This window comes from Coregonus lavaretus (assembly GCF_964263955.1).
Source record: "Coregonus lavaretus genome assembly, chromosome: 33".
Taxonomy (NCBI): domain Eukaryota; kingdom Metazoa; phylum Chordata; class Actinopteri; order Salmoniformes; family Salmonidae; genus Coregonus; species Coregonus lavaretus.
The window spans coordinates 31894510-31966598 of record NC_140020.1 but is presented as its reverse complement, the minus strand read 5'-3'; the positions used below and the strand labels follow the sequence as shown (position 1 = coordinate 31966598).

The window sequence follows — 72089 nt, the reverse complement described above, 5'->3', positions numbered from 1 at the left end:
GGCCCCCGTAACCTGGCGGCCTCCTCTGCCAATCCGCTGGGCCGCTCTGCCGCGGTCTCCTGCTGGCCCGTCGTCCACGGCGTTAGCCCCCCCCTAAAAATGTTCTGGGCGTCTCTCCTACCCGTGGACCAGGTCTCCATGTCCCTCGCCAGCCTTTCGCCCTTCTGCCACAATGTCAAGCCCTTCTCTTCCTCACTCGGCTTGACCCAGTCGAGGAGGCGAAGGAGATCTGCTAGAGATCTCCCTGGCGATGGCTCCTGGACACGCTGCTTGGTCAAATCTTGGTGGTTTCTTCTGTCACGATCGTCATCTACAGAGGAGGACCAAGGCGCAGCGTTGAATGCGAACATTTTATTAAATTTGAATGAACACACGAACAAAACAACAAAACGAAAAGCGTGACGTCCCTGGTTACATACACGAACCAACACGGAACAAGAAACCACAAATAATGAATGCCTAACGGCTACCTAAGTATGACTCCCAATCAGAGACAACGAGCTACAGCCGTCTCTGATTGGGAGCCACCCTGGCCAACATAGATATACAACAACTAGAACATAAACAAATGAAAACTCACACCCTAGCTCAACATACTAGAGTCCCCAGAGCCAGGGCGTGACAATGATATTGCACGCCCAGTGGAGAATCAGAGATGAGGGGTGGCATCAGGAACCCATCGATATATAGCCTAATAAGCAACTAGTTCTAAAACACTGGTACATATTGACATTTCATAAATTACAAATTACATGACCCTCCCCTAGACTAGAATTAAAAAATACTAAACCTTCCCCTTGACTGAAATTGAAAAAGCATGACCCTTTCCCATTTCCCTCCAGGTACCGATTCTGTAAATTTCGATCCATCCCTTACCACTTTTTCCATGTGGTTTCTTCCTTCACAGACTCCATGAAATTATGACCTCTTCCTAAATATTTGTTCACATTATTAATTTTCTGTATGTCTTCCTGTATGTCTTCCTGGAAAGGGGAGGCTCAACTAACCCTTTGTCTCAATTTACCCCACTCCCCCCTACTGACTCACACTAGTTAGACAAATGTGTAGATGCCATAAATTATCTATCATCCCTTCTGGTAGCACCTGTCTTTTCTGCATCAAAACGATGTAAAGAACCTAGCTAATATCTCCCCTAGTAGACAAGGAAGATATGGATTACATACACAGTGTATTGTCACTGCAGCTGTTAGTGTACAATCAGTAATCCCTTCTATACATCCAATATAATCTCTCTTTGACTGTTATGTGGAACCCGTTTCTCACACACTCATTGAAGCAGACCATCAGACACATTAATGGCAGTGAAAAGCTAAAGTAATGCATTCATATAAACTGTGAGGTAAGTCAGGCATTAGGGAGTAAGGCAGTATAAGAATAACTGGTGGTTAAAAGAGGAACTTTACTTAACACGCTGTAGTGTGGGGAAAAAAACAAGTGCAGCTGTGCATGGTGATATGGTAATACAACTTTCGACTACAGACATCGGCTAGGAGAGAGAGAGTGGAGGGAGAGTGGAGAGAGAGAAAGAGGGAGTGAGAGAGAAAGATATGGGGGAGGGGGGAAGGGAGAGAGAGAGAGGGGGCGAGAGGGAGGGAATGTGTGGGGGGGAGAGAGAGAGGGAGTGAGAGAGAGAGTAAGAGAGAATGTGTAAAAAGGAAAGAGAGAGGAGAGAGGAGTTGAAAGGAATGTGGTAGATTCCCAAACAGATGCAGTGTGTGTGTGACTTATTTGGCAGCAATGAGAATTTGTGCGGCTCAAGGTGACCCCCGGGATCTCAGATCTGTGTGTGTGTGTATGTGTGTGTGTTCAGTAGTGTGTTTATACGTAAGTCTGAAATCTGGGTGGCTTTCTGCTTGGTTAAACCAATATGGAGAATGCCTATAGGGAATTTGTTTTCATCACCTTTCACATCAGTTCATATGAAGAGGAGAGAAGGAGAGGATGTGACTTTAGACTATTGAGATGCAGCTGAGGTATATTCCTCTCTCGAGGTGTAATCTACACTGCACACACACACACCCACACACACACGTTCTAATCACAATGGTGATTAATGGGGTTAGTTAGTGCTCTCGCAGGTAATGACATTATCAACACAGCGAGGTGCCACTCTGATCAATAACAGGCTGACACACTTATCAATCACACACTAAACACACTGGTGAGAAAATAGACACAGGCTGTTCCTTATTTCACGTTTAGTGAAGTACTTTTGAATAGAGCCTTATAAATAATAATAATAAATAATATGCCATTTAGCAGACGCTTTTATCCAAAGCGACTTACAGTCATGTGTGCATACATTTTTACATATGGGTGGTCCCGGGGATCGAACCCACTACCCTGGCGTTACAAGCACCATGCTCTACCAATTGAGCTACAGAGAACCACCCTTATACAGGGTCTGCAATGAGAACTCATCAGGACAAGGCCAGTGCAGGTTCTTAGTAAGCAAAAGCTCCATTTGCTAATAAAGTGAAACCTGCAGAATGAGGGGCATGTGGGATTTTAATATGCGCTGTTCCTCTTTTTATCAGGCTCCAGTAGAATCTCTAATAACCTCTAACATCTTTAATGTCTCTTCTTTCTGCTGCAGAACCTTGTACTCACCAAGTCTCCAGTTTTGAAGGGTAATCACTATGCTAGAAGAGTCTACAGTCCTTTTGCTCCTTTTCAGAGCCCACTCCATGTATAATGTTGCTAGGAGCAGAGCAAGTTGTTTATTTACTTCGCAGTGTGTTTTTCTGATGCCTTCTGATATACAGTGCCTTCGGAAAGTATTCAGACCCCTTGACTTTTTCCACATTTTGTTAGGTTACAGCCTTATTTTAAAATTGATTAAAATGTTTTTTCTTTTGTAATTTTTTTGCTAATTTATCAAAAATACATATACATACAAATACATTTACATAAGTATTCAGACCCTTTACTCAGTACTTTGTTGAAGCACCTTTGGCAGCAATTACAGCCTCAAGTCTTCTTGAATTATTATTAATGAACTGTAGAGTTTAATGGACTATGAGGTAGAACTGGGTTAATCGAGAGCATAAAGTTAGAATTCTTTGTTACTGGGCCAGGAATTGTATTGGGTCATTTAATTTCACTGTGTGGATGAGTAGAGAGGGAATCTGCCCTAGGGTCTTATCATATCAAAGACTGAAACTGGCTTGGGCCGTTTGTTTTTGTCTTCAAACACAGTGAAAAGAGCCAGGGTTGAACAGAGTTTAAACTAAACATGAGTGTTTTTGCAAGATAAGAATTGATTGATTGTAGTACTCTGAACTTAATGAAAGTTGAGTTTAGCCGCTCTCAGAGACAAAGGAAGTGGGCGGAGCAATAAAAGAGCGGGAAAACTGAAGAGGACTATATAAGATGGAGGGAGACCGTAAGGGGGTGTGCCACGCTGCAGACTGGTATCGGCTTTGTTGAAAACTTTAATAAAGTAATTTCTTGATGCAACAAAAACTCTGTAAGACCTTATTTGTAATAAAGTGTAGTGTTATGTTCCACAACTGACGCTACAAGCTTGGCACACCTGTATTTGGGGAGTTTCTCCCATTCTTCTCTGCAGATCCTCTCAAGCTCTGTCAGGTTGGATGGGGAGCATTGCTGCCCAGCTATTTTCAGGTCTCTCCAGAGATGTTCGATCAGGTTCAAGTCTGGGCTCTAGCTGGGCCACTCAATGACATTCAGAGACTTGTCCCGAAGCCACTCCTGCGTTGTCTTGGCTGTGTGCCCCAGTCTGAGGTCTGGAGCAGGTTTTCATTAAGGATCTCTCTGTACTTTGCTCTGTTAATCTTTGCCTCAATCCTGACTATTCTCCCAGTCCCTGCCGTTGAAAAACATCCCCACAGCATGATGCTGCCACCACCATGCTTCACCGTAGGGATTGTGCCAGGTTTCCTCCAGACGTGACGCTTGGCATTTAAGCCAAAGAGTTCAATCTTGGTTTCATCAGACCAGAGAATCTTGTTTCTCATGGTCTGAGAGTCTTTAGGTGCCTTTTGGCAAACTCCAAGCGGGCTGTCATGTGCCTTTTACTGAGGAGTGGCTTCTGTCTGGCCACTCCACCATAAAGGCCTGATTGCTGGAGTGCTGCGGAGATGGTTGTCCTTCTGGAAGGTTCTCACATCTCCACAGAGGAACTCTAGAGCTCTGTCAGCGTGACCATTGGGTTCATGGTCACCTCCCTGACCAAGGCCCTTCTCCCCTGATTGCTCAGTTTGGCCGGGTGGCCAGCTCTAGGAAGAGTCTTGGTGGTTCCAGACTTCTTGCATTTAATAATGATGGAGGCCACTGTGTTCTTGGGGACCTTCAATGCTGCAGATATTTTTTGGTACCCTTCCCCAGATCTGTGCCTCGACACAATCCTGTCTCGGAGCTCTACGGACAATTCCTTCGACCTCATGGCTTGGTTTTTGCTCTGACATGCACTGTCAACTGTGGGACCTAATATAGACAGGTGTGTTCCTTTACAAATCATGTCCAATCAATTGAATTTACCACAGGGGAACTCAAGTTGTAGAAACATCTAAAGGATAATCAATGGAAACAGGATGCACCTGTTCGAGTCTCATAGCAAAGGGTCTGAATACTTATGTAAATAAGGTATTTCTATTTTTTTATACATTTGCAGAAAATCCATTTTAGAATAAGGCTGTAACATAACAAAATGTGGAAAATACTTTCCGAAGGCACTGTACAGTACTTTAGGCTACACATACTCACACTCACAGAGCATGTCCAGAGAACACACAAATTCAGTTGAAGTCGGAAGTTTACATACACCTTAGCCAAATACATTTAAACTCAGTTTTTCACAATTCCTGACATTTAATCCTAGTAAACAGTCCCTGTCTTAGGTCAGTTAGGATCACCACTTTATTTTAAGAATGTGAAATGTCAGAATAATAGTAGAGAGACTGATTTATTTCAGCTTATATTTCTTTCATTACATTCCCAGTGGGTCAGAAGTTTACATATATTAAATTAGTATTTGGTAGCATTGCCTTTAAATTGTTTAACTTGGGTCAAACGTTTCGGGTAGCCTTCCACAAGCTTCCCACAATTAGTTGGGTGAATTTTGGCCCATTCCTCCTGACAGAGCTGGTGTAACTGAGTCAGGTTTGTAGGCCTCCTTGCTCGCACATGCTTTTTCAGTTCTGCCCCCAAATGTTCTATAGGATTGTGGTCAGGGCTTTGTGATGGCCACTCCAATACATTTACATTTTAGTCATTTAGCAGACACTCTTATCCAGAGCGACTTACAGTTAGTGAATGCATACATTATTTTTTTTATTTTTCATACCCCCCCGTGGGAATCGAACCCACAACCCTGGCATTGCAAACGCCATGCTCTACCAACTGAGCTACATCCCTGTCAATACTTTGTTGTCCTTATGCCATTTTGCCACAACTTTGGACGTATGCTTGGGGTCACTGTCCATTTGGAAGACCCATTTGCGACCAAGCTTTAACTTCCTGACTGATGTCTTGAGAAGTTGCTTCAATATATCCACATAATTTTCCTTCCTCATGATGCCATCTATTTTGTGAAGTGCACCAGTCCCTCCTGTAGCAAAGCACCCCCACAGCATGATGCTGCCACCCCTGTGCATCACGGTTGGGATGGTGTTCTTCGGCTTGCAAGTCACCCCCTTTTTCCTCCAAACATAACGATGGTCATTATGGCCAAACAGTTATATTTCTGTTTCATCACACCAGAGGACATTTCTCCAAAAAGTACGATCTTTGTCCCCATGTGCAGTTGCTTTTCTATGGCGTTTTTTTTTGCAGTGGCTTCTCCTTGCTGAGCAGCCTTTCAGGGTATGTCGATATAGGACTCGTTTTACTGTGGATATAGATACTTTTGTACCTGTTTCCTCCAGCATCTTCACAAGGTCCTTTGCTGTTGTTCTGGGATTGATTTGCACTTTTCGCACCAAAGTACGTTAATCTCTAGGAGACAAAATGCGTCTCCGTCCTGAGTGGTATGACGGCTGCATGGTCCCATGGTGTTTATACTTGCGTACTATTGTTTGTACAGATGAACGTGGTACCTTCATGCATTTGGAAATTGCTCCCAAGGATGAACCAGACTTGTAGAGTTTCTTGGCAGATTTATTTTGATTTTCCCATGATGTCAAGCAAAGAGGCACTGAGTTTGAAGGTAGGCCTTGAAATACATCCACAGGTACACCTCCAATTGACTCAAATTATGTCAATTAGCCTATCAGAAGCTTCTAAAGCCATGACATAATTTTCTGGAATTTTCCAAGCTGTTTAAAGGCACAGTCAACTTAGTGTATGTAAACTTCTGACCCACTGGAATTGTGATGCAGTGAATTATAAGTGAAATAATCTGTCTGTAAACAATTGTTGGAAAAATGACTTGTGTCATGCACAAAGTAGATGTCCTAACCGACTTGCCAAAACTATAGTTTGTTTACAAGAAATTTGTGGAGTGGTTGAAAAACTAGTTTTAATGACTCCAACCTAAGTGTATGTAAACTTCCGACTTCAACTGTACACACTCAACCCACAGCACAAACACACACACACACACACACACACACACACACACACACACACACACACACACACACACACCAGTGGAGGCTCCTTAGAGGAAGAAGGGGAGCACCATCCTCCTCAGTGAATTTCATACAAATACAAATAGTGAAACATTACAAAAGTTATTCTTTTTTGATAAAACTATACTAAATATATTAACATAACACCAAATAATTGATTAAAGCACACTGTTTTGCAACGAAGGTCTACAGGAGCCTCAACAGCACTCTGTAGGGTAGCACCATGTTGTAGCCGGAGGACAGCTAGTTTCCATCCTTCTCTGGGTACACTGACTTCAATACAAAACCTACAGTGGGGAAAAAAAGTATTTAGTCAGCCACCAATTGTACAAGTTCTCCCACTTAAAAAGATGAGAGACGCCTGTAATTTTCATCATAGGTACACGTCAACTATGACAGACAAAATGAGAAAGAAAAATCCAGAAAATCACATTGTAGGATTTTTAATGAATTTATTTGCAAATTATGGTGGAAAATAAGTATTTGGTCTATAACAAAAGTTTCTCAATACTTTGTTATATACCCTTTGTTGGCAATGACACAGGTCAAACGTTTTCTGTAAGTCTTCACAAGGTTTTCACACACTGTTGCTGGTATTTTGGCCCATTCCTCCATGTAGATCTCCTCTAGAGCAGTGATGTTTTGGGGCTGTCGCTGGGCAACACGGACTTTCAACTCCCTCCATAGATTTTCTATGGTGTTGAGATCTGGAGACTGGCTAGGCCACTCCAGGACCTTGAAATGCTTCTTACGAAGCCACTCCTTCCCTGTTTGGGATCATTGTCATGCTGAAAGACCCAGCCACGTTTCATCTTCAATGCCCTTGCTGATGGAAGGAGGTTTTCACTCAAAATCTCACGATACATGGCCCCATTCATTCTTTCCTTTACACGGATCAGTCGTCCTGGTCCCTTTGCAGAAAAACAGCCCCAAAGCATGATGTTTCCACCCCCATGCTTCACAGTAGGTATGGTGTTCTTTGGATGCAACTCAGCATTCTTTGTCCTCCAAACACGACGAGTTGAGTTTTTACCAAAAAGTTATATTTTGGTTTCATCTGACCATATGACATTCTCCCAATCCTCTTCTGGATCATCCAAATGCACTCTAGCAAACTTCAGACGGGCCTGGACATGTACTGGCTTAAGCAGGGGGACACGTCTTGTACTGCAGGATTTGAGTCCCTGGCGGCGTAGTGTGTTACTGATGGTAGGCTTTGTTACTTTGGTCCCAGCTCTCTGCAGGTCATTCACTAGGTCCCCCCGTGTGATTCTGGGATTTTTGCTCACCGTTCTTATGATCATTTTGACCCCACAGGGTGAGATCTTGCGTGGAGCTCCAGATCGAGGGAGATTATCAGTGGTCTTGTACGTCTTCCATTTCCTAATAATTGCTCCTACAGTTGATTTCTTCAAACCAAGCTGCTTACCTATTGCAGATTCAGTCTTCCCAGCCTGGTGCAGGTCTACAATTTTGTTTCTGGTGTCCTTTGACAGCTCTTTGGTCTTGGCCATAGTGGAGTTTGGAGTGTGACTGTTTGAGGTTGTGGACAGGTGTCTTTTATACTGATAACAAGTTCAAACAGGTGCCATTAATACAGGTAACGAGTGGAGGACAGAGGAGCCTCTTAAAGAAGAAGTTACAGGTCTGTGAGAGCCAGAAATCTTGCTTGTTTGTAGGTGACCAAATACTTATTTTCCACCATAATTTGCAAATAAATTCATTAAAAATCCTACAATGTGATTTTCTGGAATTCTTTTTCTCAATTTGTCTGTCATAGTTGACGTGTACCTATGATGAAAATTACAGGCCTCTCTCATCTTTTTAAGTGGGAGAACTTGCACAATTGGTGGCTGACTAAATACTTTTTTCCCCACTGTAGGAGGCATTTGGTTCTCACCCCTTTCCATAGATATACACAGTAATTATGACAACTTCTGGAGGACGTCCTCTAACCTATCAGAGCTCTTGTAGCATGAACTGACATTTTGTCCACCCAATCAAAGTATCAGAGAATTAATATAGTAGTGAAAGCATAAGCTACAGATAGCTAGCACAGCAGTGCATTAAATGTGATAAGTAGTTGAACAGTTTTGAACAAATTAATTTCTTCAAAAATGAAGGAGAAGCAAGAGAGAGAGGGAGAGAGACAGAGAGCTAGCTATATTTCGTAGTATTATTTTTTCACTTTCACTTACTTAGCTAGCGAATGCAGCTAGCTAGTTTAGCCTACTCAAACACCCGGCTCAAACACAGAGGGGTGCTATGTTAGCTAGCTGGCTATGGCTATCCAACACTCTTCCAAGTAAAGGTAAGCTTTTGGTTTTATTCATTTATTGCCACTGGGGCCCGCTGGTGTAACTGATAAACTGCTTGCTGACTGTACACTGTACAGATTTTATTTGTCACATACACGTGTTTAGCAGATGTTAGAGCGGGTGTAGCGAAATGCTTGTGCTTCTAGCTCCGACAGTACAGTAATATCTAACAATTACAAATCATATACCCAATACACACAAAATAGTAAGGAATGGGATTTAAGAATATATACATATATGGACAAGCAATGACAGAGCGGCATGGACTAAGATACAGAAGAATATTATAGAATAGAATGCAGTATATACATATGAGATGAGTAGTGCAAGATATGTAAACATTATTAAAGTGACTAGTGTTCCATTTCTGGCCAGTGATTTCAATAGGCAGCAGCAGACTCTAATGTGCTAGTGATGGCTATTTAACAGTCTGATGGCCTTGAGATAGAAGCTGTTTTTCATTCTCTCGGTCCCAGCTTTGATGCACTTGTACTGACCTCGCCTTCTGGATGATAGCGGGGTGAACAGGCAGTGGCTCGGGTGGTTGATGTCCTTGATGATCTTTTTGGCCTTCCTGTGACATCGGGTGCTGTATGTGTCTTGGAGGGCGGGTAGTTTGGTGCGGCTGGCTTCCGGGTTAAGCGAGCAGTGTGTCAAGAAGCAGTGCGGCTTGGCAGGGTCGTGTTTCGGAGGACGCATGGCTCTCGACCTTCGCCTCTCCCGAGTTCGTAGGGGAGTTGCAGCGATGGGACAAGACTGTAACTACCAATTGGGGAGAAAAAGGGGTACGTTGTAAACTTTCATTCATAGGCTAGGTTGTAGCAACCTCATGATGGGTATAGGGAAAATGTGAGTATCATGTAGTAGCCTAAACCTATCGATGTAACATTGAGCTGGGTGAATGGAATATGAATGACAGTCATCCAATATGCTGTAATAGAAATACGGCCATGCTCATTAAAACAGCACTGACACACACACGCACGCACACACACACACACACTCAACACACACACACTGCAGCAGGGTGAATCACCACCTCACCCTCCTTGGGGTCTCCTCAGGGATGAGTCACACTCTTCAAACGGTAACCCTCTAAGAGCCAGCCACAACCAGCCCCAGACACACACAACCTCATACCCGCACACACACGCGTGTGTGCACACGTGTGTGTGTGTGCGAACGGAATAGACATATGATGGGGTAGGATGAGTCATAGCCAGGTCTGTCAGGGAGTGGCTTTGAGGATTGTTATTAGGGCAGCCAGATCCAGCTAGTATGGGGGCAAGAGTGAGCACAACTGATATGGATGTAATGTATAGTGTGGGGTTCTATTTTCTAATAATTGGATCTGTATGTGATGAATAGCTTAGAAGGAATGCATTAATGATAAGCATAGGTTTGTACTGATATAAATTGTTTCACATAACAGGCTGTGATTCATGTAAGGAACGTTAGGGGGTAGGACAGATAAGACTTGTATTTCTTACAGATACGAACACTGCCTCTTTGTTGTCTGTGAACCGTCCTTGAACTAGGTACTCACAGTACAGTACAGTGGAATGGTGTCTTTTGGGTGCTAACTCCACAGGTTGTGATGAAAACAACTAGACACCTGGCAACAGGGATGCGCCAAGGGTCTGGGACCAGCCGGTGCGCCAACGGATAGGCTGAGTAAGTCTAAACCACGCTCAGTCTCTACTCTGATTGGCCAGCAGAGAGTGGGAACTATCTCTGTCAGAGTATTTGAAGAAGAACCTGTAACAATTGATTAGTTCTCTGAGTGCCCTGCGAGGTATTTCAGTGGACCCATATATACGAACCTTCATACTTATCATACATACATTTTGCATATAATAAATTTAGCTTGGATTGAAGATCTCTTGATTCTTATTCCAATACCAGATTTGAATTACGCAATTTCTAACAATAGGCCTCAATTCACACCAAAGCAAAGCTCTAAAATGGAATGTCACAATGTCAAAGATGATAACTTAGGAGTAACCCAAAGTTACTTAGAAGTAACCCAACTTCATTTTCTGCATCTCTCCATGTCCTCAATATTATACAAAATCATAACAATGAGGCAGTCACCATTGCCTAGATCTTTCCATATACTGTACATGGTATGAGACTGATGGGGTGATTTACAATTTTATTCAGTGGTATTTACACAATTGCACACATTGCATTACTCTTCAAAGTATGATATATTTGGGTTTGAAGTGACAAATCCAAAATTATTTTCAGACTACGTAGCGTTTTATTTGTACGTTACCACCCACCAGCATGGCATTGTTTATCAATCAGAAGCAGCTGCAAAGTTATTCCTCTTAGTGACTGAGATGAGCCAAACAGCCTTGAGTCGACTGAGACATTGAGCAAATAAAATTAGGGGGCGCAAACCTATGTTTTTGCACCTCCACCATTGGTTAATTGGTAAATGTTCACTTCTTTTTTAGCTAGTCTGTGTATATATTATATATATATATATATATATATGCAGTATATTACCATTTTATAAATGGTATAATTGTGTGATATGATATCATTTTGCAAACCTGCTCCCCCCGTAGCCCCATGATGAATGGTTTTGACCACTAAAGTTTTGTTTCACTACACTCTCCACTGCTTTGATCAAATCAAATCAAATTGTATTCGTCACACGCATCATAAACAACAGGTGTGTACTAACAGTGAAATGCTTACTTACTGGCCCTTCCCAACAATGCAGAGAAAAAGAAAAAAGAAAAATGATAGAAAAATAAAACACGTAATAATAAAAGTAATAATAGATACACAATGAGTAACGATAACTTGACTATTTACAAGAGGTACCAGTACCGAGTCGATGTGCAGGGGTACGAGGTAATTGAGGTAGATATGTACATAGAACTAGAAATAAAGTGACAGATAGCAGCTGCGTATGTGATGAGTCAAAAAAGTTCGTGCAAAAAGGGTCAATGCAGACAGTCCGGGTATCTATTTGGTTAGCTATTTGGTTAAGTATTTAACTAACTATTTAGCAGTCTTATGGCTTAGGGGTAGAAGCTGTTCAGGGTCCTGTTGGTTCCAGACTTGCCGTGTGGTAGCAGAGAGAACAGTCTATGACTTGGATGGCTGGAGTCTTTGAAAATGTTAAGGGCCTTCCTCTGACACCACCCTGTATATAGGTCCTGGATGGCAGGGAGCTTGGCCTCAGTGATGTACTAGGCTGTACGCACTACCCTCTGTAGCGCCTTGCGGTCAAATGCCAAGCAGTTGCCATACCAAGCGGTGATGCAGCCATCCAAGATGCTCTCAATGGTGTAGCTGTATAAAGTTTTGAGGATCTGAGGACCCATGCCAAATCTTTTCAGCCTCCTCATCTTATCCTTTCTAATTCTTTCTATGGTGTATTCGCGGCCGCAATTTATGGAAGATGCCAAAACTTTGTTAATAACAATAGATGGAGAAGTCAAAGATAGGCCAGTGGTTTTCATCTGTGAAAATGTTTTCCCTAAATCAATGCTTATGACAAATCCAGCTCCAGAACCAGCCTCAGAGCCAGCTGGCTAATCTTTTGAATACGGTGTAGTAAAAAAGAAAACTGCAACAACAGATAACATTAGCTAGCAAGATAAGGTTAGCAAGATAGCCAACTAGCTAGCTAGCTAAATAATGTTAGCATGCTAGCTAGATACACTGACAGCTGTCAGTGCCCTATTTGTTGATGTTTATAAACTGCACGTGGAAATTCCCACACCCAATTCGTGAATATGTTTAAGTAACCTCCGTCATTCTTCGGAGGTGGAACCTACAGTCGTGGTCAAAGGTTTTGAGAATGACACAAGTATTGGTCTTCACAAAGTTTGCTGCTTCAGTGTTTTTAGATATTTTTGTCAGATGTTACTATGGTATACTGAAGTATAATTACAAGCATTCCATAAGTGTCAAAGGCTTTTATTGAGTTTATGCAAAGAGTCAATATTTGCAGTGTTGACCCTTCTTTTTCAAGACCTCTACAATCCGCCCTGGCATGCTGTCAATTAACTTCTGGGCAACATCCTGACTGATGGCAGCCCATTCTTGCATAATCAATGCTTGGAGTTTGTCAGAATTTGTGGGTTTTTGTTTGTCCACCCGCCTCTTGAGGATTGTCCACAAGTTCTCAATGGGATTAAGGTCTGGGGAGTTTCCTGGCCATGGACCCAAAATGTCGATGTTTTGTTCCCCGAGCCACTTATCACTTTTGCCTTATGGCAAGGTGCTCCATCATGCTTGAAAAGGCATTGTTCGTCACCAAACTGTTCTTGGATGGTTGAGAGAAGTTGCTCTCGGAGGATGTGTTGGTACCATTCTTTATTCATGGCTGTGTTCTTAGGCAAAATTGTGAGTGAGCCCACTCCCTTGGCTGAGAAGCAACCCCACACATGAATGGTCTCAGGATGCTTTACTGTTGGCATGACACAGGACTGATGGTAGCGCTCACCTTGTCTTCTCCGGACAGGCTTTTTTCCAGATGCCCCAAACAATCGGAAAGGGGATTCATTAGAGAAAATTACTTTACCCCAGTCCTCAGCAGTCCAATCCCTGTACCTTTTGCAGAATATCAGTCTGTCCCTGATGTTTTTCCTGGAGAGAAGTGGCTTCCTCGCTGCCCTTCTTGACACCAGGCCATCCTCCAAAAGTCTTCGCCTCACTGTGCGTGCAGATGCACTCACACCTGCCTGCTGCCATTCCTGAGCAAGCTCTGCACTGGTGGTGCCCCGATCCCGCAGCTGAATCAACTTTAGGAGATGGTCCTGGCGCTTGCTGGACTTTCTTGGGCGCCCTGAAGCCTTCTTCACAACAATTGAACCTCTCTCCTTGAAGTTTTTGATGATCCGATAAATGGTTGATTTAGGTGCAATCTTACTAGCAGCAATATCCTTACCTGTGAAGCCCTTTTTGTGCAAAGCAATCATGACGGCACGTTTTTCCTTGCAGGTAACCATGGTTAACAGAGAAAGAACAATGATTTCAAGCACCACCCTCCTTTTATAGCTTCCAGTCTGTTATTCTAACTCAATCAGCATGACAGAGTGATCTCCAGCCTTGTCCTCGTCAACACTCTCACCAGTGTTAACGAGAGAATCACTGACATGATGTCAACTGGTCCTTTTGTGGCAGGGCTGAAATGCAGTGGAAATGTTTTTTGGGGATTAAGTTCATTTTCATGGCAAAGAGGGACTTTGCAATTAATTGCAATTCATCTGATCACTCTTCATAACATTCTGGAGTATATGCAAATTGCCATCATAAAAACTGAGGCAGCGGAAAATTAATATTTGTGTAATTCTCAAAACTTTTGACCACGACTGTAAACGTGCATTTCATCTCTAGGACAGGAAATGATGGCGAAATAGTGGCGGCAACTTCCTCTGGGGGGATCCTATACACACAAAAAAAATGTATGCACGCATGACTGTAAGTCGCTTTGGATAAAAGCGTCTGCTAAATGGCATATTATATTATTATTATTATCCTTTAACGTGGCATAAGTCTTGGCAAAATGGGTAGAATTGCAGGAAATGTGCTTTAAAACACATTTTTTATCTCTGCCCTATGGCAAAATTAGTATAATTACATGACATTTGTTATAAAATTGCTAAACTTCTCTCCGCCCCATGGCAAAATGTGTAGAATTGCAGAAAGCTTGCTTTAAAACTGCAAAATGTTCTCTACTCCCCATGGCAAAATCTGCAGAATTGCAGGAAATTAACTTTCAAACTAAAAATGTTCTAATCAGAGATTTAACCAGCCTCTTTCACACATCACTGCCTAATTTAATCACTTATGCATTCAGCAGAGTGAATGTGAGTTAAGGACTATAGGGAGAGGAGAGTGTCAGGATGGGGAGATTAGCCTTATGATGCATTATGATTACAGATGAAGAAAATGATTATTAGTGGGTTGCCATGTAAAAAATATCTGGTTCACTCTGGTTTCAATAATAAATCAATATTAATTTATGTGCGTGTGTGTGTGTGTGGGTGTGTGTGTGCATGCGTTGCGCTTGTGTGTGTGCGTGTGTGTGGCAGTGTGACCTGACTCCCGGGATGAGTGTGTGGTGAGTGTGTGGAGCCCCCAAGGGAGACTGAAGAGGAGTGCTGGCTTGATTAAAGTGGACCAAACTGTAGGGGGTCTGAGTCTCAGAGAATCCTATGAAAGTCTGGAGAATCACCAGGATTATTAGACATATCTGGTGGGAGTTTGTCTGAGACGCTCTCAGATTAAGATAATAGACATCTTCTATTCAAAACAATCCATTCTCAGCCATGAATCACTGCATGTTATTCTTGTCTAGAATGGAACCCCACACTCTTAGAAAAAAAGCTTCTATATAAAACCAAAAAGGATTGTATCGTTTTTCCTATATGGAACCCCTAAAATTTCTATATAGAACCCTTTTATAGGGTTCTTTGATCAGAACTCCAAGGGTTCTTCTTCACTGAACGAAAATTGGTTTCATATATAGAACCATGTGTGGTGCCATTTATGAATTATGGCTACTATCAGTGTTGTAGTACTTGAGACCGGTCTCGGTCTCTAGTCTGGTCTCGAGACCACATATTGAGTGTCTAGGTCTTGTCTCGGTGTCAGATACATTAATCCTCGGCCTTCACTCAGTCTCGGACAGTGAGGACTCCTCATTTCTTCCCGAGACCAGCCGAGACCAGCAGAGTAAAAAACTCATAATTATCAGCTTCCATTCAGTCAGCACATAAAATAATTTGCCAGGCCGAATATATACACTCCTTTCTTGAAACATGAATATCACCTATTGAAACCTGGGATTCCTACTTTACGCTTAACATTACTGTCCTTTACTTTCATTGAAATATATCCTCAAACTTTGTCTGAATTTCCTTGACTAGCTGGTAGGGAAGAGTGGGGGAAATTGTTGGGAAGGTGTGCGCTCACTATTAGTAAGGGGAGACAGGGGAAAGTTGTAACAGTCTTTATATCCATTATAGACATGTTTTTTGCAGTGGCAAACTTATTGGACCTTCAGTGTGTGACAGGCTCGTGATGCTGAAAGGACAGCAATCATAATCCCAGCGCACTTATGTAGGAGAGTGCACTTCCTGTAAGTTGCTCTGGATAGGAGCGTCTGCTAAATGACTAAAATGTAAATGTATATGCCCTATACCCACTTTTTTTCAGTGGGCATTGCCTATACTCACTTCTTAATCCCTTCTGTTGCATATCAACGTAGTGTACTGGAGGTATACAACTTATTAATTATGTAGTACAATAGAGAAATAATGCACAAAGTAGCCTACACAATCGCAAAGCACGTGAAATTAATTCACATGTGCACAGCACACATAGCCTATTTTCAGCTGAATATCATCTGCAGGCAGCAAGAGCACGCAGAAGAATGGCATCAGTAGCCGATAGGTAGGTAAGACGTTTCAACTTATGTTATCTACCAGTAAAGTTTGCCTTCATCATGCTCTGTTTGCATGAACATTTCTAAAGGCTTTCCCAAAAAACCTTCCCAATTAAATGTAGCTGACAGGTGTATAAAATCGAGCACACAGCCATGCAATCTCCATAGACAAACATTGGCAGTAGAATGGCCTTACTGAAGAGCTCAGTGACCTTCAACGTGGCACCGTCATAGGATGCCACCTTTCCAACAAGTCAGTTTGTCAAATTTCTACCCTGCTAGAGCTGCCCTGGTCAACTGTAAGTGCTGTTATTGTGAAGTGGAAACTTCTAGGAGCAACGGCTCAGCCGCTAAGTGGTAGGCTACACAAGCTCACAAAATGGGACCACGAGTGCTGAAGCGCGTAGCGCGTAAAAATCATCTGTCCCTCGGTTGCAACACTCACTACCGAGTTCCAAACTGTCAGCACAAGAACTGTTTATCGGGAGGTTTTTATTAAATGGGTTTCCAAGGCCGAGCAGCCGCACACAAGCCTAAGATCACCATGCGCAATGCCAAGCGTAGGCTGGAGTGGTGTAAAGCTCGCCGCCATTGGACGCTGGAGCAGTGGAAACGCATTCTCTGGAGTGATGAATCAAGCTTCACCATCTGGCAGTCCGACGGACAGATCTGGGTTTGGCGGATGCCAAGAGAACGCTACCTGCCAGAATGCATAGTGCCAACTGTAAAGTCTGGTGGAGTAGGAATAATGGTATGGGGCTGTTTTTCATGGTTCGGGCTAGGCCCCTTAGTTTCAGTGAAGGGAAATCTTAACGCTACAGCATACAATGACATTCTAGATGATTCTGTGCTTCCAACTTTGTGGCAACAGTTTGGGGAAGGCCCTTTCCTGTTTCAGCATGACAATGCCCCCGTGCATAAAGCGAGGTCCATACAGAAATGGTTTGTCAAGATCGGTGTGGAAGTACTTGACTGGCCTGCACAGAGCCCTGACCTCAACCCCATCGAACACCTTTGGGATGAATTGGAACGCCGACTGCGAGCCAGGCCTAATCGGCCAACATCAGTGCCCGACCTCACTAATGCTCTTGTGGAATGGAAGCAAGTCCCCACAACAATGTTCCAACATCTAGTGGAAAGCCTTCCCAGATGAGTGGAGGCTGTTATAGCAGCAAAGGGGGGACCAACTCCATATTAATGCCTATGATTTTGAAATGAGATGTTCGACGAGCAGGTGTCCACATACTTTTGGTCATGTAGTATAAGTTATTTTGAAAGAGATGGCTAACAACAGCATGCGAGCTGCAATAAAAAACACAGTTCCACTCATCAGATGATGATAATTTGAAACGTAACTTCTTGTTGACAGTTATTCTTGAAAAGGGAGAAGCTAACAAATTAGCAACAACATCCTCTTCGATGACACCTGCTGCAGCTGCTGCAAACTAGCCCATAACAAAAGCTAGCTAACTAGACCGTGGGAAAACTACTGCTCGCTATTGCACAGTGACCTGTTGGCCTTCGAGAAGGCAGAAGCTTCCATACGTTTTGTAAAAATGGTCCCACTCATTACAAGTCAATGTGATTGGTTTATTCCACTTTCACAAATCTCTTTGCTTGAATGATGGACCACGTCAATTTCGGTACCTGACTGACTGACTTCTTTATGGGTTAATCTGCCAAATGGAGACAAAAATGCTATGCAGACCAGAGCATGTGAGCAGAGTTAAGCGGTTGGAAATCCAGCGATGAGCACCACTCAGGAGCTCCATGTCCTTTCCAACCCCTTGTGCTCACAGGAACATAAAGTGCCACTCCAAATTCGCTCCATTCATTAAAATCACAATTTAACCAACACCCATCTATTTTTGTGAATACCTGGACCTACCATTTGGTTTTGAAGTATTGAAACCAAATCACATGGATTTGAATGAAAAGTATTTGAATAAACATGAAAAGGTGCCTTGCAAAAGTATTCATCCCCCTTGGCGTTTTTCCTATTTTGTTGCATTACAACCTGTAATTTAAATGGATTTTTATTTGGATTTCATGTAATGGACGTACACAAAATACTCCAAATTGGTGAAGTGAAATGAAAAAAAAAAACGTATTTCAAAGAATTCTAAAAAATAAATAATGGAAAAGTGGTGCGTGCATTTGTATTCACCCCCTTTGCTATGAAGCCACTAGATAAGATCTGGTGCAACCAATTACCTTCAGAAGTCACATAATTAGCTAAATAAAGTCCACCTGTGTGCAATCTAAGTGTCACATGATTTGTCACATGATCTCAGTATATATACACCTGTTCTGAAAGGCCCCAGAGTCTGCAACACCACTAAGCAAGTGGCACCACCAAGCAAGCGGCACCATGAAGATCAAGGAGCTCTCCAAACAGGTCAGGGACAAAGTTATGGAGAAGTACAGATCAGGGTTGGGTTATAAAAAAATATCAGAAACGTTTAACATCCCACAGAGCACCATTAAATCCATTATAAAATAATGGAAAGAATATGGCACCACAACAAACCTGCCAAGAGAGGGCCGCCCACCAAAACGTACAGACCAGGCAAGGAGGGCATTAATCAGAGAGGCAACAAAGAGACCAAAGATAACCCTGAAGGAGCTGCAAAGCTCCACAGCGGAGATTGGAGTATCTGTCCATAGGACCACTTTAAGCCGTATACGCCACAGAGCTGGGCTTTACAGAAGAGTGGCCAGAAAAAAAACATTGCTTAAAGAAAAAAATAAGCAAACACCAAAAGTGTTCGCCAAAAAGCCATGTGGGAGACTCCCCAAACATATGGAAGAAGGTACTCTGGTCAGATGAGACAAAAATTGAGCTTTTTGGCCATCAAGGGAAATGCTATGTCTGGCGCAAACCCAACACCTCTCATCACCCCGAGAACACCATCCCCACAGTGAAGCATGGTGGTGGCAGCATCATGCTGTGAGGATGTTTTTCATCGGCATGGACTGGGAAACTGGTCAGAATTGAAGGAATGATGGATGGCGCTAAATACAGGGAAATTCTTGAGGGAAACCTGTTTCAGTCTTCCAGAGATTTGAGACTGGGATGGAGGTTCAGCTTCCAGCAGGACAATGACCCTAAGCATACTGCTTAAGCAACACTTGAGTGGTTTAAGGGGAAACATTTAAATGTCTTGGAATGGCCTAGTCAAAGCCCAGACCTCAATCCAATTGAGAATCTGTGGTCTGACTTAAAAATTGCTGTACACCAACGGAACCCATCCAACTTGAAGGAGCTGGAACAGTTTTGCCTTGAAGAATGTGCAAAAATCCCAGTGGCTAGATGTGCCAAGCTTATAAAGACATACCCCAAGAGACTTGCAGCTGTAATTGCTGCAAAAGGTGGCTCTACAAAGTATTGCCTTTGGGGGGGTATTTCTTGTTTCTTGTTTGTTTCACCCAACAAAAATTATTTTGCATCTTCAAAGTGGTAGGAATGTTGTGTAAATCAAATGATACAAACCCCCCAAAAATCAATTTTAATTCCAGGTTGTAAGGCAACAAAATAGGGAAAATGTCAAATAGGCTACATGTCATATTAAACAGCATATAAACACTCTAAATAGGTCAGGAGCCAGAAAGGGCGCCTAAGAAGGAATGAAAATTATTTATTTAGGCTATATTATTTCAATTATTTCAAGGCTATAGCCTACAAAGAAATACATTATGACGCATTTATGAGTGCAACACAATAGGCTGGTAGGGACATAAACCATTCAGCATTTAAACAACATTTCGTTGTATTAAATCATTATAGTCTATAAATTGAGCATATAGACTGTGACTTACTTAGAATTAAATACACATTAAACGAAAAAGTATTAAATATTAGACTTATTAGTGCCTTTAAATTAATTTTTTGAATTAATTTTTTGAAAACGTCTGTGGCTTCAGGCTCATGCGATTGGGCCTGGAGAGCAGGCCAGCAGCGGAGAATATCCTCTCCACACTTGCAGAGCCACTGGGGATGCTAAACACCCTTTTGGCCACTCTTGCCAGGCTGGGAAGAGATGCAGAGTTGTTTATTTTTTATTTTTTAATAGGTAGGCCTTAAGGTTTTTAGTCAAAATAACCCGATGAAAACGGAAAGCTTTTTGAACGTGGGAATATGCTAGGCCTATTGGGCCAAAATCAATTATGGCGTTTTGTATCGATAATAGAACAAAAATGAACGAAAAGTTTAAGAGATCAGATGTTTAGTTTATAAATACTTTGGTACAATGACACACTTCGTTATCTACCCACCTCGTTCCTTTCTTTTAGCATTAAGTACACCATCATGCTTTCGGGATATGTGTCTTTTCAGATTCCACAATGATTCTTTAGTTGTGGTCACTACATCATCACACTCCCTCTCTTGCTCTTGGTCCTCATCTTTGTAAGTCACCTTGATTTAGCACCTGTGTGTTCTATCAGTTTCTTTATGAAAATATTTAGCGAAATCCGTTGACAGTAGCTAAAGCAAGGAGCTATAGCAGCACACAAGTAGACTACAAATGCATGGTCTGAGCGAAATTGGTGCGGGCGAGAAGGCCGACGCTCCAGCCTTTGGAAATCTTGCTCCGTGCGCCAGTCAAATTGGGCACGCTTCGCTCCTCGCTCTGCTCCAGCTCCGCTCCGCTCACATACCCTGATCCAGACATATAATTATTGTGATTTAGAAGAACAACTTACATGCAGTGATTGTCAGCAGCAGCCGAAAGAGAGCTCCTCTGCCTGGGTTACTGCCAGAATGGCAGGTTGACTATTATTGTCATGAATCTTGCCCTGGAGGCAGAACGGAGAGATTTCTGCTAGATGGGCCAGCTGCAAAGTCAAAAATGACTATATCATAGAAATTTATGAAACTAAAATTAGCTTTTTGGTCTTCATTTAAGGTTAGGGTTAGGCATTAGTGCTAGCAGTGTGGTTAAGGTTAGGATTAAGGTTAGGGTTAGGTTTTAATATGGTGAAACTATTCCTTTTAAAATTCAAAATAAACATTGAACATATAATAGTCAGATCATAGAGTAAAAGCAGATGAGCTTGTTCTACTCTTTTTGCAATTTTCTGGTGTTTTGTGGTTTAATGGATGGTTTAATGGATGGTTTCATAAATGTCCTTCAATTCGCAAGAGGCTGAATGTGTCTCACCGGAGAAAGCATCCGAGCGAATGAAACAGCACCCCTCTGTCTCAGGATGTGTAGCCCAGCTATCTGATACTATCTGGTCAAAAAGAGTATGACATTGTTGCCGCCTGTATCATTGAATGCAAGGGAAGCCAGCGAGCATTTGGCCTCCCTTGATAAAAAAATATAAAATAATAGCCAATCAGTGTTGAGCTAAACAGAGTGAACTCAGCTGTGAATGGTCCTGGCGCACCAAAAAACAAGTGTCAAGGGAAGCCAGATTGGATTTGGTTTTACACCAATCACATCACATCAGAAGCCAAATGTCATTGAATTGTTGTATCTCGTTGTGTTGTTGTCCTCCGGTGGCTAGCTAGCTAGCTAAAATTGTCCCTTTCCTAAATTAGCCATGGATGGAGATAGGGATTTGGACTTAATTCTCCGTTTTGGCCAATGATTATAAAGGTGATTCTGATCCAACCATGAATTCATACATCTTGCCCCTGGCCTGAGAGGATGGAAGTTCAATATGTAGCTAGATGTAGTAGGCTAATGTTAACAAGCTGGCCTGGCGCATCGTTGCCCATTGTCACGACTTCCTCCGAAGCTGCCTCCTCTCCTTGTTCGGGCAGGCTTCGGCGTTCGTCGTCACCGGCCTTCTAGCCACTGCCGCTCCTCATCTCATCATTCCATTTGTTTTGTCTTGTCTATTACACACACCTGGTTCATATCCCCTCATTAGTACGTGTATAAGTGTTCCCTCTGCCTCCTTGTCGTTGTGGGTGATTGTTTAATGTGAGGAGAGGGTAGCTCGGTTGACCTACGTGTATTTTGCATTGCCGGGGTATATTTTCCCTATGTCCTGTTTTGTGCACTGGACTGTTTGACGCTATCCTGCGTACTCTGTATTCCGGAATAAACTCTGTATTCTGTGATTTACCCTCCTGCGCCTGACTCCTTCAAATCACCCATCACACCCATGAAGGAAGTTAGGCTAGCGAGCAAGCATTTTAGCGAGGTAGCCTATGACAACAAAAACTTAAAGCATGTACTGTATGACAGAGTCATATACATTTTAGGTCAAGTGAAAGAGGAGGATGGCATTGGCGTTTCTCTGCAAACAGGGTGAGTCAACATGTTTTTTCTACACAGAAATCAGTTCCATGGACAGCCACATCATATTTAGCTTATGTTTATTGGACTAAATTGTTTTTGGTATCTTTTAGTTGTCACTGTATTAGACTAAGCATAGGCGATTAGATTATGTTGAAATGGTGCTGGAATAGTGGAGGCAGCTCCTGTTTTCTTTGGGACTTGTGGTAACTCTCTGTGGTTCTAAATCAATAGTTGTTTAGTATTCCGAAAATGTTGGAAACATTAACTTGCTTGACCATGCTGTAGGTCATGTAACTGTTTGTTACATGCAATATATTTTGTGGACTTCACCAGACAGATGTTGCTCTCCGGGATTGTGATGGAACAAAGGGGTGGTTAAATTCATTCTGCCACTGTGTCTTCTTATTGTCTCGGCCTTAGGCCTATATATCACGGTGTCAAGGCATATGATTGAACTAACAGGTTGTAGAACAAATAACACAATTATCACAACACATAGGTTGTAATATGGCTTTTTTTCTGGCTTGGCTTCCCAGGTGATTTTACCGATGGACAACTACTGCACAAAACCAAAACATTCCTGGTGGCTCAGAAACCTGTTGTGGTTGTTTCATCTGTAAAGACTGACTTATGTCCTCCAGGGAAAACATGATGAGTTTTAGCATATCTGGAGCCCTGTAGTTCGGTTTATAGGAGAAGAGTGTGCGAATATACTGTTGAAGGGGATTGCGAACCCAAAACCCACCAAGCATTTGGGTGTTGCTCTTAGTACCATTTGCAATTAATTAATTATAACAATTTGTTTTGGCGGGAAGGGAAATATTCGTATTTATCATGGAAGAAAAATTGTCAAAGAGATATGTTGGAAGCAGTGACATTTATTTATTTGCCTATTCGATCTTGTTTTATTCTTGGAAGACATGGACATTGATTTATATACGTACAGTATATACAGTATATATATACTGTATATATATATATATATATATATATATATATATATATATACAGTACCAGTCAAAAGTTTGGACACACCTACTCATTCAATGGTTTTTCTTTATTTTTACTATTTTCCACATTGTAAAATAATAGTGAAGACATCAAAACTATGAAATAACACATATGGAATCATGTAGTATGAAAATGTATGCACTCACTAACTGTAAGTCGCTCTAGATAAGAGTGTCTGCTAAATGACTAAAATGTAAAATGTAAAATGTAGTAACCAAAAAAGTGTTAAACAAATCAAAATATATTTTAGATTTTAGATTCTTCAAAGTAGCCACCCTTTGCCTTGATGACAGCTTTGCACACTCTTGGCATTCTCTCAACCAGCTTCACCTGGAATGCTTTTCCAACAGTCTTGAAGGAGTTCCCACATATGCTGAGCACTTGTTGACTGCTTTCCCTTCACTCTGCGGTCCAACTCATCCCAAACCATCTCAATTGGGTTGAGGTCGGGTGATTGTGGAGGCCAGGTCATCCATCACTCCCCTTCTTGGTCAAATAGCCCTTATTCAGCCTGGAGGTGTGTTGGGTCATTGTCCTGTTGAAAAACAAATGATAGTCCCACTAAGCGCAAACCATATGGGATGGTGTATCGCTGCAGAATGCTGTGGTAGCCATGCTGGTTAAGTGTGCCTTGAATTCTAAATAGATCACTGACAGTGTCACCAGCAAACACCCCCACACCATCACACCTCCTCCTCCATGCTTCACGGTGGGAATCACACATGCGGAGATCATCCGTTCACCTACTCTGCGTCTCACAAAGACACAGCGGTTGGAACCAAAAATCTCAAATTTGGACTCATCAGACCAAAGGACAGATTTCCACAGACACACACACACAAACACACACACACACACAGGGTGCTGGACATCTGGTGTGTGTGATAAGCAGGAAACACAGTAAGTATTAAAGGGTCAGAGAGATCTGTAAGACAAGAAGAGAGACGATTAAATAACCTCTGATGACAGAGAACTACAGATAGCAAAAGTCTGACTAGAGATAAAGCTCCCTTCATGTACGCTATACAGTCAAATGCAACATAATCTATTTCCATGCTGCTGGTTATTATAGCAGCAAAGATATTCAATAGATAAGGAATGGGTAACCTGGGGTAGATGGATTCAAACACGTCAAAGACAATATTATACAGGTGACTCTGTCCTGGGCTGAGTTTACGAATGAAGAGCTATCTTAGCCTAGACTTTCTATCGTCGTTTGAACTTCTAACGCGGTAGGGATAATAAGGAAAGTAGTGGTTTGTGACACACCATAGTTACACCTCCAACATCGCCAAAACATCCGCTATGCAGATGTCTGTCAATGCGGGTTAACGTTCGAACTGATTGAAACGAGACCCTAGTATGAATATGTGCATGCTGTAGAGGAAAGTAATCGTCTTTTCCGACCCATAATCAACTGATAAACAGATAAGAAGACGGCCTGTTGCAAAATGTGGCAGGACACAACACAATCTCGCATTAGATGATACATTCTGAGTATGGGTGAGCCTCGTATGTCAATATTTGATGCTTACTAAAAGTATGTTCTAAATAGTATGTAGTACAATAAGTACACTGTAGCCACTGGGCCCAGACGTCAATTAAAAGTCTATTCCACGTTGGTTCTACGTCATTTAATTGAAATGACGTGGAAACAACTTTGATTCCAGTTGGTATGTCGTTTTAGTAAATAGAAGGCAAGACATATTTCGGACACGGCGTGGGTGTCATCCCCGCAGCGTAGCATGTCACAGTAACCTGAGTCTTTGTGCTGAAAGGAGACAAATACACACACACACACACACACACACACTCACAGACACGCAGGCACACACGCATGCGGAATCCCACTGAAAACAACTGTGACGATACAGCAGTGTCACCATGGCAACTCGGCTCTGGCTGGAACCATAGGGAACATAGGGCTTTTTCTTAATGAATGAAAACAGGTTGGTTTCACCATCTCTAACAGGCTACACCCACCCACACACACACACACACACACACACACACACACACACACACACACACACACTACTCAATAGTCACAATAAATGTCTGCACATGGATACAGCACTCCCGCTGCTAGCTTCACAAGTAGTGTAATCTCGGAAACCCAGAAATAAAATATTGCGTAATTACGTCAGCTGCTCGATTCAATTCTGGGGGAGATGTGATAGAAAAGATACTAGCATAAGGAGCGGAAGGAAGTGAGGCAGTAGCTCCACCCTCCTCTCTCTGCAGGTTATGGATCAAATGTCCCCTCCCCTTCCGAAATGTGAAAGATGCAAACACCTGCAGAATTGTGATTTGTTCAAATGATCAGTGACGAAAAACCTGTACACTGGAACAAAGTCCTTCATTAGTTCCTTGTTAGTCGTCGCATCCCACAGTCTGTTGACAGATGCAACGATACCATTTATTTTACGTGTGTCTGTCCATGAGAGATGATGCATACTCCTCTGCCTCTATTAAACACACAGTTATGGTATAGAATATTATATTGGCATATGTTACATCGTATTGATAGAGCCTGTTTCACTATTCACAGAGGTGGTAGGATAGAGGAGCTACTTAGTTGGTCTATGTATATCCATATGTGGATATCAAAGTGCCTGTGTATAGCTGTAATAAGGGGGATATTGTGCAGGTTTGACACCTCTGTGACCGTGACTCTCATTCCTCTTAGTGAGCTCAGATGGGATTTGGGCTGTGTTGGTTTGAGCACTGCAGCAAAGCATACCTGCCAGCTTTATAGAGCTGATTTGATATGGGGCTCAGCAAGCTAATGTGGAAAAGATTGCCATCTAACACCACCGGTGCCACATTCTCAGGGTGACCCCTAGTAGCACAGGTATTACTGCCGTTCACACATGCACGCACCACTCACACATGCACGTACATAGGCCTGTTGTGCCTCTCTATACTGAATGTGGATTGTGTTATCCATAATCTTCCAGCCCAAACCCACATGAGTGGTCCACATACTGAATAGAAAAACAATTGGACAGATAATTTATCATACCAGATAAAATGTCAGGTTGTAGATTGATGAGATTACTGCCTCTCTGTTCTGACGGTAATGTCTGTCTGTGCATATAATCATGTATAAATGGGGTTTGATATGTCTTAGTCACAGAGGTGGAATCCTATTTAATAAGTGTGTTCCTGTAAGTGTGTCTCTGGATCAAATGGAATTAAGGTTCAGCTTGCTGTCTCGCCACTGTCCTCTTTACTGACAGTCAAATAGCCTACCTGCTGGTGTGTTTTAGCATACATCCAGTAGATACAAATTATATTTATTTATTTATTTATTTTTCTTTCTTTCTTTCTTTCTTTCTTTCTTTCTTTCTCTCTCGCTCTCTCTCCATATTTGGTCTCCATCATGAGGTAAATCAAAGGATAACAGGTTTAATCGGACAGCTCATCCAAGATGGCGCCAGGGGGAAAAGTATTGTTTCTCCAGTATTAGAAGGTTTTAGCTGTGATCAGCCGAGTAGAGAGGAATGTTCTGTAGGTTAGCACTCTGTCCTCAACCTGCCTCAGGGTTAAAAAACCTGGAACTGTAAATACTGGCTTCCTCTGTTCACACACAGGGAGATACCTGCATGGGCTGTGTTTCATTCCAAAACATTGTCCCCTTCTCTACCCACTGGGCACAGACGTCAATTCAACATCTATTCCACGTTGGTTCAACGTAATTTCATTGAAATGACGTGGAAACAATGTTGATTCAACCAGTGTGTGCCCAGTGGGTATGGCTTCATTCATTCCCCTATTCAGTCAGCAAAACTCAGGAACAAGGACCCTTATAGGCAATGAATGCTATAAAATAAAATTCAGCTATACACAGGTAGTTTGTGTTTCCTCTGCCTTGTTCACTCACCTTTACAAATCCAATTGTTATGGATAGGTGAAAGAAATATGGCAGAATTAATTGGTTGGAACAATTGATACACATTTTCTGTCTCTACGTGACTCTTTATTTGAGAAGTGGTTGTATATTTGAAAGCCAGTCCATCTGAGCTGTTGTGTCAACAAGCAGAATGGAGCGGTGCGGTCTGGTGTTGCCAAAATACATAATTTTTGTTTGGGGCGAGTCTTTTATTTTTTGTCAAGAACCCAGTGAACGGATGAAAGGATGAACCACTGTTAATTCACCCGGCTGGTTATACAAGAGTTGGACTGCTGCCACGTTATACAACTCTAGGATGGGGTGAACCGAACAGCGGGGTTAACCAGAGCCCGTAACACCCCTCTGTGTGAATCTGCCACACAGGAGTTATGAAATTCAAGATTCGGTTCCAAATTCAAGTAAAAGATTGGGCCCTGGTGATACTGGGAACCTTTGAAGAGGCAGAATGGTCTTACAAGTGTGTGTGTGTGTGTGTGTGTGTGTGTGTGTGTGTGTGTGTGTGTGTGTTCTATGTGAAGGCATATCCGGAGGGATCAAACCTAAACCACAAGATATTTCTGACTTTGGGTGCAGGGAAGGAGAGAGGGAGGAGGGAGGAAAAGAATGAGGGAATAAAGAGGATAAGTCTGGGGCTGATGTGGAGAAGTTAGGAGAGAGAGAGAGAGAGGTAAAGAAAGAGGGATGAGGGTGAGTCTAGAGGGAAATAGAGAGCGGTAGAGAGGGAGAAGCATATCTGCGGGAAGATGTTTGGGGGGGCGCAGGAAGAAACAAAAATTGCCCGCGCTACAGACGGCTGTATCGGTCCGCTAATACAGGACTAGTAAAGGCCCAGTGCACTACTTTTGTGAAAAAAATAAAATGTAGTTATATGCTGCAGCACCCTCAGCACCCCTACTTCCTGCGGAGGGAGACAGAGAGAAAGAGACAGAGAGAGAGAGGTTGAGTCTGCATAGAGTAGCTGGCCAGCTTCCAGAACTCTGGTCTCTAACCAGCCATGAAATTCCTGCTGCCCCATGAAACCAACGCCAGGAGGAAGCCTCACACCCCACAATGGGGAAGGGTGTGTGTGTGTGTGTGACCACAGAGGCCCAAGTGGAGGAGGCCTGGAGACAGACGAGTGATGCGATCTACGGAAGAGAGGGAGAGGATGTGAGGTCGGGAGGAAGGAAGAGGGAGGAACGGAGGGAGAGGTACTCATGAAGTTTTAACTCTCTAGGAATGTGCTTACGGTTGTGTCCCAATCAGATAGTAGAACTGCATGCCGGGAAAGTGTAAGGAGGTGACACCCCCTGCTGCTGTGTTTATACTCACATCAAACCAGGAAACACTTGCTATCTGTCAACATCTGCGGAAGGACTTCATGACAAAAAGGAACATGATGGACCCAAATGCCAATTTACAAATGTATCCCTTGCCCCTAGCTTTAAACACCTGGGTAGAACTAAAATAATTGGATAGTCTTTCATCCATTTTCACATTTCATTGGAGGTCACCTTTTCATTTTCCTTTTTCTAGAAAGGAGTTGACATAATCCACCTACACATATCATCAATTACAATGTCCATGTATTTCTGTCACAACATAATGTCATAACCACGCAATGTCTCCTCCGACCTCCCACACATGCTCAGTGGTACAGGTGATTGGTATGTCATGCACTGACAAAGGTGCTATTTCTGAGCAGCACAGTCACAGTGTGGGTGCTTGTCCTTGAGTGTGGCGTGTCTGTCTCTCCTGAGGTGCTAAGGGCTGTGTACAGTTACACTATAGAGCCACACAAGGACAGCTCAAGGAGAGACGGAGGGAGGAGAGCACTGTTGAAGAGCCATTGACTCAAAGGACATTCTGAAAGTAATTGAATCTCTGAATGCCGTTCTATCATTTCATCAATTAAATTAAAGTTATTTCTGACTCAGGGGAATGAAGGGCCAGATCTGTCTGAATAATCCTGACTGTTTATCTATTCTATCTATTACAGTTTTTTCCAACTGCTTACACACAAAATCTTTTCATGTCACACGATTTTTGAAACCTCTCACTCAAAGTGCAAAACTACACACCAAATCTCCAAAACCATAAGCTATTTCTCAGCCTTTGACTCAGTTGTCAATTGCATAAAACACTTTTTTTTTTTAACTACACACAATTCTCTACCTAAAACACAAAAATCTAACAGGAAGTGACTTGCTTTCCTTTTCCAAACACATCCAATCAAAATGCTACACTTATTCACCAGGTCACACACACACTCCTCACATGTGCAAACACTAATTGCTTAACTGATCACTAACCAATCACTGCTTTACTGTAGTATAGGCCTATAAATAGGTCAAAGGTCAGATTACCTGTTTTGAACAATGGATGCCAACAATGGACAGAGAGCAAGAGGAGTAGGAGGGAGAGGCAGGGGACAATTACGAGGAAAAATTCAAAGACGAAGAGTTGGAAGAGGAAGAGGAGGACGAGGACGAGGACGAGGGCAAAGAAGAGAAGGAAGGAGAGCCATCTCTGATGAGATTAGGGCAACACTTGTTGATCATGTGATCATCCATGGTTTGACCATGAGAGAGGCTGGACTGAGAGTCCAGCCCAATTTGAGTCGATTTACAGTGGCGTCCATAATTCAAACCTTCAGAAATCAGAACAGGTATGCAACTATCTAATGACTATTTTAGCATTACAGTAATGTACTGTAAAATATGTATGACTGCATAGTATTGCATAAACATTTAACTCTAAGCCATTCATTTACTGCACTGCATTGAATGAATGAGGTTGGTTATCATGCTGTAGTACATTTTAGTACATTGTTTACGGTTCCTATGCTGAACACACTGTGTTTTGAATTCTGTACAGAGTGGAAAGGCAAAGACATCATGGAGGACGCTTGTTTACAGATGTACAAGAGACTGCAATTTATAAATATGGTTTTGGCCAACAATGCAATTAGGATTCGAGAGAGAAGAGGGCATATCTTGAATAATGACACCATATTTAACAGCATCAATGCTGTAAGCCTGTCGACCATACAACGCATCCTCCAACGGCACCAAGTGACGATGAAACAACTTTACTAGGTGCCATTTGAGAGAAACTCTGTCAGAGTCAAGAATCTGCGACATGACTTTGTAGAGGTATGTATGCAACACTACTTCCAGTACTTCAGACATACCATATTTACTATTCTGTATATCCTTTTGTCTGTTACAGAGAGTATTGGAGATGGATGCCCATGTAATTCGCCATTAATTTATTTATGTGGATGAGGTTGGCTCATGTAATAGGACAGAGGGCAATTACCAATGTCCCTGGACAGTGTGGGGGTAATATAACCGTGTGCTGCTATCACTCAAAACGGGGTCCTCCATCACAATGCCACACTGGGTCCGTACAACACCGGCCATATGCTTACTTTTCTGGATGCAATTTACACAATGTTTGTCCCTGATCCAGATCAGGAGCCTGCTAGATTTGTGGTTATATGGGACAATGTTAGTTTTCACCGGGCTGTTCTGGTCCAAAACTGGTTTGCCACCCATCCACAATTTGTAGTTTTGTACCTACCCCCATATTCACCTTTTCTAAATCCCATAGAGGAGTTCTTCTCAGCCTGGCGCTGGAAAGTGTATGATCGCCAACCCTATGCCCGCATGCCCCTTCTCCAGGCAATGGAGGACGCATGTGGGGACATAGAGGTTGCCTCTGTCCAAGGTTGGATACGCCATGCTAGGAGATACTTCCCTCGATGTTTGGCAAGAGAAAACGTATCTTGTGACGTGGACAAAGTATTGTGGCCAGACCCAGCCCGGAGAAGAGATTAAGCTTAGCACTGGTGACTGCCCCACCCCCCTACCAATTCCTGGACTGCCCCCCCCGGGACCCCACACACACACACAACTGTATTCTAAAGAATATACTTTTGGTTTACATATGTTTATGGTTTTGTTGTATGCTACTGTATACAACAGTAATATTTGGCCTAATAAATATTTTCTGTTTCTACATTGCATTGGTGTTTACAGTGTACTTGTTACCCCTCTCAGCAGATTACTTTCACTGTAGAACATTGTATTGAAATGTAGATATAAGCCTATGAAAGACCAAAGAGCTTTAGATTTAGAACAGTGTTTACATGGTATATCCAAAAATGTACTATTATGAAAGTGTTTGCCATTTGATGCAAATGCTTCATTCTGACATGTGTTTATGGCATTTTGAATGCAGCGTTACATTTTGAAGGAGATGTGAGGCATTTTGCATTTTGTGTGTAGAGTTTTGAAAAAAGGAGACAGTTTTTTCCCAACTGCTTACACATGTTTTCAAAACTAATGTCCCCACTCCTGTGTCACTCTCCAAACCAACTTTATCTGCACTCAGCGCTTGAACTAAATAGAAGTTGCAGTAGATCGCAGACATATTTTCCACAAAAGTACCTTAATGCTGTATGTAAATTGCTCCTGACTGCTTTGTATTTCTTGCAATAACCAAAAAGAGGAGAAAAATGGAAGACACATTCTCCAACAGTCTAACCTCTGAATAATTGGGTTTATACAGTGGGGGAACAGTATTTAGTCAGCCACCAATTGTGCAAGTTCTCCCACTTAAGGAGAGAGGCCTGTAATTTTCATCATAGTTACACAAAATGAGAAATAAATCCAGAAAATCACATTGTAGGATTTTTAATGAATTTATTTGCAAATTATGGTGGAAAATAAGTATTTGGTCAATAACAAAAGTTTCTCAATACTTTGTTATATACCCTTTGTTGGCAATGACACAGGTCAAATGTTTTCTGTAAGTCTTCACAAGGTTTTCACACACTGTTGCTGGTATTTTGGCCCATTCCTCCATGCAGATCTCCTCTAGAGCAGTGATGTTTTGGGGCTGTCGCTGGGCAACACAGACTTTCAACTCCCTCCAAAGATTTTCTATGGGGTTGAGATCTGGAGACTGGCTAGGCCACTCCAGGACCTTGAAATGCTTCTTACGAAGCCACTCCTTCGTTGCCCGGGCGGTGTGTTTGGGATCATTGTCATGCTGAAAGACCCAGCCACGTTTCATCTTCAATGCCCTTGCTGATGGAGGTTTTCACTCAAAATCTCACGATACATGGCCCCATTCATTCTTTCCTTTACACGGATCAGTCGTCCTGGTCCCTTTGCAGAAAAACAGCCCCAAAGCATGATGTTTCCACCCCCATGCTTCACAGTAGGTATGGTGTTCTTTGGATGCAACTCAGCATTCTTTGTCCTCCAAACACGACGAGTTGAGTTTTTACCAAAAAGTTATATTTTGGTTTCATCTGACCATCCTCCCAATCCTCTTCTGGATCATCCAAATGCACTCTAGCAAACTTCAGACGGGCCTGGACATGTACTGGCTTAAGCAGGGGGACACGTCTGGCACTGCAGGATTTGAGTCCCTGGCGGCGTAGTGCGTTACTGATGGTAGGCTTTGTTACTTTGGTTCCAGCTCTCTGCAGGTCATTCACTAGGTCCCCCCATGTGGTTCTGGGATTTTTGCTCACCGTTCTTGTGATCATTTTGACCCCACGGGGTGAGATCTTGCGTGGAGCCCCAGATCGAGGGAGATTATCAGTGGTCTTGTATGTCTTCCATTTCCTAATAATTGCTCCCACAGTTGATTTCTTCAAACCAAGCTGCTTACCTATTGCAGATTCAGTCTTCCCAGCCTGGTGCAGGTCTACAATTTTGTTTCTGGTGTCCTTTGACAGCTCTTTGGTCTTGGCCATAGTGGAGTTTGGAGTGGACAGGTGTCTTTTATACTGATAACAAGTTCAAACAGGTGCCATTAATACAGGTAACGAGTGGAGGACAGAGGAGCCTCTTAAAGAAGAAGTTACAGGTCTGTGAGAGACAGATCTTGCTTGTTTGTAGGTGACCAAATACTTATTTTCCACCATAATTTGCAAATACATTCATTAAAAATCCTACAATGTGATTTTCTGGATTTTCTTTTCTCAATTTGTCTGTCATAGTTGACGTGTACCTATGATGAAAATTACAGGCCTCTCATCTTTTTAAGTGGGAGAACTTGCACAATTGGTGGCTGACTAAATACTTTTTTTCCCCACTGTACATCCTGATAGTACTTACAGGGTTAGTGAGTTGCAGCTATATTCTGGACAGCCTGTCTGTGGTTTGGAACCTAGCCACTAAAGAAAAAAGGGAATGATTGAGATCGTAAGAGCAGCTACCTGTGACAGGTCTGGATGGCCTGTGGTGTGTGTGTAGGCATATGTGCGTGACAGACCTGGAATGGCCTGTGTGTATCCTGGCAGTGTTAAGGCGTATCAGGAAGTTGGCACCTTAGCCTTGACAGAGCTACTGTCACGGTTCAGACAGACGACCAGAGGACCACAATTGCGTCACACCAGAAAGTTTATTAAACTTAAGGGAAAAGGGAAGTAGGGAGTGAATGAAGGCTCCAGGGGTAACAGGGATCCCGTCCAACGTGCTGGGTCTGTGCCCCCCCCAGTGGCAGCGATGCGTCCTATGAAGCCGGTGGTGGGTGGTCCAGAAGTCCTGGGGGGGGGAGACACAGACACAACAGGGCGGAATGAAACAAGGCAGCAGTACAGTTCAAGGGAAATCCAAAATACGTAGTAGCAAGGCAGAAGGCTGGTCAGAGTTACCGGGATTGAAGAGTAGTCAGGAGTCGTAATGGCAGAAGCAGGTCTGGATCTCCTGAGGCAGAAGAGTATCCAAAAAACAGGCAGGTCCGGGGTCACAAAACCAGGGTGAGCCAGAAGCGCGAGCAAACAGGTTCCGGGTGTGAGCTTTGCAGACGATCTGACACCGGAGAGCTGAAAGACAGGGCCTTAAATACTGGGAGAGGTAGTGGGTAATGCAGCGCAGCTGGCAGAGTAATTAGAGCAGAGCAGAGCAGGGACAGGTGGAGCTAGTTAGGCTGAGTAGAGAGAGTGGTGAGCAGAGTGGAAGAAAATTAAGGTGGTAACCCGGTGGAGTGAGAGGCCCATGACAGAACCCCCCCCCCAAGGGACGGCCCCAGAAGTCCCAAGAGCAACACCACGCCGGGCGGGAGGAGGGGAGCCGGAGGAGGGCTAGAACTCCTCCGAACGGTCCGAGTGAACGTCCTCATCCTCGGAGGAAGCCGGAGGGCCGTGGTCGGGAGATGGGACAGGTCCCGAGACAGGATCAGGCACAGGACAGGAAGCCGAGCGGGCAGGACGGTTAGGGACCCCTCTGGGGCGGCCCCTACGGATTGCAGGTTGATCAGGATGCCGTTGGTGGAAAGCGGTGATGAGAGTCCTATCCACAATCCGACTAGCTGGCACCCAGGTCCTTTCCTCAGGTCCATAGCCCTCCCAGTCAATGAGGTACTGGAGACCCCTACCCCTCCGTCTGGACCGAAGCAGGCGGCGGACGGTGTAAACCAGACCACCATCGACGAGCCGTGGAGGAGGAGGACCAGGCGCAGCAGGGACCAGCGGACTCTCATGGATGGGCTTAATCTTAGACACATGGAAAGTGGGGTGCACCCTCAGGGAATTAGGCAGTTGGAGCCGGACAGCAGTTGGGCTAATCACTCTTATGATAGGGAATGGGCCAATGAACCGAGGTGCCAGCTTCTGCGACTCCACCCTGAGTGGCAGGTTCTTCGATGACAACCACACCCTTTGACCAACATGGTAGGTGGGAGCAGGAATTCTCCGACGGTTGGCCCCGGTAGTGTAGCTGGCAACGGATCTGAGGAGTGTGGCTCGGGCTTGTGACCAGGTGCGGCGACATCGACGGGCAAAAGCAAGTGCAGATGGGCAAGTAACCTCCTCTTCCTGGCTGGCAAATAGAGGAGGCTGGTATCCATAAACACATTGGAAAGGGGACATACCGATGGCAGAGCAGGTCAGAGAATTGTGTGCGTACTCCACCCATGTCAATTGCTGCGACCAGGAGTGGGGGTTGCGTGAAGTCATGCATCGCAGTGCCTTCTCGAGCTCCTGATTAGCCCGCTCTGACTGCCCATTGGATTGGGGATGGAATCCGGAAGTCAGACTGACTGTGGCTCCCAGCAGGTGACAGAACTCCTTCCAAAAAGCGGAGGAGAATTGTGGACCACGGTCAGAAACTACATCCTTTGGCAGTCCGTGGATCCGGAAGACGTGTTCCAGGACCACCTGGGCGGTCTCCTTGGCGGTTGGGAGCTTGGGGAGGGGAATGAAGTGTGCCATCTTGCTGAAACGGTCAACGATGGTGAGAATGACGGTCATGCCACTTGAAGGGGGCAGCCCCGTGACAAAGTCAAGGGCGATGTGAGACCAGGGACGTCTGGGCACAGGCAGGGGCTGCAGCAATCCGGCTGGGGGCTGGCAGGACGACTTGTGTTGGTTGCAGATGGGGCAGGCTTGGACGAATTCCCGTACATCCCTCCTCAGAGAGGGCCACCAGAACCTCTGGGCGAGCAGGTTGTAAGTGCGGGTGGAGCCAGGGTGACAAGCTAGGCGGGAGTCATGTCCCCACTGAACGACCTGGGACCTCAGGTCTTCGGGGACAAAAAGGCGGTCAGCTGGGCAAGTGCTGGGACCTGGCTGGTTACGGAGAGCCTCCAGCACCTGTTCCTCAACAGCCCAGGTCAGAGCTGCAACGATGCAGGGACTTGGCAGAATCGACACAGGGTCCTTGGAGGGGGTGTCATCCTTCTGGAATTGACGGGAGAGGGCGTCTGGCTTGGTGTTGCGTGATCCAGGCCGGTATGACAGAGTGAAATTAAACCTGGTGAAGAACAGGGCCCAGCGGGACTGCCTGGAGTTCAACCGTTTGGCCGTGCGGATGTACTCCAAGTTCTTATGATCGGTCCAAACGAGAAATGGAATGGTGGACCCCTCCAGCCAGTGACGCCACTCCTCCAAGGCAAGCTTCACAGCCAGCAGCTCACGGTTCCCTATGTCGTAATTGCACTCAGAGGGGGACAACCGACGTGAGAAAAAGGCACAGGGATGGAGCTTCCTATCCTCCGCAGCCCACTGAGAAATCACAGCACCAACTCCCACATCCGAGGCGTCCACCTCCACAATGAATTGCCGGTCCACATCAGGCATCTGGAGGATGGGAGCGGAGGTGAACCTCACCTTGAGGGTACTGAAGGCTTTGTCGGCTGCTGGGGTCCAGGTGAAGGGTTGCTTGGTGCTGGTTAGAGCAGTGAGAGGGGCAGCAACGGTACTGTAGTTCCGGATAAACTTCCTATAGAAGTTAGCAAACCCCAGAAACTGTTGCAGCTTCTTTCTGTTCTCCGGAACTGGCCATGAAGTGACTGCTGATACTTTGGCAGGATCCATTTGGATACTTCCCTCTGCCACTATGTACCCCAGGAAGGCCACTGTCTTGACGTGAAACTCACATTTCTCTGCCTTGGCGTAGAGGGAATTCTCCAGAAGACGATGAAGGACTTGCTGGACATGGCGGGTGTGTTCAGACAGGTTTCTGGAGTAGATTAAGATGTCATCCAGGTAAACGAAGACAAACTTGTTTAACATGTCCCGCAGTACATCATTCACTAGAGCCTGGAACACAGCAGGAGCATTGGTGAGGCCAAAAGGCATAACCAGATACTCGTAGTGGCCTGTTGGTGTATTGAATGCGGTTTTCCATTCATCTCCCTCCCGGATCCGCACTAGGTGGTAAGCGTTTCTGAGATCCAACTTGGTAAAAACAGTGGCTCCCTGGAGCAACTCAAAAGCAGAGGTGAGCAGAGGCAGAGGGTAACGGTTTTTCACTGTGATGTCGTTGAGTCCCCTGTAGTCGATGCAGGGGCGAAGAGATCCGTCCTTCTTCCCCACAAAGAAGAAGCCAGCACCAGCAGGAGATGAAGATGAACGGATTAATCCTGCGGACAGAGAGCCATTGATGTAGTCCTCCATGGACTTTCTTTCAGGAGCAGACAACGAATAAAGACGACCCTTTGGAGGGGCTGTTCCAGGGAGGAGGTCGATGGCACAGTCGTACGGTCGGTGAGGGGGCAGAGATGTGGCTCTTGCTTTGTTAAACACCTCTCTGAGACCATGGTAGCATTCTGGGACATTGGAGAGGTCAGGAGCGGAGTTAGTAGGTACTGGCCGAGGGGGTAGTGCGGCAGCAAGCAGGCAGGTTCGGTGGCAGTCCTCTCCCCACTCCCTGATCACCCCGGTCACCCAGTCGAGCTGAGGGTTGTGCCGGCGGAGCCATGGGTAACCCAGGATGAGGGGTTGGCCTGGAGAGGGGAGCAGGTGAAACTGGATAGTTTCTTGATGGTTTCCGGACAGACCCATCGAGACCGGGGCCGTGACATGAGTGACCGATCCGAGTAAGTGTCCGTCCAGTGCCCGGGCAGGAATAGGAGGTGTCAAACGGAGGTTCTCCAGTCCCAGTTGGCGTGCCAGCTTGATGTCCATTATGTTGGCTTCGGCGCCAGAATCCACCAGAGCAGCCAGGGTGTGAGTTGAGTCAGAGAGGCGGAGGTGAACTTGCAGCAGGGGTTTGCGGTCGGAGGACTGGATGGTCATTGAACTCAACCGGACTCCCCCTATGCCCGGTGAGCTTCGGCCCTTTAAAGGGCAGGTTACCACACGATGTCCATCACCTCCACAATAGAGGCAGAGGTTTGAGGTGAAGCGGCGCTGGCGCTCTGCAGGAGTGAGAGAGGCTCGCCCAATCTCCATAGGCTCAGACTGATCAAGCTGACCTGGGTGAGTGGCAGTAGATGACAGGAGCCCAGTCGGATCTCTCCGAATGCCGGTAGTAGGTGGACCTTGGCGCCCCCTCTCACGACGACGGGTCTGTATCCTTCTGTCGATCCTGACAGTCAGTGCGATGGCTTCATCAAGAGTGGAAGGCAGTTCATGGGAGACCAACTCGTCCTTGATATAGTCAGCCAAACTATGGAAGAACGCGTCCACCAACGATGGTGTGTTCCAAGAACTTCGTCTAGCCAGGGTTCGGAAGTCGATGGAATGGTCTGCGACTGTACGTCTGCCTTGTCGAATACTGAACAGTTCACGAGACGCCTCTGCGGTGGGTGAATCCAGGTCAAACACCTTCAGCATCTCCTCAGCAAACAGGTCGAAGGTTGCACATGCGGGGGTTTGACGTTCGAACTCTGCTGTTCCCCAGAGTCGAGCTCGGCCCGTCAGGTGAGTGATGGCATACCCAACCTTAGCCCCCTCCGTGGCGAAGGTCCTTGGCTGCAAGGAGAACTGAAGTCGGCAGCTAGTCAGGAATGGCCGGACCTGGGTTGAATCGCCGTTGAACCGCTCGGGGTTTCCAATCTTGGGTTCCGGAGCAGCGGCTGCAATGACCGGGGCAGGTAACTCGGGGGCAGGGCTGGTGGGCAGACTGGCTGGGGTAAGGTTGGTGAGGAGTTGAATGATCATGGCGAGTTGTTGTTGCTGCTGCTGGAACTGCTGCTCATGCTCATCGGTTTCCATGTCGGGGAAAGTGTGCGCTGAGTCCATAATGGTCAGATCGTACTGTCACGGTTCAGACAGACGACCAGAGGACCACAATTGCGTCACACCAGAAAGTTTATTAAACTTAAGGGAAAAGGGAAGTAGGGAGTGAATGAAGGCTCCAGGGGTAACAGGGATCCCGTCCAACGTGCTGGGTCTGTGCCCCCCCCAGTGGCAGCGATGCGTCCTATGAAGCCGGTGGTGGGTGGTCCAGAAGTCCTGGGGGGGGGAGACACAGACACAACAGGGCGGAATGAAACAAGGCAGCAGTACAGTTCAAGGGAAATCCAAAATACGTAGTAGCAAGGCAGAAGGCTGGTCAGAGTTACCGGGATTGAAGAGTAGTCAGGAGTCGTAATGGCAGAAGCAGGTCTGGATCTCCTGAGGCAGAAGAGTATCCAAAAAACAGGCAGGTCCGGGGTCACAAAACCAGGGTGAGCCAGAAGCGCGAGCAAACAGGTTCCGGGTGTGAGCTTTGCAGACGATCTGACACCGGAGAGCTGAAAGACAGGGCCTTAAATACTGGGAGAGGTAGTGGGTAATGCAGCGCAGCTGGCAGAGTAATTAGAGCAGAGCAGAGCAGGGACAGGTGGAGCTAGTTAGGCTGAGTAGAGAGAGTGGTGAGCAGAGTGGAAGAAAATTAAGGTGGTAACCCGGTGGAGTGAGAGGCCCATGACAGCTACATAAACACACAGTGTACAGTCAGTTTCTCACCTGGCCCCAGTTCCATTGCTTACATACTGTAATTATGGGTGGAGATTCATATTCATTGACAAAAACAACTATATGCCTCCCCCACATCTCCACAGGTTAAACAAAGACAGACTATCCCAAGGACAGAACAGGGAGGCTTATATTAAGAACAACAACCGTGAAAACAGCATTTATATGTCCACCATGTTCCGCACTTGAAGAGTTACACAAAGACTATTTGCACAGAATTACTGCAGGCTATTCAAGAGCCTTCATGAAGAACAAAAACATGCTTTTTACTGAGTACACTTCTCTCAATGAGATGAAAGTGAGAGTCACCACAGAATGAATACTGAGTTGGACAGAGTCTGGTCGGTCTGGCATTAGCCCTGTGGTTGAATGGAAAGAGAGAGAGAGAGAGAAACACTGTGGTTATTTTGCTCAGCCAGGCCAGTAGCCACAGCTTTATGTAATGTTCTGGTGTTACAGTCAGCCTTTCAGTTCATCTGCTTAGATTATGACTCGTAGGCTACCAGGCAACTATGGAGAGGTCTTACAAGGACACGCTCTCACCCCCACTACATCCAAATCCACATCAAAGCTGACAAACCCTGACAGAACTCCCCTTTATCCATTGAATATCCGAGTGTTTATGAGAATGTCCTCTAAAACCCCAATCAGAAAAATATGTATTTTCAGGATTTGGGGGTTTGTTTTCTCTTCTCACACAGTCAATGTTTTGTCCCGTTGTTTGTGTACCACTCGACATAAGCAGTGATATTTTTCTTGTGTGGAGACGTCTCGCCCTGTGGCAGAGAAAACATGTCCCAACGCGGAGGAGATTGTTTGCTGAGCTCATCACCTTTTACTAAGCATTTGCATCACATAGGGTTCTGGTCAGAACACAAGTAGAGCACTACATGGGGAATAGGGAATCATTTAGATGCAGTCGGTGTGTGTGCGCATTCTTGCTTGTGTGCATCTGTGTGTGTGTGGGTCTGAGTGTGTGTGTGTGTGTTTGCGTGCATGAATGTGTGCCTGCAAGTATGTGTGCGAGTGAGTGTGTGTGTGTGTGTGTGTGCGTGCGTGTGTGTGTGTGTGACTGTGCGTCGAGGCACGATAGACAGGCAGACGTGGTAGCTAGCCTCCAGGCCAGAGCTGAAAACCACAGCCTCCTGTCCTCAGTAGAGCACTAGCAGGGTGACTCACCACCACCGGAAGAGGCTGAACGCTTGCAGAAGTCATTAAGGGAAATGTAAGATATATGGATTTCCTCTGTCAATAAAAATCCACTGCCAGCTGCACAGGCCCCCAGTGATTCCTCCTAAAGTATCTTAGCGTACAGCCTTGGAATGACAGACTACAGTCTGGAAAACATGGGGCTGATTTGTGTGTTGGATGGAGTTCAAGTGGAATCAACCCTAAAGGCTTCTGTTTTATTGCTCCTCTCAGTCAAAATGTCTAAATTTGACAAGAAGTTCAGAAATGCGAATACCAGGGATCCAATTACTGGGTGGGCAGGCTTTTGTTCCAGCCCAGCTCTAACACCCCTGAAATAATCAAGACCCAGACTAAAGACAATAAGTACAGTTTGCACTTATCTATTCTCTGCAGAGGCAAGACTACGGCTTCAGTTCTGATCGCACAATATTGAAATACAATGAAATGGCACCACCATGTGGATACTGTGATTTACAAAATGCATCATAATCTATTATCTCTGAATTCAAAACTGGCAATGCAATTGACATGCGTCTCAAAATGTTTGTTTTTTTCTTCTACATATGACAAATAAAATGTTTAACATTTGAAAAGGTATCGCGACACCATGAGTTGAATACCCTAATAATTATTTATTTAATGTTGATGTGTAGTTATTTATATAAAAATGTTCAATTATCCTAAGAACTGATCCAGAGTCGTTTTGATCAACTTGTGAACATTTGAAACAGGTACTAAGAACGTATCCCACATCATCTGAAGCGGACCGAATCTATCCAATATGGCCGCAGTGAAAACGGATCTCTCGATTTCGGGTGCAGATTTTACAGGAAATACTTTCGTTGTGCTGCATTTGTGAAGGGCTGCCATTTTACCGAGCTTACGGTAAGAGAGAGTTGGTTGTGATGCGTACACGTTCATTGCACATATTCCACTGTTGCTTGTTGATCATAACAGAAACACTGCAAAATAAAGTGTTTCATGGAAAAACATGACTTTGATTAGCTAGCTTTGGTGTGGCTCAGTCTAGCAAGCTTAACGTTAGCTTGATGCTAACTTGCTTGTGTGCTAACGTTACACCGTTTTGACCGCTAGCCAGTCAAAACATGAGCAGCTGATTGAGTCAAACTCGTTTTTGAGCTTGCCTAGCCAGCTTGTTTTTCCATCTAGCCAACTAGCCAGCCACCTGACGTTAGCTATGGTATGCTAGCCCCAAGCATAGGCCTTAACCATAACGTTATATAGCTAGCTAAGTGAATATATCTAGCTAGCTAACGTTACTGTATCAAATCAAATCAAATGTTATTTGTCACATACACGTGTTTAGCATATGTTATAGCGGGTGTAGCGAAATGTTTGTGCTTCTAGCTCCGACAGTGCAGTAATATCTAACAAGTAATATCTAACAATTTCACAACATATACCTAATACACACAAAACTATTACGGAATGGAATTTAAGAAAATATATATAAATATGGATAAGCAATGACAATGACAGAGCAGCATGGACTAAGAAACAGTAGAATATTATAGAATAGAATGCAGTATATATACATATGAGATGAGTAGTGCAAGATATGTAAACGCCATCAAAGTGACTGTAAACATTATTAAAGTGACTAGTGTTCCATTTCTTAAGTCATATGGTCTCAATTATTGAGAAATCCACATGGTCACTATAAAACAAAATAGTTCACTTTAGCCAGGAATGGATTGCTTTTCAACTATTGATAAATTTTTATAACATTTGTCTATCAGTATCTACAGTATGAAACATGAGTGACCAAGTGGTCCAGCTCTCCTCAGCCTTCCACCATGAGGACATGCTTCAGTCTCTGCACCAGCTCCGACTGCATGGCCACCTGTGTGATGTCACAGTCCAGGTGGACTTCCAGGGTGAGCTGGAAGAGTTCGAGGCTCACCAGGTGGTCCTAGCTGCCTCCAGCGGCTACTTCAAGAACATCCTACTGGCCCCGGACCCACCCAAGAAACTATTCCTGGGGAACGTTCGAACCGCTGATTTCACCAGGTTCTTGGAATATGTATACACTGGCAAACTGGAGGTGGATAAAGAGTTTGCTAAAGACAAGATTGGTGTAATACATGAAGTGGCGACACTTTTGGAGTGTAAGAGCCTTGTCCAGGCTTGCTGCTCGGTTCTCGATGAAGGCAGCTTGAGTCCGCACAGGGCTGAAACATCCATGTCACAAGACAAGGAGGCTGATTTGGATGATGTAGAAGAGGAGGAGGGGGCGCTGGGGGTCGAAGTAAACAAAGTTCCCAAAATAGCCTCCACCAAAAGGCTGACCTCTCCAACAAAACCAGAGAGAGGGGAGAGGAGTTTGAAAAGGGCAAAGGTCACGGTCACAGCCGAGGAGGAGAGGTCAGAGGTGAATAAAGACACTGAGGTCTCTGGGAGAAGGAGTAACAGGCTGGCAGGGCGCAGAGTCTTCGTTGACATTCCTAAGAAGAAGTACGTGAGGAAGATGAAGGACCAGACCAAGATGCAGATGGAAGATCTGCATGACAACAACACTCAGACAACCAGTCAGGAGGAGAACACTGACAACACACAGGTATGTGCTATGTTGACATGCTTTGATAGTGGATGAGGCGTGTAAAGCATTTTGAACATCTAGATAAATGTGCTGTATAAATCCAATTGATCTTGATTATTGTTATTACACAGGAGGCAGAAGAGGCCCTTCCAGAGCTGCTGCCTGAAAAAGAGGGGGCGGGACTGGAATCAACAGACGTTGATGATGAAGATGAGGTGGAAGAGGGAGATATACCACAGGATTGTCCAGATGACTCCCCCTTCTTCCCCAGCAAGGAAGAGGAGGGCGAGGAGGAAGGAGAGGAACGTGCCACCAACAGATCATCCAGACGTATTGACACCCAATACAAGTGTGACAAATGTCAACGGACCTTCCACTATGAGAAGAGCTACCTGAAGCACATCAAGTAGGTGGAGTTGGACATTACACATTAGTTAGACATTCGTTGGATCATGAATAGGTGGGTTTGAAAATGAGCCAAATGTAGACATACACTGCACTGTACAATGTAAAGTGCTTTGAGCACTTAGGAAACCTACAATCTCAACTATTGTCATTGTTGTTCTGATCACATCTCGAATAACTACATTGTTACCATGACCACCAGGACGAGCCACAGTGTGCAGGGGGAGGTGACTTACCGTTGTGACACCTGCCAGCAAACCTTCGCCAACCGCTGCAACCTGAAGATCCATCAGAGACACGTCCACAGTGACGAGAGACTGTTCCCCTGTGATGTCTGCACCAAGACTTTCAAACGCAAGAAGGACGTGACACGCCACCGACGACAGGTTAGGATGGGTCTGAGTCAGAGGATTTGGGACTGCTTTTGTAACACTTTTATGTAGGATTCTCTCGATTGACGCCCTGTTCCCATGTAGTGCACAACTTTTGAACAGAACTGTAGGTGGTTAACCCATGTGACTCTGGTCAAATGAAGTGCACTAGATGAAAATGGTATATCCTTTTCAATTTGCTGCAAGACTAATCATTAATTGAGACAATAAATATCCACTATTTTCTACGGCTAGGTGCATGAGGGAGGTGGTGAGCGGCACACCTGTCTTGTGTGTAACAAGGCTTTGAGCTCTAAGACAGCGTTGACGCTACATGAGAGAACACACACAGGAGACAAGCCCTACTCCTGCACTGACTGTGAAGCCAAGTTCTCCCAGAGCTCAGCCCTCAAGACACACCGCAGGACTCACACAGGAGAGAAGCCTTTCGCCTGTGACCAGTGTGATGCGAGGTTCACCCAGAACCACATGTTGTCCTATCACAAAAGGGCCCACACAGGTAAGACTTTCACTTCTTACACGGATACATTGTATATATTTTTTTAAACTGTAAGGTTTGGCTTTTCCTGATTAATCAGGATTTTTATACTGTTTCTTAGATCTACACAAACCAGCCTAAACCCATCTGTTTTGTTTGGCCTACCAGGAGAGAAGCCTTTTATGTGCGAGAGCTGTGGGAAAAGCTTTGCCTCTAAAGAATACCTGAAACACCACTCCAGAATCCACACAGGCTCCAGGCCTTACAAGTGTGAACAATGTGGTCGGGCCTTCGCCCAGAGAAACTCCCTCCACCAGCATATGAAGATACACACAGGTAACCACTGCAATATTAAACCTAATATAGCCATTTTATTTTCATGCTGAATGCATCGAATGTTACGGTTAGTAATCACAAGACACATTGCTACTACCGTTAGTAGTTTGGTATCTTCCATTCATAGTGAATCATTACCCTTTGAAAATATGTCTGCCTCTGCTGACCATTGACCTTTAACCCCTGTCTGACCTCTGTATGTCCTGTCTCAGGTGAGCGCCCGTACCACTGTACAGATTGTGATAAGCAGTTCACCCAGCTGAATGCCCTCCAGAGGCACCAGAGGATTCATACAGGGGAGAAGCCCTACATGTGTGGCCTCTGCAACCGTACCTTCACTGACAAGTCCACTGTACGAAGACACACCATGGTGCGTTACTACACTACTGAAACTACACTTGTTTTCATTCTAAAATGTGTGTAATAAGTCATGTTGGAGACATTGATTTGTGCTGCAAAAGCCTGTTATTTGAAGATGTGCACTTTATTCCACAGACTCATGACCAAAACACTCCATGGAAGAACTACCTGGTGGTCCTCAAGGACAACGTTGAGGAAAAGACTAAGAAACCCAGAGGCCTTGGTAGAAAGGTTAAAATGGAGACGGTGGTTCAGGAGGTGGAAGGGGATAGTGGAGCTGGAGGTAGGCTCCAGGAGGGGACCATATTGGTTCCTGGTGAGCCCATCACACTCTCAGCCAACTGGGGTGACCCAGGGACCATCGCCCTGGTTAGCCACACCACCCTGGGTGGGTTCACGGTCATCCAGACAGAAATGCCGGCAGGGACCCAGCTACCCATCGTCACCACAGACGGCACCGGGGCCAGTGTCATCTCTCTGGATGGATCCACTGTCTCTGTCCCCTTTACTATCCCTGTCTCTATGTCCTCCATCCCTGTGTCCTCATCCTCCTCTGGTCCCCTCCCTGTCCAGACTGTGTCTCTCTCTGTCCCCGTCACTGTCTCAGGGGCCATATTTGCCCCAGTTTCAGTTTCGGAGACCACTCTTTCAACTTCATCCGTGCTGGAAACTGCGGTGTCGCAGACCATCTTGGCTCCAGATTTGGAAGCTGGGCCTGGTTCAGATATGACGGCCATTATGGATCCTGAGGAGGCAGTTTCAGAGTGTGCCCCTATCTCTGAGGAGTGTGTTACAGTGCAGACATCAGAACTGGAGACTGAGACACAGACAGCTGCTGTCTCTAATGAGGAACAACACAGTGTACCAGAGGACATAGGTACTGTGGAAGACATTGAGGTGTCCACTGAAGATACTGTGGTGTAGGTTGGCATGTATTTCAATGTACAAACCCTTCCATATGTATTTTGGCATTGAGGATAATTTACACTATACTCCAGCATTTTGGATTTGAGATCAAATGTTTCATATGAGGTGACAGTACAGAACACCACCTTTTTGGGGGGGGGTATTTTCATACAGTGCCTTGCAAAAGTATTCATCCCCCTTGGGGTTTTTCCTATTTTGTTGCATTACAATTTTTATTTGGATTTCATGTAATGGACATAAACAAAGTTGTCCAAATTGGTGAAGTGAAATGAAAAAAACATGTTTCAAAAAATTATACAAAATAAATAACAGAAAAGTGGTGCGTGCATATGTATTCACCCCCTTTGCTATGAAGCCCCTAAATAAGATCTGGTGCAACCAATTACCTTCAGAAGTCACATAATTAGTTGAGGTTGACTTTATTTAAGTGTCACATGATCTGTCACATGATCTCAGTATATATACACCTGTTCTGAAAGGCCCCAGAGTCTGCAACACCACTAAGCAAGGGGCACCATCAAGCAAGTGGAACCATGAAGACCAAGGAGCTCTCCAAACAGGTCAGGGACAAAGTTGTGGAGAAGTACAGATCAGGGTTCGGTTATAAAAAAATATCAGAAACTTTGAACATCCCACGGAGCACCATTAAATCCATTATTAAATAATGGAAATAATATGGCACCACAACAAACCTGCCAAGAGAGGGCCGCCCACCAAAACGTACAGACCAGGCAAGGAGGGCATTAATCAGAGAGGCAACAAAGAGACCAAAGATAACCCTGAAGGAGCTGCAAAGCTCCACAGCGGAGATTGGAGTATCTGTCCATAGGACCACTTTAAGCCGTACACTCCACAGAGCTGGGCTTTACGGAAGAGTGGGCAGAAAAAAACCATTGCTTAAAGAAAAAAATAAGCGAACACGTTTGGTGTTCGCCAAAAGGCATGTGGGAGACTCCCCAAACATATGGAAGAAGGTACTCTGGTCAGATGAGACTAAAATTGAGGTTTTTGGCCTTCAAGGAAAATGCTATGTCTGGGGCAAACCCATCACCCCGAGACCCCCATCCTGGTGGTGGTGGCAGCATCGTGCTGTGGGGATGTTTTTCATCGGCAGGGACTGGGAAACTGGACAGAATTGAAGGAATGATGGATGGCGCTAAATACAGGGAAATTCTTGAGGGAAACCTGTTTCAGTCTTCCAGAGATTTGAGACTGGGACGGAGGTTCACCTTCCAGCAGGACAATGACCCTAAGCATACTGCTGAAGCAACACTTGAGTGGTTTAAGGGGAAACATTTAAATGTCTTGGAATGGCCTAGTCAAAGCCCAGACCTCAATCCAATTGAGAATCTGTGGTATGACTTAAAGATTGCTATACACCAGCGGAACCCATCCAACTTGAAGGAGCTGGAGCAGTTTTGCCTTGAAGAATGGGCAAAAATCCCAGTGGCTAGATGTGCCAAGCTTATAGAGACAAACCCCAAGAGACTTGCAGCTGTAATTGCTGCAAAAGGTGGCTCTACAAAGTATTGACTTTGGGGGGGTGAATAGTTATAGCTCAAGTTTTCTGTTTTTTTGTCTTATTTCTTGTTTGTTTCACAAGAAAAAATATTTTGCATCTTCAAAGTGGTAGGCATGTTGTGTAAATCAAATGATACAAACTGCCAAGGTGGGTGAATACTTTCGCAAGCCACTAACTTTTTTCAATTTACAAAATGAAATGACTATCAAAATCAAATCAAATGTATTTGTCACATACACAGTTTGCAGCAGGTATAAAAGTTGCAGTGTAATGTTTTTTCCTAGCTCCCTCAATAATGCAGTACATTAATCAACAATAACAGTGAAAAGAGTCAAATAAAAAATAACAAGTAGTAGAAGAGGTAGTAATAGTAGTAATAATGGACTGTATTTACACTATTTACAAATATAAAGTGGGTTGTGGAATCAATAGTATATATTAGAACAGCAGCATTGACTGTAAGTGTGTGAGCTCAGTGCTTGTTTGTGTGTAAGGGTTGGATATGTGTGTAGTTGGTGCAGATCATTTCTAACGTGCATAATGCAAATAGTCTCTAAGGTGCAGATCTGTGCAGGGAGACCGCTATGTTTAGCTTTTTAGCAGTCTGATGGCCTGGTGGTAGAAGCTGTCTCGGAGCCTGTTGGTCCAAGACCCAATACTCAGATACCACTTGCCAGATGGTAACAGAGTCAACAGTCCATGGCTCAGGTGACTGGAGTCCTTGAAGATCTTTTTGGCCTTCCTAAGACACCGGCTGGTGTAGATGTCCTGGAGGGCAAGGAGCTCGCCCTCAGTTATTCATTAGGCCGTCCGCACCACCCTCAGTAGGGCCTTCCGGTTGAGGGCAGTGCAGTTGCCGTACCAGGCGGTGATGCTGCCGTTCAAGAGGCTCTCGATTGTTCAACTTCTTTAGGATCCGAGTGCCCATGCCGAATTTCTTCAGGCGCCTGAAGTTGAAGAGACACTGCTGCTTCACCACGGTGGTGGTGTGATTGGAACATGTCAGGTTCTCTGTGATGTGCACGCCGAGGAACTTGAAGCTTTTTACCCTCTCCACTGCAGCCCGTTGATGACAATAGTGGCGTGCTCCTCCCCTTGTTTCCTGTAGTCCATAATCAGCTCCTTGGTTTTGCTGACATTGAGGGAGAGTGAATATGTCTAGCGCACAGGTGTCAAACTCATTCCACAGAGGGCCGAGTTGTCTGTGGGTTTTGCTCCTCCCTTGTACTTGATTGATTAATTAAGTACCCTAATTAGTAAGGAACTCCCCACACCTTAATGGCTTAATTAAAGGAAAAACCTGCAGACACTAGGCCCTCCATGGAATGAGTTTGACAACCCTGGTCTAGTGCAAGGGTATTCAACTCTTAAAGGCTCTGTATGGTCCATCTGACGTCTGCAGTGGAAGTACAGCATTTACTGCGATGCGGCCTCCGCAGAGGTCCGAGCATTCATACTTCTTCACGGAGCAGAGCTGTTGTGAAGGCAGTTGTCAAGGAAGTGAGTTTCTGTTGATACAAGACCTCCCGCCCCCACCTACTGTCAACCAATCATGTCAATGCGGAGCTTTACAGAGCTATAAGGAGCCCCTTTACAGAGCTATAAGGAGCCCCCAGCGATGCAATATGGAGCTCGATTTGGACTCCGCAAGCCTCCGGAGGCTCCGCAATTGCGTAACACCCTCCGGACCACATTTCGGATCAAGCATTAATTGGCTTTACTCTACCAGGTCCGGAGCCTGCTGGTTTCTGTTCTACCTGATAATGAATTGCACACACCTGGTGTCCCAGGTCTAAATCAGTCCCTGATTAGAGGGGAATAATTACAAAAAAGCAGTGGAACTGGCTTTGAGGTTCAGAGTTGAGTTTGAGGGGTATAGCGAGTCCAACAGTTGTGGTTTCATCTCGCTGTGATATTCTCAGCTGGATTTAGAGCTTTCAACATAAAAAAATACTAAGTAATTTCATAGAATTGAAGCAAGCATTTTCTCTTGGTCACAGACGGACAAATTGACTTTGCGCTTAAAGTTGAAGTTGTAACGAGTCTGCATACATTTGTCTCTGCACCACTCAGTGGACTTTTAGGAGAAAAGTCTGTCGTCAGTTATATGAAATAGGTACCAATATTGTACTGTCATTAAACCATTGAATCAATTTCCGCGGCCCTGTGGAAATTTAATTAGCATAAAGACATCTCCATAAAAATCGGTCTGTTTAATAAGCTAGAGATATCTACATGGGCGGCGTCTCAATCTACCGATATGAAAAATGTATGCACTCACTAACTGTAAGTCGCTCTGGATAAGAGCGTCTGCTAAATGACTAAAATGTAAAAATAGGCCTTCCACATCTGTGGTGAAAGGTGGCAGAGCTACAGCAGTGTTTGTCAGACCAGGAGACATCCCCTAAAATCGGTCTTTTCACGTCTGAACAGTTTGGGCTACACACTAATATGACCCCTCTATGGAAAGGTGAGTGTCTTACTTATGTAAATGTTATATTTCAGTTGTATATTTTTAATACATTTGCTAAAATTGCAAACAATTGTTTTTGCTTTGGCATTGATGAGGGATTTTAAAAACCTTTTTACAATAAGGCTGTAACGTAACAAAATGTGGAAAAAATCAAGTGGTCTGAATACTTTCCGAATGCACTGTATATATGGAAGTAGTTTAGCGGCTAATAAAAGGGTTTAAATGTGTCCAAAAAATAAATAAAAAATGTGTTTCCTGATCTTATATCTCTCAGATATAGGACAGAAACCTCAAAACAAACTTCCTTTAGATAGTAAAAAAATATATATGTTTTTCCATGAATCTGTTATTCAATGTGTTTTGGATAGGCTAATAGCAGTAAGGCCAAATTCAATATATCATCAAATAATGTTATATTTCTTTATATATATATACTTAAAGGGGACTTAAAATCTAATAGCTAAATGATCCTTGGTATTACCATCTTAAAACAATTACATATGTTAGCTTAGTAGAAAGGTGAAATATTATAGTAAGTTGTTTATTTGATTGATACTATATTTAGAAAACATTTGTCATTTTAAGCCCCACTTTTATTGAATAGGCAAAAAGCATGTATTTTCATATTTGTACTATGTACTTGAGCTTGTGTCCTCAAGTGGGTACACCTCAGCAATGTATAACCATTTTTACCAGAAAGGTGAGTTCCAGACCTTTCTAAAACTATGCAACGTTACCAGTTATTGTTTATGGCCATCTCGTGAAAAATTATTATGTTTGGATATGTCTATTCAAGTGGAAATCAAAATGTTGAATCATTCAAGGCAATGATTCCGCAGAGATCCCATTCACGGTCGATGCTGCATATGTTGGCTCAATCGGAAATTGCCTTTAAAAGCTGCAATGCCTATAACCTGCAATCATATAGAATCCCTGCCTAAGTATGCTTAATTGGTTTATTTTGTGTAACATGTTTTGACATTTGCTCCTGGTTCCTCCTAACATTAGCATCACTAATACAAATTAAAAAATAGACTAAGTCTTCAGATGTTTTTGTGTTTTCGACAAACAGCAATATCAGTAGAGACCCACAGGGAATAATGTTTTTATTTTTTGTTAATTTTCAGACACACAGACCAAATAAAAAGAAAACGGCACCATTCCATCTGAAAGAAGCTTGATATGCAGGCTGACTGCCCCCTACGTTGTGGGGCGCTCAGTACTACAAGGAAATGTTGCACAACGCTATTACCTACGCACACAAAGACATGCAGCGCTGCTAGTGGCCAGCAAGAGGATGCACTAGTATACACCAGCATGGTTACAACTTCACCACACATAGTACATCAACATGAGTGACAATGAAAGAACAAACTGGAGTTTAGAAGTGAAACTGCTCTTACAAGAGGGCAAGGGATTTTCTTAGCTTTCTCCTTTTTCTTAGCTCTGCATAAAAAACAACTTTGCAAGCAGAATTAGGAAGTCGCCTCACATTGGCAGATAACCCAAAAATGTGTAAAGATGGTATTTGTAGATAACCTCATAAATAATACAGAATAAGAAATATGGAAAAAATACAAACTAAGCAAACTGAATACAACATCTCCAATATGCTTTCTGGCCATGTCTTGTAAGTAAATTGTGTTTGTATCAATTGTCCTTTTCAAGAATAAGAATACCAAAAAATTCCTGGGTGTTTTTTATATGAAACAATTAATTGTGTCATCTCAGGCTGGAATAACTTCGTTTACAAGAACCATTTATGATATAAGTAATCAACATTTCCTTTCTAAATCCCTTCTAAGACATTTTTCAAGTTGGAAGCCAAGCAAAGACAATGGAAAAGCAAAAACAAAAAATGTAATCTTTAAATATATATCTACTGAACCTATAGAATAATGAATTACAACTGTACAAATCATGCAGTGTTTGTGCGCTCAATACTAACATCAGTGATCAATGCCTTAGTATTAGAACGCCTCTCTACCCTTCTCAGAAGTTTACTCACCACTAAACAGGAAATGTATCGCATCTATCCTCCAGAAAGAGGTGTGACTGGATCCACATCCTAACTAGAGTTTGGCGAGAATAAGAGAGATCTGATATAATAGATTTCAACAGAGTATACATACTCTTTTACAGATTCTTTAGAAAGGCCTGCACCAGAGGTAGAAAACTAGATTCAGTCGCAGGACGATTTCTGTAGGAGCGGATGGTTGGGGGGCCGGAACATAATTATAATAATTTGTACATTGCAAATTTACCACAACTAAGCCCAAAAATAGATTGTATTTGAAAATAATCATTTCATTGAGACACGATCACATATCCCTTTTTTTATTTGTGGGAATACTTGGGAACAGATTTACTCAATTAAACTCATTTTTAGCTGACCAAAACCTCAAATCCCTCCCCCAAAATCTCAGACCCCTGGCCTAGACATTGCAGCAGTTTTAAATAACTGGACATTTTGTATGTAAGAACCTGGACTGAGTCATTGCACAAAAACAATATGGGATGAGTGAGTAAGGGGAGGGGTGAAGTAGTGGAGAGGGGTGGCATGCCATGTTTGCGCCCCGCGGTGATGTGTTCCCCCTGGCGTGGTCTCACTTCAGGTCTCCCTCGTCCCCCTGGATGGTCTTCTTGATACGCAGCAGCATGGTGGTCTGCCATTGGTCCAGACGAGAGATAGAGTCAAACTCTTTAATCTGAGGGAGGGAGAAAGGGAATAAGATGAAATCTAAGTTCAAATACTAAAGGAATCCATGCTCTTTCATTAAATAATTACTGATCTGACATGACTGTATTCGTGAAAGCCATGTACTGGAGTCCATAGCTTTCACCAATCCAATTATAAGTAACGACATCAGAGCCCTAAATGTTTTCAAAATCGAAAAAGAAGCCAGCCTGGTGAATCAATGAGACATTTAGACTTACTGCTTCTGTGAAAGCTTCACAGTTCTGTTCCTCATGAGCATCCAGGAGTTTCTGTAAAACAACAGTGATTTACAGTAGGTTGTCAGATTGCTTCTGCAAAATGGCTGTTGTGCATTACAGGTACAGTTGAAGTCAGATATTTACATACACCTTAGCCAAATACATTTAAACTCAGTTTTTCACAATTCCTGACATTTAATCCTAGTAAAAATTCCCTGTCTTAGATCAGTTAGGATCACCACTTTATTTTAAGAATGCGAAATGTCAGAATAATAGTAGAGAGAATGATTTATTTCAGCTTTTATTTCTTTCATCACATTCCCAGTGGGTCAGAAGTTTACATACACTCAATTAGTATTTGGTAGCATTGCCTTTCAATTGTTTAACTTGGGTTAAACGTTTCGGGTAGCCTTCCACAAGCGTCCCACAATATGTTGGGTGAATTTTGGCCCATTTCTCCTGACAGAGCTGGTGTAACTGAGTCAGGTTTGTAGGCCTCCTTGCTTGCATACGCTTTTTCAGTTCTGCCCACACATTTTCTATAGGATTGAGGTCAGGGCTTTGTGATGGCCACTCCAATACCTTGACTTTGTTGTCCTTAAGCCATTTTGCCACAACTTTGGAAGTAATCTTGGGGTCATTGTCCATTTGGAAGACCCATTTGCGACCAAGCTCTAACTTCCTGACTGATGTCTTGAGATGTTGCTTCAATATATCCACATAATTTTCCTTCCTCATGATGCCATCTATTTTGTGAAGTGCACCAGTCCCTCCTGCAGCAAAGCACCCCCACAGCATGATGCTGCCACCCCCGTGCTTCACGGTTGGGATTCTGTTCTTCGGCTTGCAAGCTACCCCCTTTTTCCTCCAAACATAACGCTGGTCATTATGGCCAAACAGTTTATTTTTGTTTCATCAGACCAGAGGACATTTCTCCAAAAAGTAAGATCTTTGTCCCCATGTGCAGTTGCAAACCGTAGTCTGGCTTTTTATGGCGGTTTTGGAGCAGTGGCTTCTTCCTTGCTGAGCGGCCTTTCAGGTTATGTCGATATAGCACTTGTTTTACTGTGGATATAGATACTTTTGTACCTGTTTCCTCCAGCATCTTCACAAGGTCCTTTGCTGTTGTTCTGGGATTGATTTGCACTTTTCGCATCAAAGTACGTTCATCTCTAGGAGACAGAACACGTCTCCTTCCTGAGCGGTTTGACGGCTGCGTGGTTCCATGGTGTTTATACTTGCGTACTATTGTTTGTACAGATGAACGTGGTACCTTCAGGCATTTGGAAATTGCTCCCAAGGATGAACCAGACTTGTGGAGGTCTACAAATTTATTTCTGAGGTCTTGGCTGATTTATTTTGATTTTCCCATGATGTCAAGCAAGGAGGCACTGAGTTTGAAGGTAGGCCTTGAAATACATCCACAGGTACACCTCCAGTTGACTCAAATGATGTCAATTAGCCTATCAGAAGCTTCTAAAGCCAAGACATCATTTTCTGGAATTTTCCAAGCTGTTTAAAAGGCAAAGTCAACTTAGTGTATGTAAACTTCTGACCCACTGGAATTGTGATACAGTGAATTATAAGTGAAATAATCTGTCTGTAAACAATTGTTGGAAAAATTACTTGTGTCATGCACAAAGTAGATGCCAAAACTATAGTCGTTTAACAAGAAATTTGCGGAGTGGTTGAAAAACGAGTTTTAATGACTCCAACCTAAGTGTATGTAAACTTCCGACTTCAACTGTAGGTGCTACACATTAGTAGTGGATGACATACCCCATACTATGTAAGCGCTCTGAGATCTAGTGAACTTTGCACAATATACAGTGAGGGAAAAAAGTATTTGATCCCCTGCTGATTTTGTACGCTTGCCCACTGACAAAGAAATGATCAGTCTATAATTTTATTGGTAGGTTTATTTGAACAGTGAGAGACAGAATAACAACAAAAAAAATCAGAAAAACGCATGTCAAAAATGTTATAAATTGATTTGCATTTTAATTTAATGAAATAAGTATGTGACCCCCTCTCAATCTGAAAGATTTCTGGCTCCCAGGTGTCTTTTATACAGGTAACGAGCTGAGATTATGAGCACACTCTTAAAGAGAGTGCTCCTAATCTCAGCTTTTACCTGTATAAAAAGACACCTGTCCACAGAAGCAATCAATCAGATTCCAAACTCTCCACCATGGCCAAGACCAAAGAGCTCTCCATGGATGTCAGGGACAAGATTGTAGACCTACACAAGGCTGGAATGGGCTACAAGACCATCGCCAAGCAGCTTGGTGAGAAGGTGACAACATTTGGTGCGATTATTTTCAAATGGAAGAAACACAAAAGACCTGTCAATCTCCCTCGGCCTGGGGCTCCATGCAAGATCTCACCTCGTGGAGTTGCAATGATCATGAGAACGGTGAGGAATCAGCCCAGAACTACACGGGAGGATGTTGTCAATGATCTCAAGGCAGCTGGGACCATAGTCACCAAGAAAACAATTGGTAACACACTACGCCGTGAAGGACTGAAATCCTGCAGCGCCCGCAAGGTCCCCCTGCTCAAGAAAGCACATATACATGCCCGTCTGAAGTTTGCCAATGAACATCTGAATGATTCAGAGGAGAACTGGGTGAAAGTTTTGTGGTCAGACAAGATCAAAATCGCCGTGTTTGGAGGAGGAGGAATGCTGCCTATGACCCCAAGAACACATTCACATTACATTTTTGTCATTTAGCAGATGCTCTTATCCAGAGCGACTTATAGGAGCAATTAGGGTTAAGTGCCTTGCTCAAGGGCACAGACAGATTTTTCACCTAGTCGGCTCAGGGATTAGAACCAGCGACCTTTCGGTTACTGGCACAACGCTCTTAACCACTAAGCTACCTGCCACCCACCATGTCCACCGTCAAACATGGAGGTGGAAACATTATGCTTTGGGGGTGTTTTTCTGCTAAGGGGACAGGACAACTTCACCGCATCAAAGGGACGATGGACGGGGCCATGTACTGTCAAATCTTGGGTGAGAACCTCCTTCCCTCAGCCAGGGCATTGAAAATGGGTCGTAGATGGGTATTCCAGCATGACAATGACCCAAAACACACGGCCAAGGCAACAAAGGAGTGGCTCACAAAGAAGCACATTAAGGTCCTGGAGTGGCCTAGCCAGTCTCCAGACCTTAATCCCATAAAAAAATCTGTGGAGGGAGCCGAAGGTTCGAGTTGCCAAACGTCAGCCTCGAAACCTTAATGACTTGGAGAAGATCTGCAACGAGTGGGACAAAATCCCTCCTGAGATGTGTGCAAACCTGATGGCCAACTACAAGAAACGTCTGACCTCTGTGATTGCCAACAAGGGTTTTGCCACCAAGTACTAAGTCATGTTTTGCAAAGGGGTCAAATACTTATTTCCCTCATTAAAATGCAAATCAATTTATAACATTCTCTCAATGTTCAAATAAACCTACCATTAAAATTATAGACTGATAATTTCTTTGTCAGTGGGCAAACGTACAAAATCAGCAGGGGATCAAATACTTTTTTCCCCTCACTGTAACTTAAACCATTACCATGATCAACACCATAAAGGGATACAATTAACAAATAGAAGGCTTTAGATGGAGTCACTGACATACCTTCAACAGCTTGCACTCTCTCGAGTCAGAGAAAGCTGGGAACATCTCTTCGTACTTCTCGACAGCAAGCTGCAGAAATAAATTACAATTCAGTTTTCCTTCATATAAAGCACTAAGTCAGTACTGCTTCATACAAAATCAGAACAGGACTGAACCCATATGGTCTAGGTGACATGATGCTGCTAACTGACTTTAGCGTTAAGTTCATCCACGATGAAGTGACACAGAGAGGCTTTGAAGAAGTACTCTTTGGCGCTGTATTTCAGCAAGGGGTTATCCATGGTGCTGGATCCAACCTGGTAACACACACACACACAAACATTGTCAATTCACTGCGTTCATCAATTTCATTGGGAAACCATTGACATACAAATCAGTTTCTGTTCAGTCACACATGCACCCACAAGCATGCGGAGGTGACACACACAGACACACACCTGTTCGTAGATCTCAATGGCCTTTGCGTACTGTTCCAACTGAGCGGCATAGGCCCCCACCTTCAGTAGACACTTGTTTGCAGAACTGTTGGACTCCTCTCCTTTGTAGTAGTCTGCTGCCTGCTCATAGTGGGCGATGGCCTATACCAGGACCAGGGGGAATGGGAACCAAAACACAGTTTGAGTAGAGGTCCAGAAAATGCAAAATAATGGAATTTTCTTTCTAATGTAAACCAATAAGGAAATGAGACGGTGAGAAATTGGTAAGCTATTCCAAATATTCCATGTCTTCAGACACCTTACTAGTCCAATGACTCCATATACGACGACGCATACACACAAACATATTCAAAACGCACCTTCTCTATATCCACCAGTTCTGACTCGTAGATCTCTGCGATGGTGATGTGGTGTTTGGCTGCAATGGTGAACCTTCCCTGGACGAGCCAAACACAGGACAGGAATCAATACTGGGGCCGGGAGTTTTACCTTACTACGTGACCAGACCAGGAAATACTTTGGACCCTGATCGTTACTAAGTGGCTTTAGACAGAGGAGAGAAATCATTACTAACTGGCTTTACAGAGAAGCATAGTACTTTAACTTAACCTGCATCACAATACAAATGTTGTAGTTGAAATGGCCTTCGTAAGCCACTCCACTCAATACTACTAATACAATACATCACCCTCTTTTGAAACAGAGAGGAGCATCTTCAAGAGGGCTAGGCTATACTATAGGGAGGGTGCCATTGAGAGAATAGCATTGGAACAAAATAGTAGAACCTGCATTATCAGAACAGTTTTACAACTATGGCCAAAAGGAAAATAATCTGTCTTTCATGAAGACTGGTGATGATGAACCATGACAATGTATTATATTGTTCTGGCCATGCATGTCCCCGCCTGAGCATCTGTCTTACCATGTCTGTGTATATATCAACAGCTGCGTTTAAGCACTTGATAGCCTCTATTGGCAGCATTAAAAGGAAGAAGAGGGGAGAGTTAGACTGACAGAGACAGTATTAGGTTAGGTTAGATACATACATACATCAGAAGGTACACATCCAAAAGGAGAGTTCTGAAAACTGGAAAGAAGTGAAAGAAACAGTGCATGCATTTGCATTACGATTCTTTCGTCACCACTGAGCATCCATTTCCCTTTCTTAGTTTAGGTTATCTGAAAACATCAAATCCTATATAGTAATATTCATTTTATTGTAATCCAGGGTTAGATCAAGGGTGCATAACATTACATTTACATCATTTAGCAGACGCTCTTATCCAGAGCGACTTACAAATTGGTGCATTCAACTTATGGTGGGACAACCACCTTTTTTTATGGGGGGTGGGGGAAGAAGGATTACTTTATACTATTCCAGGTATTCCTTAAAGAGGTAGGGTTTCAAGTGTCTCCGGAAGGTGGTCAGTGACTCCGCTGTCCTGGGGTCGTGGGGGAGCTTGTTCCACCATTGGGGTGCCAGAGCAGTGAATAGCTTTGACTGGGCTGGGCGGGAACTGTGCTTCCGTAGAGGTAGGGGAGCTAGCAGGGCAGAGGTGGATGAACGTAGTGCCCATTAAATCTTATTTTTCCTTGTGGCTGGGTATTTAATCTACAGTAGGTTATAATTATATCACCACCACCACTGGGGGGTGGGTTTATTATTAAATCCAGACAAACCTCAATAATAACCATACCAGGGTTGGTACTCCAGCCCCACCGCTCTACAGTATTAATCATACCAAAGGTAAAGAGGAGAGCTACTCAATTCTACTCAGTAGATATTTATTGTACGGTACTCAAGGGCAATTTGTTTGCAATATGGTTAGAGTTTGTAATATAGTCAGTAATATAGCATGGCTCTCTCCCCTCTGACCCTGGAGTAGATGGTTGGCCCACATAATAATAATTATAATAATAATAATAAGCCATTTAGCAGACGCTTTTATCCAAAGCGACTTACAGTCATGTGTGCATACATTTTTTACGTATGGGTGGTCCCGGGGATCGAACCCACTACCCTGGCGTTACAAGCGCCGTGCTCTACCAATTGAGCTACAGAGGACCACGTCAGATGCAAACAGACATCCTATACAGGGTAGCCTGATTTCTGACACAGTACCAGAGAGACTGGGACTTATCGTGTGTGTGACACTAAGAAATGACTGGCAATTCTAACTCATTATCACTCTTCCCTGTAGACTAGCTTCTCCGTAGAGCCCATTCTGCTCCAGTTACAGTTCTAGAGCCCACTGCTGCCTGTGTAGATCTGACGGACACATACCACCGACTTCTACTAGCCCTGAAAAAAAGTGCAGCAGTTTTCGCTACTTTCACAAGGGACAGAAATGTAAAGTAAAGTTAAAGCAGGCTGTTTGAGGTCAATTACTGTAGCCTAAATGCCCAGTTTGGCCTTTGGTGTGTGGTATCTCACCGTTAGGGTCTGCCTTTTTGAAGGCATTTCCTGCATCGATGAAGCTGGTGGCCGAGTCGTGTTTGTTCTGGAGCTGCATGTGGATCCGGGCCGCCTGGCAGAACGCATTACCAGCAGCTGGAGAGAGACACACACACACACACAAATGTAACCTCAACATAAAGCAAATTCATTGCACCTTGTTCCTCGAGGCCCTCCAAGAATAGTGCTGTGCAATTACAGATGGAATCACACAGCTAAAATGACTCCAAACCACAGTGACTTTGCATATTTCTGACACTGAATGTTATCAGATCTTCAACCAAAATCGAATATTAGATAAATGGAACCCGAGTGAACAAATAACAGTGATAATTATTTCATTTATTGAATTAAAGTTATGCAACACCCAATGCCACCGTGTGAAAAAGTAATTGCCCCCTTACACTCAATAACTGGTTGTGACACCTTTAGCTGCAATGATTGCAACCAAATGCTTCCTGTAGTTGATCAGTCTCACATCTCTGTGGATGAATTTTGGCCCACTCTTCCATGCAGTACTGCTTTAATTCAGCGACATTTGTGGGTTTTTGAGCATTAACTGCTAGTTTCAGGTCGTGCCACAACATCTTAAATCGGGTTTAGGTCTAGACTTTGACTAGGTCATTCCAGAACTTAAAATGTGTTGCTTTTCAGCCATTCTGATGTAGACTTGCTTGTGTGTTTTGGATAACTTTCTTGCTGCATGACCCAGCTGCGCTTCAGCTTCAGCTCACGGACGGCCTGACATTCTGCTTTAGAATTCTCTGATACAGAGCAGAATTCATGGTTCCTTCAATGATGGCAAGTCGTCCAGGTCCTGAGGCAGCAAAGGATCCCCAAACCATCACACTTCCACCACGCTTGACCGTTGGTATGAGGTTCTTACTGTGGAATGCAGAGTTCGGTTTTCGCCAGACATAACAGGACCCAAGTCATCCAAAGGGTCGACTCAAGTTTGCCAAAAAGCACCTGGATGATCTACAAGACTCCTGGAAGAATGTTCTATGGACAGAATCCGTTTATCTAATATTAGGTTTTGGTTACAGATCTGATAACATTCAGTGTCCAGAATAAGAAACATTTAGAAATCAGAAAGGGGGCAAATACCTTTTCACAGCATTGTATAGTCAACTGGAAAAATAACAATTGCTACTTCCGAAACTGACAGCGTTTAAATAACACTTTAGTTTTAATTACTACCTTCGTCAGAGATGCACGTGCACACACACCTCGGCTCTGACACAATGTGCAACCACTAGTGGGCTAATCATTCAATCAAGGTCAACCATGTTTAGTATGAAATAGACCACACAGAAGTGTACCGTTCCAGTTCTTGGCCATCTTGAACATGTTGGCTGCTCTGCAGTACATTTCACAAGCCTCCTCAACTTTATGAGGTCCACTGTAGAGAGAAGAGAGCAAAATACATAGGATTTACACACAAGACACAAACCTATGCCACTTAAATCATACAGTTTTAGATGTGGGTGAAGTTGCTCATATAGGGAACGACTGCAATGCAGTGCTTTCATCAACCAAGCACTTATTATTGACCAGACCCCTTATGCTTAGAGTGAAGACATCAGTCAGCCGACCATGTTGGACGGTGGTGCTGGTATAGATATCTCTCGGTCTCTCTCTCCCTGACCCTGTGGGTATTTCCTCCAACTCTAGACCAATGATGCTCTAGCCATCCAAACAGCCACTAACCAGGTTTCCATCCAACCTTTGTATGCGAGTAAAGTACATTGTAGAAAAATGTTTTGCGACAGGCCTGATTGAAACAGCAAATTCGTATGGAAACTTTCCGACAAAACAAAATACGCTAGACAAGGTGGATCTTTTTGCGTCTGTAAAATGTCTTATGCGAGAAATGGTGGTGGAAACCCCTTTATGTGCAAATATTGATATAATAACCATCATATTGAAGTAAACTTGGAGTCACGCGATGATATTGTGTGGTCCTTCCACTACGACTCGGAAATGCATGCAGTTTATTAGGCTACAGATGAAATAAGATACGATGAACTTCACAGGGTGGTGAAAGTTCATGGTGATGAGCTTGATGCTTCTTTCCAATAAAAATGTAAGGTCTTATTCTAGTGATATCATGATCGATGCTTGGCTGTCGTTTGACAACTAAAAATAATCTTGCTCTTATCCATAATAATCTCATCATGCAGTATCTTGTATGTCTGTAAGTTAACAATGAAGTACGGTACGGCGGAAATGTATGCATGGGATTTATAAACAAAAAGAGTGCAATGCATCGATCTACCAGACTTCAAAGAGGGCCAGCCTACTTTCATATACAGAATGCAGTGATGTGTACTGAACCAATCGCCCGTAATAAAGCGAAGTGCGCTATGATAAACTGCATCCAATGGCTTCAATACAGTGGCACCTGCATTCATATAGACAATATAGCCATAGTCTATAATTGGTACGAAAGTCGACTGAATAATTTGTTTTCTGCCATTTAATGAAAGGCTATAGGCCTACCTCAATCTGATATGATCCTCATACAGCATGTTAATAGTTGTCCACCGGTATAGTACAGTAGAAAGGCTGTGCCCAAAGCCAGACATATAGGGAGGCTTTTCTCTAACGATGGAGAGTTAGTGTCAGATTTAGACCTCTCCATTGCGTTCACCTTAGTGGCGCATTTGAGAGCCATTTCATTTCTTTAAGAAGACTATTGGATTGGCTGCCAGGAACTGAATGCAGTGAATCTTAGTGTGTGTACACCAAATGTATTCTATGCAACCTATTTCTTCTCTTCACTGATATGGTATGATTGGGGCCCTGTGTTTTGGGCAATCAAGTCACATAATAAGATTGTATCTGGTATTGTAAGCCTTGAGATGAGAATTACAACCAAAAATTTAAGCAATTGTCAAAGGGGACAATTTGATGAAAAAGTTGTAAATAAAATCCAGGCACATCACTTGATTGCGCAAAAGACAGGACCCTAGGTAGGGTACAGACTGAGACAGGCAACGATAGTTAGATTCTACTGCACTGTTGGAGCTAGGAACACAAGCATTTCGCTACACCCGCAATAACCTCTGCTAAATATGTGTATGTGACCAATACAACTTGATAGGCTGCCAAATAGACATCATCGGAAGTCTGGCAGGTTAGATACACCAGTGACTGTAACCTGACTGACCTGCATTGCAGTGGCCTTAGAACTGGCAGGCATACCTTCTCCTAGGTCCTACTATTGGAATAAATTACTGGCAACTGCATTCATAAATACAGCAAACACAAAGGTGGCATATAGGATGACAATTTATAGAAAGGGTTAAAGAAGTCAAGACCGAATTGGTGTGCTGTGTCAGATGGCCCGATGTGTGAGTAGGCATTTAAAAAAAGGCTAAATAACAATCAAATGTATGCATGCAGAATAACAGCCTGCCTTTGGGATTTTAGCTAGCCTTCACGGCACAGGCCCAAGAGTCGTGACCTGCTTCTAGGTTGTTTACATACACTTGAAGGGAATAATTTAGCTGGTTTGTGGCACAGTGGTAAGTCACTTACTAAGTGTACAGGGTGTGCACAAATCATTCAAAGATGGTTAGTTAGCTATTTAGCATCAGAGCCACTGCCCAAATGACAGATTGCCATTATCTGCATATTTCAAGGCTTAGATTAGCTGACTACCTAGCTAATTAGAAGGCGCAATGCTAGCTAGCTGGTTAAACTTAAGACTGTCTGCAGAAGCATGTATGAGGATGTAGCTAGCTTCTAGCTAGTTATTTTAATGACAAATGTTTAATATGGCATGCTTAGAGGATGTCCCTTGAATGTCCATTGTCACATAATGACATATTGTAGCATTATATAGCTAACTACATGCCATGGCCTGGTGCCAATGAGTCATCTCTAATGGTAAACAACTCTGTGATAATACCCAGAGACTTTGAGTTAGCATGCTATTAGCATGCGGAGTGATGATAAGCTAGCTAAAGTTAGCTTTATTGACATCGTTCTTGCTGAAGCATTCTTACCCAAACATGCCTCCCAGGAACGAGCCAGACGTTTTCACTTTCTTGTCAGCATCAGCCATCAGCTGAATCGCTTCCTTTTCTTTCCCAGAGTTGTCCATTCTCTGATTATAACCGCACAAATACTAACGTTAACTTGCAGTCAGAAAGAGACTACCCGCATCGGATTCTAGTAATGAAGGATTACCGTCGATGGTTTTATTTAGCGTATGCGTGCCCTTGCAGTAGACAAGAGAATCATGGGACTTTGAGTTTCCGTCTAGGCAAAAAAGAAAAGACCTTATGTGCAGTTGAACTACAACTCCCATCTGAAAAACAAATACATTATAGCCCCTGTTACGTAATGTTTCACACACTTTAGTTAGGTCATGTTGAAAATATACTCATGCTTTGACACCTTTCTGATCTTAGAACAAAACAAATTCTGGGAAGCAAAATAGCTCCTATCATCGCAATGAGAAATAAAATAAAATATTTTGAGTCTGTTTACATCATTGAGCACCTGATGGCGCTTAACCCACGGCTAAAACCCTAGACCACATACAAACCACCCCAGTAAAGATGTGATGGGCATGCATAGAACTAAAGTGAAATACAGGCACCCCATTCCCTCCATCTGCATTCTTTCAAACATTTTAATTTACATTTTCCATACATCACAGACAAAAACAACACAAAGCATTGCACTCCACACTGCCCTCTCCCACCTGAATAAGAGGAACACCTATGTGAGAATGTTGTTCATTGACTACAGCTCATCGCTAAGCTCAGGACCCTGGGACTGAACACCTCCCTCTGCAACTGGATCCTGGACTTCCTGACGGGACGCCCCCAGGTGGTGAGGATAGGCATTAACACATCCGCCACGCTGACCATCAACACAGGGACCCCTCAGGTGTGCGTGCTTAGTCCCCTCCTGTACTCCCTGTTCACCCACGACTGCGTGGCTGCGCACGACACCAACACAATCATTAAGTTTGCTGACGAGGACGACAGTGGTAAGCCTGATCACCGACAACGATGAGACAGCCCGTAGGGAGGTCAGTGACCTGGCAGTGTGGTGCCAAGACAACAAACTTTCCCTCAAAGTCAGCAAGACAAAGGCGCCGATTGTGGACTACAGGAAACGGAGGGCCGAGCATGCCCCCGCAATGGAGCGGGTCGTGAGCTTCAAGTTCCTCAGTGCACACATCACTGAGAAATTTGAGAGCATCTGACTGGCTGCATTACCGCTTGGTATGGCAACTGCTTGGCGTCCGACCGCAAGGCACTACCGCAAGTGTGTACGGCCCAGCACATCACTGGGGCCGAGCTCCCTGCCATCCAGGACCTCTATACCAGGCAGTGTCAGAGGAAGCCCCTAAAAGTTGTCAAAGAATCCAGCCACCCAAGTCATACTGTTCTCTCTGCTACCGTATGGCAAGCGGTACCGATGCACCAAGTCTGGAACCAACAGGACCCTGAACAGCTTCTACCCCTAAGCCATAAGACTGCTAAATAGTTAACAAAATAGCTACCCGGACTATCTACATCGACCGTCCTTTGCACTAACTCTTTTGACTCATCACATACGCTGCTGCTGCTGCTTTTTGTCTATCCTGTTGCCTAGTAACTTTACCCCTACCTACATGTTAACTGTAAGTCGCTCTGGATAAGAGCGTCTGCTAAATGACTAAAATGTAAATGTAATGTCACAGGAGGCTGCTGAGGGGAGGACGGCTCATAAGAATGGCTGGAATGGAATGAATGGAATCAAACACATGGAAACCATGTTTGATACGTTCCATTAATTCCATTCCAGACATTACTATGAGCCCGTCCTCCCCGTTTAATGTGCCACCGGCTGCCTGTGCTACATGGACATATCTACCTCAATTACCTCACATCGACTCAGTACTGGATGCCCGTGCATATAGCCAAGTTATCTTTGCTCATTGTGTAATTATTCCTTGTGTTATCTTTCTATTCTTTTTCAAATTTTCTCTCTGCATTGTTAGAAAGGGCCTGTAAGTTAGCGTATCACTGTTAGTCTACACCTGTTGTTTACGAAGCATTGATTGCAAAACTGTATTTCATTCAACATTTGCACAAAACACATACAAAAAAAAAAAACGGCGATGTCCAAGTCTCACAAAAATAAAATGTTAGAATATGATGAATTAGAAAATAATTTCAAGTCATTACTCAACTAATTTTTACAGTTCTCTTTGACAATTGTTCTTCCATGATAAAAAATAAAGCATATTTCAACTTCATAAAATATTTTGTTGACATGTATACCTTTCCCAACCCTCTCCCTAGTCCCCTTCCACACAAATTATTGTAAGTATTTCATTTCATTTAGAGGGATCTTTTTACAGTTCTCTTATACATTTCCCTCAAATCCTCCAAGAGCCAGTCTGCTAGCACCAGGGGCCGGTCTCCCGGACCAAAAATGATTCCTAATAGAGACCATACATTTAAAAAAAACAGCCCCGGGAGAGCAAACCTGTTAGGAATCTGGAATCTAGGAATGTGATTTTAATAATATATTTAAAATAAAAATCATATTACATCCACCACATTCTGCAGTGTTGTCTCTACAGGGTTACAAAACAGTGGTTTTCAAACCTGGTACAAACAGCAACAACCAGATGCTCGGTGGGTTATGGGTTGGCAAACCCCTTCAACAATATTTGCACTCATCTCCTATAAACCGAACTACAGGTCTCCAGATGTGCAAAAACGTACTCTGCATTCCCGAAAGAACTGGATTGATGAGTGCCAAATGCCAATGTTGGCAGTAGTGCAGAGAAAGGGAAGAAAAGAAGCCAAATTAGACACCCAGGATTTGCTCAAATGTATGCCTCCGATTGCGTGTTACTCTGGGAGTGTCAGAATAAAGTTGACATGATAATAATAGTTCCAACTGGGCTTGTGTGGTGACATAACTGCTCTACCCTGTCCACTAGACTAATACAGGTGCTGTACAGCTCCTGGAAACCACTTCAGTGGCAACACAAAAACAAGGCGACTTGCTAAGGCAGAGGGAGTCAGTCAAAGTACACCAAAGACAAAGTGACAGTTGGTGAGAATGTTTAAGGCAAAACTAAAAAGGTCTCTAGTGGTTGTAAATTAATAAAATCCCAACATTATTTCTCTAATAAAATCACTCATCATACTGTGCTCTACTCTTAAATACTAGTACCTACCGGTATGTCCGTCGCAATGTATAAAAGACTGAAACTCCTACAAAAGAAGTATGTTTTTAAATATTTTTATTCATTTATTTAATCCCAGTTAGCATAGTTTTGTCCAGACAGCGTATCAAGGGTGTGACATGAGTGACCCTCAATTCCAGTCACCCAGTCCACCACAGCACTCTGAAGGGCATGCATTATGACTCCAAAAGTAGTCCATACATACAGTACGAGTCTCAAACGTTTTTTTAACCTTTACTTACAGAACTTAGACAGACGGACAGTGCTTACTTCTATGTTTTCAGGGAATGGTTTACATGTCATATCATCATGGTACACAATTTAGGAAAGATACAATTACATCTTCAATGTGCATTTAAACAAAAAAAATAAGATTGTACAACAAAATACATCCAGTAGGAAAAATGTGTGCCAATGTAGCAGGGAAACTGTGCCATGTGAAACAATCTTGGTCTTCTATTGCATTAAGTGATCAGAGCGAGGTATGAAGAGATTCAAACAAGTGGCAGTCAGACTAGTTAATTCATACAACTTCCCCATCAAGGCTTTCTGATGATGTGTAGAGCAAGCAGAGCTCCTATGAAAACCCTTCCCTTCAAATGAGCTAGGGAGTGAGTTATGTAGATTAGATCTAGCCATTACAAAGGGCTATCTATATAACCCTCCCTAATGGTGAACATTGAGCTCACACTCACCCATACATTTTAAGGTTATGCTGAAAGCAAAAACAAACTATGTGTATTCAACAGGTCATTAAAGCAATATGAAATGAATCTGTTTGGATTTAGGCACCCATAACAACACTTCATAATCTGGTCATCCAATAATGACACTTAATTAACAGCATAGCTCAGGGCAGTCCTAACACAAATCAGATTGCATGAGTTTGAGTTCAAATGCACCATTGAATAAATAAATGTAAACAAAAAAATTATAAAGGAAATCACCTGAGCGAGAGAGTTCGTCACTGTCCCAAATGATCTTGTTCTATTGAAAATCTATTATGAATTGTAGCCACTGCCATTCAAAATTATATTAGTAATGTGACAAAAATAACACTGCTATTGTCAAATGCTGGCTTATTTCATATGCGGACAACCATAATGCAGATGCAAAAATGAAAGAATCTAGTGTTGCAAATCATTAGCCACATAAAACTACATATACTTACATTAAACCAGCAAGCTGAAGTCAAGCTGAAGGCAAACTGTGGGCTGTTATCAGTCATGAACTGTAATACGTGTACACAGTTACCACCAATAAGAAAAGCTACATCTGGAAAAGCTAATATACAGTATAGTTTACCTCTGATTTGTATTTAGCAAATCAGCATAATAAAATAGAAACCTCAAAATAAATTCCTTGAGTATGCATTCATTTCTAAGTGAAGACATATGAATGTGAATTCCTCTATAATTGTGACTGAGGTGCATATCCCAGTCAATTCAACTGAAGTCCTAATAACAAATACCAGATGCCTCGTTTGGCAAAACACCCTCCTCCTTACAGTTTAAACAAACAGCTGCAAGAACACACATCTGGACACAGCTTGTGTATTGCTTCAGTGGACATCAGTTCAGGAAGGGTTGTCACTATCTGGCCATGCTAGAAAGGACAGAATAACTTTTTAAATCACCAATGTGTTTCCAATCACAAAACCTAATCCCTAACGTAGGAGCAACACCGGACGAGTAATGTTCGCAGAGCGTGTTACGCTTCTATTAATTTAAATGAAACCAGGCGTAAGCGCAGCAGTTATGTGTGAGGCTTGGTTCCATTTTCAAGATTGTTCTCCAGTGTGAGCTGCAATTGGATAAAGTGGCTCACGTTGGCAAAAAAAAAAAAGTTACTCTTCCAGTGTAGCAGGTAAAAAAAAAAAAAAAAATGGGACTGTTTTCATGGCATCTAGTGTAGCTCCTATGTAACTCACACTAAATAAATAAAAAACTAATAGTGTACACTTGCTCATCAAGTCTGCCTATATTCATTGCCGCGTCGGTCCTCTCTAGCATGTCTATCTAGTGACTACCCTCCCAGTCTGTCCTCTCTAGCATGTCTATCTAGAGACAACCTTCGGAGGCAGATAGTTGTTCAGGAGGAGCTGAGGCCTGAGTCGGACTCTGTACTGTGCACCTTGGAGGAGGTGGAGGAGGCGCAGACAGGCGCCTGGCAGGGGATGGAGTAGCAGGAGCACACAAAGCTCTTGAGAGTCTCCTGCAGCGTGTGCTGCGCCTCTACTTTGAAGATGTCGGGCTGGTCAACCTGGTCGTCACAGATCCTGTAGAGAAAGACAGAAAGGAGCACAAAAGAGGAGAAAGGCGGACAAAACAAACATCTGTTATAGGAGCCAAAGATAAAGTCAAGACAGAACTACTGCCGCAGGTTCTATTCCAATAGATACAGCTGGAAGAAATACTGACCTCCGAAAACCAGGAATGCACTGAATGGTTTAATCCAAACATGTAGGCCATAGTTCAACTGTGTGTCATTTCCGTAAAAGATAGTGCTGAGGCAGTAGAAAACCAGTTCTTTCTGAGGTCAGGTCACATGACATGTCCGTTCATTGAATGAAGCCCCTCTCTGACCCAGCAATCTCTACTTTACAGAATGTAACAAACTAATTTATTTTCTTCTGATTTCATAGTTCCTAATTAAACAACTATTACTTTCATTAGCTACAGTGGCTGAACTCCAAGTAATTCAATAATAGCCTACTGTTTGGTTTTAGGTTATGTAACCTCATATGATGATACATTGATTGATTGTGTTTACGCTACACTGACTGACGCGCTGGGGTGTGTGTGTGTGTGTGTGTGTGTGTCAGTGAGATTGTGAGTAATAAAACAATGCTGACAGATGTCCAATCAAGAACTTTGAGCAACAGTCAACAGTATGAGAGACAGTGTAATTTACAGGCTGTTGATAGGTGTGATAAGAATAAACAGAACTCAAAAAGGTGCTCACAAAGACACTTGTGTACATGTCCTGTGTGGCTCAGTTGGTAGAGCATGGGGCTTGCAACGCCAGGGTTGGGGGTTCGATTCCCACAGGGGACCAGCACGAAAATGTATGCACTCACTACTGTAAGTCACTCTGGATAAGAGCGTCTGCTAAATGACAAAAATGTAAATAACTACTACATGAGAACAGGGTGTACCTGCCTGAGGGACAGAAACTGTTGAGTCCAAACAAAACATGTTGTTATTACAGCTAACCTTTGGCTAGGCCTCTTAGGAACTAAAAACAGCATATGGATCAAGATGTTTGATAACACAATAGGCTAAAATTACCTTTTGAATAGATGGCTGCTACTGTTGTTATACAGAATGGGCTGATTTCCATTAAACCTAGTCCTGGACTTAAAAAAACAAGATCAAATCTCTATTGAAAGTGCTTTTTATTCTAGGAGTAGACTTAATCTGTGTCTGGGAAACCGCCCCTATATGAGCCAAACGGATTGACCTGTTCAGCCTGATGTTTACCTGTCATAGATGAGTCCGTCGATGCCCTGCTCCCGTAGTGTGGTCCTGTTGTCGTGGTAGTTGTTGAGGTCTCCCCAGCAGAACACCACCAGGCCTTTAGACTGGGCCTCTCGGATGTGTTCCAGGTTCTGAAGCAGCTCCTCTGTGTGGGCACTGATACCCTAGACAGACAGACAGACGTCAGAGAGTATCGACTGATCCCCTTCACTGATCACCTACATTAGCACAGAGACTTAGCCAATTAACAATCGAAAGCTATTTCCCAGTTCCACTACTCACCAGGATGTTTTCGCTCTGTGCGAAGCTCATGGCGATCTGTGTGGTCTGACAGCGGATGTCCATGAGCTCAGGATAGGTCTCAGAGATTCCTTGGGTCAGGAACAGGATAGGGTACTTGTTCTGCTTCTGACGAACCCTAGGGGAGAATACAACATTTATGGTTACACTTACGCTTCACTGCAGCACCCCCCTTATATATGCATTCATAAAAGAGCTACACATTTGTCATAGGCAGTCAAACATTCAAATTACAGTGCCTTGCAAAAGTATTCATCCCTCTTGGCGTTTTTCCTATTTTGTTGCATTACAACCTGTAATTTAAAATTGATTTGTATTTCATGAAATGGACACACAAATTGCAAATTGGTGAAGTGAAATGAAAAAAAGTACTTGATTCAAAAAAATAACAGAAAAGTGGTGCTTGTATGTATTCACCCCATTTGCAATGAAGCCCCTAAATAAGATATGGTGCAACCAGTTACCTTCAGAAGTTACATAATGTGTGTGTGTGTAATATATACAGTGGGGGAAAAAAGTATTTAGTCAGCCACCAATTGTGCAAGTTCTCCCACTTAAAGATGAGAGAGGCCTGTAATTTTCATCATAGGTACACGTCAACTATGACAGAAATTGAGAAAAACCCCCCCCAAGAAAATCACATTGTAGGATTTTTAATGAATTGATTTGCAAATTATGGTGGAAAATAAGTATTTGGTCACCTACAAACAAGCACGATGTCTGGCTCTCACAGACCTGTAACTTCTTCTTTAAGAGGCTCCTCTGTCCTCCACTCGTTACCTGTATTAATGGCACCTGTTTGAACTTATCAGTATATAAAAAGACACCTGTCCACAACCTCAAACACACCTGTCACACTCCAAACTCCACTATGGCCAAGACCAAAGAGCTGTCAAAGGACACCAGAAACAAAATTGTAGACCTGCACCAGGCTGGGAAGACTGAATCTGCAATAGGTAAGCAGCTTGGTTTGAAGAAATCAACTGTGGGAGCAATTATTAGGAAATGGAAGACATACAAGACCACTGATAATCTCCCTCGATCTGGGGCTCCACGCAAGAGCTCACCCCGTGGGGTCAAAATGATCACAAGAACGGTGAGCAAAAATCCCAGAACCACACGGGGGGACCTAGTGAATGATCTGCAGAGAGCTGGGACCAAAGTAACAAAGCCTACCATCAGTAACACACTACGCCGCCAGGGACTCAAATCCTGCAGTGCCAGACGTGTCCCCCTGCTTAAGCCAGTACATGTCCAGGCCCGTCTGAAGTTTGCTAGAGTG

General features: G+C 43.6%; 3 protein-coding genes across 5 annotated transcripts in view; 1 reads left to right on the top strand and 2 right to left on the bottom strand.

Moving 5' to 3' along the window:
• Window positions 1–41684: 41684 nt before the first annotated feature.
• On the top strand, window positions 41685–51399 carry LOC311108202 (uncharacterized protein). The gene is made up of 8 exons (XM_084150823.1): window positions 41685–41790; window positions 42666–43483; window positions 43597–43871; window positions 44073–44256; window positions 44497–44761; window positions 44909–45076; window positions 45289–45446; window positions 45572–51399. Exons 2-8 carry the CDS (start codon window positions 42683–42685, stop codon window positions 46358–46360), a joined length of 2640 nt encoding a protein of 879 aa, XP_084006949.1. The 5' UTR covers window positions 41685–41790; window positions 42666–42682; the 3' UTR covers window positions 46361–51399.
• Window positions 51400–52205: 806 nt separating this feature from the next.
• LOC311108210 (beta-soluble NSF attachment protein) lies at window positions 52206–64035 on the bottom strand. Of its 2 annotated transcripts, XM_084150831.1 has the most exons (10): window positions 63832–64035; window positions 61141–61220; window positions 59798–59914; window positions 58286–58332; window positions 57723–57800; window positions 57364–57504; window positions 57118–57222; window positions 56927–56995; window positions 53296–53346; window positions 52206–53066 (listed from the first exon to the last, which is right to left on the bottom strand). In XM_084150831.1, exons 1-10 carry the CDS (start codon window positions 63927–63929, stop codon window positions 52965–52967), a joined length of 888 nt encoding a protein of 295 aa, XP_084006957.1. In that variant the 5' UTR covers window positions 63930–64035; the 3' UTR covers window positions 52206–52964. The 2 variants fall into 2 exon arrangements, with proteins under 2 accessions (XP_084006957.1, XP_084006958.1); XM_084150832.1 differs by lacking the exon at window positions 58286–58332 and having other exon boundaries at window positions 63832–64013.
• Window positions 64036–67068: 3033 nt separating this feature from the next.
• LOC311108203 (glycerophosphocholine phosphodiesterase GPCPD1-like) overlaps window positions 67069–72089 on the bottom strand; it is a 21631-nt gene continuing 16610 nt past the window's right edge. For both annotated transcript variants that reach the window (XM_084150824.1, XM_084150825.1), the window contains exons 18-20: window positions 70790–70925; window positions 70511–70671; window positions 67069–69306 (exon numbers count right to left, since the gene is read on the bottom strand). In XM_084150824.1, the coding sequence (XP_084006950.1) occupies window positions 69120–69306; window positions 70511–70671; window positions 70790–70925 (484 nt within the window). In that variant the 3' untranslated portion in view covers window positions 67069–69119. The remainder of the gene's footprint in view (window positions 69307–70510; window positions 70672–70789; window positions 70926–72089) is intronic.

Excerpts from the sequence above, each read along its gene's own strand:
- LOC311108202 (XM_084150823.1), top strand. The coding sequence starts at position 42,683 with ATGAGTGACCAAGTGGTCCAGCTCTCCTCAGCCTTCCACCATGAGGAC. Across the intron at positions 43,484-43,596 it reads AGAACACTGACAACACACAG|GAGGCAGAAGAGGCCCTTCC; the intron begins GTATGTGCTATG and ends GTTATTACACAG. Across the intron at positions 45,447-45,571 it reads CTGTACGAAGACACACCATG|ACTCATGACCAAAACACTCC; the intron begins GTGCGTTACTAC and ends TTTATTCCACAG.
- LOC311108210 (XM_084150831.1), bottom strand. The coding sequence starts at position 63,929 with ATGGACAACTCTGGGAAAGAAAAGGAAGCGATTCAGCTGATGGCTGAT. Across the intron at positions 59,915-61,140 it reads GATGGCCAAGAACTGGAACG|CTGCTGGTAATGCGTTCTGC; the intron begins GTACACTTCTGT and ends GTCTCTCTCCAG. Across the intron at positions 56,996-57,117 it reads TGGATGAACTTAACGCTAAA|CTTGCTGTCGAGAAGTACGA; the intron begins GTCAGTTAGCAG and ends TTATTTCTGCAG.